Source organism: Arvicanthis niloticus, chromosome 9 (genome assembly GCF_011762505.2).
Source record: "Arvicanthis niloticus isolate mArvNil1 chromosome 9, mArvNil1.pat.X, whole genome shotgun sequence".
Lineage (NCBI taxonomy): Eukaryota > Metazoa > Chordata > Mammalia > Rodentia > Muridae > Arvicanthis > Arvicanthis niloticus.
In genome coordinates this window covers 13110285-13181687 of record NC_047666.1, presented here as the reverse complement: position 1 = coordinate 13181687, position 71403 = coordinate 13110285, and the positions used below count along the sequence as shown (strand labels likewise).

The 71403-nt window shown below is 45.1% G+C and overlaps 2 protein-coding genes across 2 annotated transcripts; one reads left to right on the top strand and one right to left on the bottom strand.

Moving 5' to 3' along the window:
• The first annotated feature begins 35045 nt into the window (after window positions 1–35045).
• Window positions 35046–42622, top strand: Mat2a (methionine adenosyltransferase 2A). Its single transcript, XM_034511511.2, has 9 exons — window positions 35046–35281; window positions 37785–37862; window positions 38138–38260; window positions 38728–38840; window positions 38945–39088; window positions 39266–39484; window positions 40026–40208; window positions 40300–40433; window positions 41028–42622. Exons 1-9 carry the CDS (start codon window positions 35191–35193, stop codon window positions 41128–41130), a joined length of 1188 nt encoding a protein of 395 aa, XP_034367402.1. The 5' UTR covers window positions 35046–35190; the 3' UTR covers window positions 41131–42622.
• Window positions 42623–43102: 480 nt separating this feature from the next.
• Window positions 43103–61062, bottom strand: Ggcx (gamma-glutamyl carboxylase). Its single transcript, XM_034511510.2, has 15 exons — window positions 60904–61062; window positions 60521–60691; window positions 57601–57759; window positions 57144–57309; window positions 53107–53185; window positions 51572–51678; window positions 49230–49393; window positions 48549–48814; window positions 48262–48393; window positions 47383–47534; window positions 46831–47000; window positions 46538–46668; window positions 45951–46098; window positions 45594–45789; window positions 43103–45254 (listed from the first exon to the last, which is right to left on the bottom strand). The coding sequence occupies exons 1-15, from the start codon at window positions 60944–60946 to the stop codon at window positions 45062–45064; spliced, it is 2277 nt and encodes a 758-aa protein (XP_034367401.1). The 5' UTR covers window positions 60947–61062; the 3' UTR covers window positions 43103–45061.
• Between the last annotated feature and the right edge of the window lie 10341 nt (window positions 61063–71403).

Below are 71403 nucleotides of genomic sequence, written 5' to 3'. Positions count from 1 at the left end.
TGTGTAGTGTATTTGTGTGTAGTGTATTGTGTGTAGTGTATTTGTGTGTAGTGTATTTGTGTGTAGTGTATTTGTGTGTAGTGTATTTGTGTGTAGTGTATGTGTGTGTAGTGTATTTGTGTGTAGTGTATTTGTGTGTAGTGTATTTGTGTGTAGTGTATTTGTGTGTAGTGTATTTGTGTGTAGTGTATTATTTGTGTGTAGTGTATTTGTGTGTAGTGTATTTGTGTGTAGTGTATTTGTGTGTAGTGTATTTGTGTGTAGTGTATTTGTGTGTAGTGTATTTGTGTGTAGTGTATGTGTGTGTAGTGTATTTGTGTGTAGTGTATTTGTGTGTAGTGTATGTGTGTGTAGTGTATTTGTGTGTAGTGTATTTGTGTGTAGTGTATTTGTGTGTAGTGTATTTGTGTGTAGTGTATTATTTGTGTGTAGTGTATTTGTGTGTAGTGTATTTGTGTGTAGTGTATTTGTGTGTAGTGTATTTGTGTGTAGTGTATTTGTGTGTAGTGTATTTGTGTGTAGTGTATTGTGTGTAGTGTATTGTGTGTAGTGTATTTGTGTGTAGTGTATTTGTGTGTAGTGTATTATTTGTGTGTAGTGTATTTGTGTGTAGTGTATTTGTGTGTAGTGTATTATTTGTGTGTAGTGTATTTGTGTGTAGTGTATTGTGTGTAGTGTATTGTGTGTAGTGTATTTGTGTGTAGTGTATTTGTGTGTAGTGTATTTGTGTGTAGTGTATTATTTGTGTGTAGTGTATTTGTGTGTAGTGTATTTGTGTGTAGTGTATTTGTGTGTAGTGTATTTGTGTGTAGTGTATGTGTGTGTAGTGTATTTGTGTGTAGTGTATTTGTGTGTAGTGTATTTGTGTGTAGTGTATTGTGTGTAGTGTATTTGTGTGTAGTGTATTTGTGTGTAGTGTATGTGTGTGTAGTGTATGTGTGTGTAGTGTATTTGTGTGTAGTGTATTTGTGTGTAGTGTATTTGTGTGTAGTGTATTTGTGTGTAGTGTATTTGTGTGTAGTGTATTTGTGTGTAGTGTATTTGTGTGTAGTGTATTTGTGTGTAGTGTATTTGTGTGTTCATGAGCATCATCTCTCAACCCCATGCAGTGTAATTTTTAAACAAAGATTCATGGTTCACATAACACATTAGTTATTATCTGCCTTTGGCCTTTGGTCTCTTTCTTCTCTTCCTCCCTCCCTGCCCCGTCCCCAGCTCCTCCCCTCCCTGCTCCTCCCCTCCCCCCACCCCCTTTCTCTGAGACAAGATCTTGCTTCATAGACCAAATTGGTCTTAAATTTCACTCTGTCGCCAAGGATGATTCAAACTCCTTCAGACTCCGCCTTCCAAGTTCTGGGATTACAGATGCACACCACCATGTCTAGTTTACACAGTGCTGGGGCCTGAACCCAGGACTTTATGCACACTGGGCAAACACTGAAGACTGAGGTATTCCTAGTCCTATGCTGATTGTTTAAAAGGCAATGCCTATGTATTTAAGGATGAAGTCCTTACTGTGCTCCCAAGTGATCTAGGAAAAATATACAGAAACCTGAAAGATTGAACCATATAAAATTTGTATATATAGAGAAAGCCAGGGTCTCCTGTTTCCCAGGCTGGTCTTGAACCTCTGATCCTTCTGTGTCTACCTCCTAAGAGCTCAGGTTTCAGGGGGGTGTACTACTATGCCTGGTTTATTGGAATTATCTAAATAATACAAATTAACTTACCTTGCTAAAAAGTTAAGTTATACTAGAACCAGAACAAAATTATTGGAATAGTTCAGAGGGCCAGCGTATATACCATTCAAGGAAAATAAAGCCAGTGTTTCGTTTTTAAGAGGCAAAAGCCACAGTTGGACGCACTACTTGGGAAGCACATGGCTACTCTGCAGCCTCTGGCTGCCAAGCATGCTGACCTGAGTTTGATCCCCAGAATCCACGTGAGCGGAGGGAGAGAACCGGCTCCCACAGGTTGTCCCCCTCCTCCACGCACAACCACAGGGTGGCATGCGCCCATCCACAAACCCACACATGCACACAGAACTAATTGATAAAATATACATATAAAAAGAAGCCAGTGCTGTGTTTGGCTAGCACGATGCTCTGGCCTTGTATCCTTAGCTACACAGTTTTCACATGCCCTGTCTGGGAGACAACGCTGACTCTCAGTTACTCGCAATTTCTGTTACGCTGGCCTTCATGCTCTCCCCCAAGTACTCATGGGTGGAGGAAGCTGTCTCTAAAAAATAGCACCAACATCTCCATCCTCTTCTCTTTCTAAAGCACTTTGCTAGGACTGGTGGCCTTTTTCAGCTTGGGTCTCCAGGGAAATGGCCCATGAGGGAGCAGACGGGACCCTCACCACCTTTGGGAAATAACTCCTTATTTCCTTGAGGTAGATAGAGGGCCAGAGTTGCTCTCATTCAAAGGACAAGATGAACATCCAAGAAATTGAACACCAGTTTCCTTCTTCATGTTCAGAGAACCCTGGAGATCCCAAACAAAGCTGGCTACCCAGAATTCCTTACGTCGTTTTCCATGCCAAGTATTTCCAACCATTGTATGTGTTAAAAACTGGAGGTTTGATCATTCCTGGGTTTTGTATTTTCAGTCTTACTGAGTGAGAGCTTTCCTAAGCTCAGGAATAAGAAACACAAAACCAGAGAATTGATCTGAGAGAAAAGGCGACCAGGGCCTGATGGTTTACTCTAGTGATACGTACAATGTATGCTTAGCAGGCAGGAGGCTCCAGGTTCCACATGGCAACAACTGAAGACAGTGATCACAACCCTGTGCTAGTGGTATGACCTCTGAAAATGACTCAGTCTGCCTCAGTTTCCTTCCAAAAATGAGAACAAATAATAATGGTTATGTTATGGGGTTATTTTGAGAATTAAATATGTTAGTATATGTTAAATACAGGAACATTTGTTTGTTTGTTTTATTGAGACAGGGTCTTTTTACATAGCCCTGCTTATCCTGGAACTCCGTAGGTAGACCAGACTGGCTTGAACTCACAGAGACCTGCTTGCCTCTATCTCTGGTGTGTGGGAATTAGAAGGCCTGCCTGGCAAGACCACTGATTGATTGATTGATTGATTGATTGACTGATTGAGAGAAGGTCTGAATATGTAGCCCCAGTTCACCTCAGTCTCCTCAGTGCTGGGATTACAAGTGTGCACCAACAATACCAAGTCAAGTATTTTTGTTGTTTTGTTTCTTTTGCAGTTCTGGGGATTAAACCCATGGCCTCAGATGTGGTAGGCAAGCACTCTATCACTGAGCCACATTTCCTATTGAACCAGAGTCTCACCCTATAACCCAGCCTGGCTTAGAATTCAGTATGTAGCCCAAGTTGGCTTCTAACTCTCCGAAATCTTCCTCCTTTGACATCTCAACGGCTATGACAGCTAAGCCACCCTGTCTGGTTAAGTTTGCTGATTTGTTGTTGATACTGTTATTCGGTGCTAGGGGTCAAACCCAGGCTCTTGTTCATGCTAAGCAAGCACCCTGGTCCCTGAACCTTAGAGAGCGGTTTTTAAATGAATGACATTATCTTTCTGTAAGAAGGAGGCAATATCCATCTTAGTGAGTTACAGCTAACACTAGGTGAGATAGTGACTTGCAGATGTTGGTGTGGTGTTAACACAGTACAAGGGACACTGCCAGCATTCACTTTCTCTGTACCCTGTGGTTCATTCTCAGAATAGGTGCAATATTGTCTGTAGCTGATGACAATAGTGGCCATGACCCAGGACAAAGAAAAAGGCAACTTTCTCAGACAGAGCTCAGACTTAGGATTCTTAACTGCGTAACTGCACTGTAGTCAACCAGTTCCGTGTTTCTGTTTGTTTGTCTTTGTTTGTTTGCAAACCCCCCCCCCCCCACCACCACCCCCGTAGCCAGAATTTACGATGAGGCCATCTCAGTCTGTCTTGGGACTCTTCCAATGCCCCAGGCTGCCTCCCACAAGCATGTATGAGATAATGTAATAAATACTGTGGAATCTATTGGCCTTGACTACCAAACTGGACTGCCTCAGAGAAGGAAGAGGGAAAGCAGAGGACTGCAGTCAGAGCCAGGGTCCAGTCCAGCTTCCCTGAACTCTGATGAATCTGGTCCTGGCTTCCTGCTTGAAGTTCTCAGAGCACCTGTAGAGTAGAGGGTCCTGGTCACCAGGAGAGGGTGCAATGTCCAGTGATGGAGGCTTAACCCCTCATTTCTGCCCTAGGGCGTATAACACAGGAACCCTGGCAGGTAGAAGCTTGCTCCAAAACTATAGTGCTAATCAACTCACTGCCTCAGCTACCCACTCAGGGTCTGGTTGGCATCCACACTCAGACCTGCTATTCCAGTGTGAGAGCCCTTTACTTGAGTGGGCATGGAATGCTGGCAAGAGGCACAAGACATTAGAAATTGGACGCTGGGGCTAATTAAACTGCCATCACTGCTTGCCAAGGACTTCTATAAAAAAATATTTCTATCTACTTTTCACTTAGCCACGGCCTAGGCAGTGCTGGCCTGTAGTGCAGCTCTTTTCGCCAGCTTTAACTGGGAACTTGCACCTCTTTGGTGTGTGTGTGTGTGTGTGTGTGTGTGTGTGTGTGTGTGTGTGTGTGTGCCAGAGGGATTCCTTGGGTATCAATCTCAGTAATGACCTTTATTTTCTTTAAAACCAGACCAGAAGGCTGGACTTGCTGGCCAGGGAGCCCCAGAGATCCTCCTGTTTCTGCCTCCCAGCGCTGGGATTGCAAGCATGTACCGTTATGACCAGCATTTTAATGCATTTTTCTGGGGATCAATCTCAGGTTCTCACTCTTGCAAGGCAGAAGATGTACATACTCTTTCTCCAGCCCTGGTGAAATCGGTGTTCTATGCGCACTGGTACATCGGTGTATGGAGGACTTCTTGTGGTTGTCGTTTTGTGTTCAGATTTACAGGCTCTACATACTTGGTGAGCTTGGCACATGGGGTCTTTCTCTTTATCCTGGGAATGGGAAGTCACTGTGTGTCCTGTCTTCCTGAAGGGACTGAAGGGATTCTGGAGCAGGTGCTTAGGGTCCAGGCATCATAGGCTGCACATGCTATCGGTGGTAAGTATTTTCTGGAACCCTGTCGGCTACCACTGCTACCAGTCCCTTTGCTCACAGAGGCCACTGTGCCCTTAAGAGTCAAGAGAAAAAGCAAATGCATGAATTACACACCTGGACAAACACTCAAGGCCTTGCCATGAACTCTTAAACCTCTATACCAAGTTGCTCATCCGTTCATTTCCTTGTGCTTAGTTTGTCATGGTTCTAGAACATACCAGGTGTAATACCGCCTCATGACCCCTGTACACCTCTTCACCCAGATAGCCCCATGCCTCTCCTCCTAGTTCCTGCTTTGCCTTGCAGCTGAGGCATTTCTTCCACCGAGGTCTTAATTGTGCTTGGTATTACCACAAGCCCCCATCATTCTGCACCCCTTGCTTTGTCCTTGGCATTTCTCATCGCCCGCCATATTTGTCTCCTCCACAGCTGGTCTCCCCCAAACCGCTCTAAGTAACTTTTCCTGTTCATCCTCAGCTGTGTCACTGGCCTAGTTATGATTCAGGACACAGCGTGGTGTCTGTGATCTCTGCCGGTCAGCTCCAGGAGTGAGTGGGGTAGATCAGTGATCTGGTAAGGTTTTCACTATGGCCAACACTAGGCAGCTAAGTGGTTTGGGTTAATCCTCTTCCCTTCTGTCCCTGACTCATGTGTCCGTCCAATAAAGCAGGCACATGAGATGCTGTGTAAGCTGCTTTCCAGCAGTAATAATTGATGAGTCCAGGCCATATCCGCTTACCACTGCAGAGAGGCCCGAAAAGGCAAGAAGGGAAGGGTAGGGAGGCAGGAAGCAGCTGCCAGGATGACTAATTGGGATCTCAAGTCATCAGCCTCTTGTGCCAATCCTTACAGGCTCAGTGAAGCTTGGGATTGCTAGCTAGTGAGACTCACATGGCCCCCTGGCCTGACCTGTCCCTAAATGACCATGGGTTGTACTTCAAAAAGTAAATCCATGTGTGACAGTGGTGAAGCGGGAGGGGGTGGTGCTGGAGGGAGGAGCAGAACTAGAGGATCACTCACTGTGGGGATGGTTTACAAAATCAGACTTGTACTTGCCTGGACCTTCTCGTCAGCAGGCCTTGTGCTGGGTGGAAACGGTGAAAGGCACGGCCAGGGCCTCCTCTGGCTCATGTGCTGACTTGTCAGGCCGATGCCCCTGTTCCCCTTTAACTCCCGCTCGCCATGTCTTCGCTCTCCTGACCCCAGCTCTATCTATGTAGGTAGGTACATAGATTCTTATGTAAAGCATGCCTAGTGGGGCTGGAGAGATGCCTCAGAGGTTACAAGCACTGACTGCCCTTCCAGAGGACTATGGTTCAATTCCCAGCACCCACAATGGTCTGTAACTCCAGTTCCAGAGGATCTGACACGCTCACACAGACACACATGCAGTTAAAAGACCAATGCACATAAAATAAAAAGAAATGAATCTTTAAAACCATGTTATCTAAGTGGGGCAGCCTCCTTGAGGCCTTCTTGATGACTGCCGCACAAAGGAAAGGACCCTGAAAGGCATGGTTTCACTACCACAGAGTCTTATTCCCATTCCTAAAAACAGTCATTCTACTTTTTATTTACATGTACAAGCCTGCATGTCTATATGTACACTATTTGCATACAGGTGCCAATGAAGGCCAGAAAAGAACAGATCTCCTGGAACTAGAATTACTGGGAACTGTGAATCACTGACATGTGTGCTGGGACTTGGACCTGAATCCTGTTTAAAAGCAGCAAGTGTTCCTAACTTGTGGGCCATCTCCCTAGTCCTCTCAAATGGTAACTCTAATGTCCAGTTTTTAGAGAATGCCTTACTGTGGCTGTGCTGTTTGACATGCCCACTGACCTACTAACCTACTTTTGCTTATATATTTTACTTAGTGATTTCCCAACCCTCACTTGGGTGTCAGCTCCATGAGGGTGAGGGTTTACTTCTGAACACTTAGGTGCTTGCACATGGTAGCAGATCAGTAAGGACTTGTTAATGACGAGCTGGCTCAGTGCTTCTGACCTCAGTTTTGCATCATGCTGAACCTTTCAAGCCCTGCTTCATACCCTCACAACTTTCCTTGGCCCCTATCATGAGAAGCTCCTGCAATGCGTTGCAATCTGGTTATCTATGTGCTTGAAAATATCTGAAGGACTAATTTCCTTAATACTGGAAGCTTTTAAATTTAGTGTGTGTGTGTGTGTGTGTGTGTGTGTGTGTGTTTTAGTACACTATGTGTGGATGCCAAAGAAAAACTTTGGGGAGTCTGTCCTCTCTTTCTACCTTTTTGAGGCAGGGTCTCTCTTGCTTATTAGATTTTTTTTTTTTTTTTTTTTTGGTGTTTTTGTTTTAGTTTTTGTTTTAGTTTTAGTTTTTGTTTTTTGAGACAAGGTTTCTCTGTGTAGCCCTGGCTGTCCTGGAACTCACTCTGTAGACCAGGCTGGCCTCAAACTCAGAAATCCGCCTGCCTCTGCCTCCCAAGTGCTGGGATTAAAGGCATGCGCCACCACCACCCGGCTGCTTATTAGATTTATTTTAAATTATTTCACCTGCATGCAAATAGTCTACATATAAACATGCAGGTATATATACATACATGTAAATAAAAAGTAGGATGATCAGTTTTAGGAATGGGACTATGGCTCAGTGGTAGTGAAACCATACATTTCAGGATGTTTTCTTTTGTTAACATGAGTTTGGCAGTCACCAAGAAGGCCTCAAGGAGGCTGCCCCAGTTAGATAGCCCATTGAATAATATATCAGGAACTTCAGAAACTGCATGCGATGACAAGAATAGCTTAAAGAAATAATGATCTTTGTTCTCCAGATTTGCAGAACTGAGAAGGATCTTGTGACTAGCTGTAGGATAGCAGGTTCACCCATATGAGAAGGCACTGAAATCAGCCTTCCCCACCAGGAGAAGGTACCCACCAGTCTGAGAACATCCATCAACCATTTACTTTTATTTTTTTAATCTTTGTGTGTGGGTGTTTGCTTACATGTGTGTCTATATATCATGTGTGTGCCTAGTACTCAAGGAGACCAGAATAGGGTATCAAATCCCCTGAAACTGGAGCTATAGGTGGTTGTGAATCACCATGTGGGTGCTGGGAATTGAACCGGGTCCTCTCCAAGAGCCACAAGTACTCTTAACTGCTGACATCTCTCCCAATCACCTTTTATAAACTACTCCCAATTCAACTTTCTGGCAAAATGGACTTTGGACAAGAGTTCTCCATCTTCTCCTTGAGCTGGCTTTCCCTGTATAACCATCTACCTTGACACAACACCTTGTTTCCCGACTTGAGCTGGCTTCTCCATGCAACAAGTAGCTGGACTCAAGTCTGTACCATAGAGTGCATCCAGCTTAACCTGTACATGGCTCTGGCTTCAATCCCCAACATCCAAAAAACAAAAACAAACAAAAAACAAACAAACAAACAAAAAACCAAAAAAAAAAACAAAACCAAAAAAGATGCCTTTTTATTCAGCTTTTTTTTGTATTAGCATACATTAAGTGTACATTATAATGAGTTTCATGATGACATTTTTATACATGTATAGAATGTATTTTGATCATATTCACCCTTATTCCTCTTCCTTGTTTCCCTTCCACTGATCCCCTCCCTCTTTCCAACTAATTCTCCGTGTGTGTGTGTGTGTGTGTGTGTGTGTGTGTGTGTGTGTGTGTGACCCAGTGAGCTGGATTAGGGTTATTTACAGAAGCATGGACAACTTACCAGTGGCCACAACACTGAAGAAAATGTCTCTCCCTCCTTGAAGCAGCCACTAGATTCCTATTGATTCCTCTCTCTCTGTTTTTTTGGGTGAGGGTCTCAGGGTAACACAGGCAGGTCTCAGACTCACTGTGTGCTTAAGGATGACCTCAAACTCCATCCTCCTGCCTCATCTCCCAAGTTCTACAATAGCAGGCAAGCATCAGAATACCTGGTACGAGCCAGCACTTCTGCTTGGAAGTCAGAACACAAAAGATTTGAAAGCAGGGACTTGGAGAACTAAACACAGATTCTCAGAGTGGGATCAGTCACAACGGCCAAAAGTTAGAATCAACTCAGATTCCGCTGCTAGGTGGACGAACAAATGGGGCAGAAACATACTAATAAACACGATTAAGCTTTTAAAAGGAATGAAATTCCCACAAGTCATACAGTGTGCATAAACTCTTGAAGTCCTTATGCTAAGTGAAATAAGCCAGACTCCAGAATACAAAATTTGTATGATTTCATTCATTTGAGGTACCCAGTATAGTTTAGATTATAGAGACAGGCTGAGTCCTGACAGCTCAAGGACTGTCTGAGTTATAGAGTAAGTTCAAGGTTAGCCTTTGAGCTAGGGAGACCCTGGTTCAAAATAAGAATAAGTTTGTTTGTTTCTGAAGGAACTGGGGAAGGGGGCACAGTTCAGTGGTAGAGAACTTGCTTATCATGGCTGAGTGTCCTCCTTCAAGGAACCTGGACAAATAGGTTCCGAGGGTCTCTGGTCCAGCAGAAACAGCCAAAGTGTTAACAGCTCTTAGAAGGGAAATAGGGAAGTTTTGAGTGACCCTCTCAGGGCAGGGCAGTGCCAGCAGCAGAGGTAGTGGCAGAGGACAGTGGCAGGCAGTGGTGGGCAGTGGTGTCCAGTGATGAAAGCTTCAGGAGAGAAAACTCTTCCCCAGGTGTTTACAGCTCAGTAAAACACACTCTCAGACAATTCTCGGTAAAAATAACGTGTGCACTTTATTCCAAGGCTAGGGACTCAAACATTGAGAAGTAGGGTGGGATCCAGGGGTAGATACTTCCTATTGACTCAGTCCTAGATGCTATCAATATTCTATTTGCATGAGGAAGGACTTCAGGTATTTTCCTAAGGTGAATCATTGTCAGGGTCCTCTCAGTGGGGGGCTGTGGTTCCAGAGCAGGTAGAGACCAGCAGGGAGGGGCCCCACTCCTACCGCTCTCAATTCTGAGATTCATAAGGTTTTAGCTCACTCAACCTTACCAGTTCTTCTGTCTGGTAGCATGGTCCACTAGCCCCACAGCTGGGAACCTAAGACTTAATCCCCTAGAACCAGAAAAGGAAATCAGAGAAGCAGAAATCAGTATGGGATTTCGGGGGGCCCTTGGGGTGGTTTTAAAGCATGTTTAAAAGACACAGTTTCAGTGGAGAAGACAGGAGGTCCTGGAGATGGTATTGGTAACAGCTATGTTAGTGTGTGTGCATGTACTTTATGTAATGGAACACTCCAAATGGCTAAAGTGGAGCTGGGACAGGAACTCAGTGATGGGATGCCTACCTGGCATGCAGGAGGCCTTGGGTTTCATCACCAGTACTGGAACATGGTAGCAACTAGCCCAAGGGGGAAGAAGAAAGGTTACGATGGTAAAGTTTATGTTATGTATAGTCTGCTACACTAAAAATAAGTAAGTCTACCGGTAGCAGTGACTCACTCCCGAAACCCCAGCACTCTGGGGGGGCTAAGACAAGCTCACCAAGTCAAGATCATCTGTAACACATAGAGGGTTAAAAGCTGGCCTGGGTTACAAAGCAGCTTGTCTCCAAAGACCAGGTAACCAGGAAGTAGATAAATAAGGACTGGAGCACAGGTTAGTAGTAGACCACTTGCCTAGCATGCCCAAGGCCCTGGGTTCAATCCCCAGAACTGAAAGGAAGCACTAGCAAGGCCAAGTGCGCTCTCCTTGGAGGTGGAGGTAAGATCAAGGATCAGACATTCAAGGCCAGGAGGGAATACGTGAAACCGTGTATCAAAAAACAAAAAGACCGGGCAGAGCAGGCTCAGCAGTTAAGAGCATCAACTGCTCTTGCAGAGTGTCCTGGTTCATTGCTCACACCCACACGGTGGTTCACAACTATGCATAACTCCAGTTTCACAGGATCTGACAATCTCTTTTGGCCTCTCTGGGCCCCAGGCACATACATGTTGCACAGATATCCATACAAGCAAAACACCCATACACATAAAATAAAAATAAATATATTCCTAGCACCTACTTGGGGGCTCACAGTGGTCTGTAGCTCTAGTTTCAGAGGATCTGACACTGGCCTCCTTAGACATGCCTATCTCTGTCTGTCTGTCTGTCTGTCTGTATACCTATGTATGTATGTATGTATGTATGTATGTATGTATCTATCTATCTATCTATCTATCTATCATCTATCTAAAAAGCCAAACAAAGGGGCTGAGGACATTACTCAGTGGTTAAAGAGTGCTTATTGTTCTTGCAGACGGTGAATTCCCATACAGCAGCTCACAACAGTAGAGGAATTGTAATCCAGCAGCATGGCTACCCTGGCTGGACTATAGGTGCTCCCTTAGCGCACACACCTTTAGTCCCAAGCAACGTAAGGTTAGTTTGTAACAGGGAGCAGCCATGTTCCAAAGCGACTTCTAACTGAGGGGCAGGCAAAGTGACAAATCAGAGAAAAATTTGACAGCATGAGTCAGAGATAGAATACGCCCAACCCTCAGGAGAAGAGACAGGAAGCAGAGACTTAAGAGCAGTGCAGGGAGAGGGAGTTGGATTAGTCCAGTGACTTGAGTTCCCTCGGCTCACCTCGGTGCAGTTCAGAGTGGACTCAGTTGGGAGTCGTGTGGTGAGTGCATGCAGTGGAGTTTGTGGGGTTCATGCAGTGCAGTGCAGGTCAGCAGAGGCACCTGAAGCCAGAGAATAAGAAGGAGCCTGAAGATTAAAACCAACTGCTTGGGTTAGTATGAGGCCAAGCAAAGCAATTCATTGGGAAGCTGAGAGAAGCCCTATTGAATCCGCCAGCTTGGAGGAGTTTGAGTCAGAATAGCTGAGTTGGCCCGGCAAACTTAATCCCAGCACTTGGGAGGCAGAGGCAGGTGGATTTCTGAGTTTGAGGCCAGCCTGGTCTACAGAGTGAGTTCCAGGACATCCAGGGCTATACAGAGAAACCCTCTCTGAAAATAGTCTTGGGAAAAAAAAACAAAAAACAAAAACAAACAAACAAACAAACAAACAAAAAACAGAATAGCTGAGTTGAACCAGCCAGCTAGAGTTCAGAAAGAAGTAGAAAGGGTGAGCTTACTCAGCAGTCAGCCTCCAAGATGACAGTTGCTTCAGGCGACTAAAAGATACTTTACACACAAGTATCTATAATCCCAGCTCCGGGGGATCCTACACCTCTTCTGACTTCTGTAGATTCCTGCACACAAATGGTGCACATGCCTATATTCAGGCATATACATATACACATTAAATAAATAAATAAATACACAAAGACCAGTGAGATGGCTCAGTATGAAAAGGTGTCTCTGCTGCCAAGCCTGGTGTCCTCAGTTCAATTCCCAGGACCCACATGGTAGAGAGTCCCTGCTTTTGTAAGTTGTACACACACACACAGAGAGAGAGAGAGAGAGAGAGAGAGAGAGAGAGAGAGAGAGAGAGAGAGAGAGAGAGAATATGTTTAAAATAAAAAACACATCAGCAAATGAAAAAGTCCTGAGGCAGGAACAGCAATGAAGCCATTCTGTCATAACCATTTTTATGAGAATTCACTGGTTTAGCTTTATAGTTCTGTAATTGATTCTAATAGTGTCAGGGAAATAACTTATACATGGAGTGGGAGGGAAATGTCCACAACCTGGGGTGGGGAGTGGAAGGGATGTACCCTGCCTAGGGCATTACTTGGATAAGATGTAGGAGAAAGAGTTTAGTTTTATCACCCTCATAAGTGACTAGAAAGATGGTCACCAGCTTAGAGCACTGACTGCTGCTCTTGCAGAGGACCTGGGTTTGGTTTCTAGCATCCAATGTCCTCTTCTGCATACATAAAATAAGTCAATCTTTTTTTTTTTTTCTTCTTCCAGCTACTGTTTATAGACTGTAGTGACATTTCTTTCCGGAACAGGAGCACACAGCCCCAAAGAGCTACATGTGACCATCACTTCATTTCTCTGGAAACAATTCTGCCAGGACAGGAACTGAGAATTCTTTCTCCATGACGTTGGATGTATGCTCTCTGAGAACTCGAGGTTTCTGCCGTTCTCATTACACTGCACTGCCCTCTGGAGCTCCCGGGGCTGGAAGAGGTCGCTGTCATTAAACTCTTTTTTGACTTTTGCCCTCAGAGAACCAGGGATAAAGGTGAATAAAACCCTCTTCCAAGGTAGAAGGTTCTGCCCCTGCGATCTTTCCTTCCCATAAATCCCACAGTCTCATGCCAGAGGCATTACAGACAAGGCAGGGCAGCCAAGGGCCAATTGCATTGGTTTATGAGCCAGTGCGGAGGCAGCCTTCTCTCCTTGGAGAATCTTTAACTGGTGGGTCAACAGGTAGTAAAATGGATATGTTTACCTTCTGCAAACTCTGACAGCCAGCATCTCATGGTTGCTGCAGTTAAAGATTGCAGGGCATCTATGACCAATGTGATAGCCATGGGCCAGAAATGTCTGCAAAGAAAGTCTTTTGACCCTCTGTCCCCACCATCTTGGCCCAGTTTGCAATCCAGCTGCCTGGATCATTCTGATTTGCAGTTCCCACGGGATGGTCTGCCTATTCATTTGTAGAAAATAAGACCCACACTAACTTTTTTTTTTTTTTTAAGGAAACTAGCTTAAAATATAATGCTGAGGCATACTGTGGATCTCTGAGTGATCTCTCAAGGAGCTTTCTCTAGAATCCGATCCTTGCACTATATCTAAGCCATAGTGTGATAGAAAGCCCATAACAAGCAGAGACAAGAAATTTAAGGTTGTCAGGGTGGTTTTGTTTTTAATAATGGATGTCATTATTGTGCAATGATTGAGCAAATAAAATTGTTATATTTAATGTATATAACCATTGCCTCATGTAGTAATCTTAATCTTTATTTCTATTTATTATTACATGGCTTATAAGAACTTGGAGGTCTAACCATGGATACACCTCTGTACACATTACAGATGTTTGCTGACCCTACCTGAAAGCCACTCCTTACCTCTGATCCTTGCTTTCTGACCCATATATTGACCTCAACACACCTCCTTAACATCTGATATACATAGAGGCCAAAAGTGATCTCTCTAGAGCCAGTGAGAAACAGGCAAGGGGAGCCCCTCTGCACTCTCAGACCTGGATGCTGTCTGAAGCTTGACCACCCTGGCCACTGCAGTTCTCCAGGACACAGCCTTCCTGTTTTCCATGCAGATCTCATGGCACCTCACAATGAAATAGCCCTGCAGTTGCCACATCCTGCCCTCACATGGTATTCTTATGTTATTGAATTCTGCTGAAATTTCCAAACTACAGTGTACCTTCTGTTTCCTGCCACAATCCTGACTAACACCATCACTTAATGAGTCAGGTGACCCCAGTCGTGGCAATATCGGCACTGTAGTTTTAATACCCAATGGCATTTCTATCTCCACTTTGAAGATAAGCTCAGCATATAATGACACCTGTCACCAAACATGAAGACCCAAGTTCAATCCCTGGACCCTTATGGCAGAGGGAGAGAACCAACTCCCATAAGTTGTCTGATCTCTGCTCCCATCAGGACATGCATGTGCCCACACACAAATAAACACATATGCACACACACGCAATAAATAACTAAATGTGTGCTAAAATGTTTTTAAAGCCAATTCTTGCTGAGAACCTAGTTCAGTAACAAATTAGTTGCTCAGCATATACAACACCCTAGGTTCATGTCTTAGCATTGAATAAAAAAAAATTTTGTTTAGTTGGTTGAGACAGGGGGCTCTAGTAGCCCAAGTTGGCCCAGAATGTGCTATGAAACCAAGGCTGGCCTTGAACTGCTGGTCCTTCTGCTTCAGCATCCTTGGTGCTGTGATTATAATCTTATACTACTATGCTTGGCAAAATGCCAGTTTTACATACTTTCCCCAATAGGTGTTTCTCTAGGAGGTATACACACTTGTTGTTTGTTCTGTGTTTGTGCTTTCCGAGTTTCACAATTCCGGGAACACTTAAAAGTAACAATGGGCAGGTGTCCCGGTGCAGACCTTTAATCTCAGCCCCTGGGATGCAAAGGCAGGCAGATCTCTGTAAATTCAACACCAGCCTGGTCTACCTAGCAAGTTTCAGGCCAGCCGAGGCTACATCTCATGACCCTGTCTCAAGCAAACACACAAACATTCAAAAACTGCTGCTGCTGCTGCTGCTGCTGCTGCTGCAGAGCTGGCACTTGGAATCCTCTTCCTAAATGCTCATGAGTGTTGCACACCCAAAAGACAATTGTGACAAACACCGCAAGAGGCCTGACAATACCTTATTCTTAAATGTTAACACAAGCTCAGCAAGATAAGACAAAAACGTTTTCAATATTTTGGCTCCAATTGACCCACATTTACTAACAGAATGCTAAGGAAAAATATATATCTTTTTTTCTTTTCTTTCCATTCTGTTTTGGTTAGTTTAGTGTTTTTAAGACAGGGTTTTATGAAGCCCAGGTTAGCCTTGAATTCTGATACTTTTGCCTCAACCTCCCAAGTTCTGTAGTTGCAGGCTTGCACCACCAAGGGGGTTTAATATTTTTCTTTTCAGTTGATACAAAACAACTATTCATAGTTCTGGAGTAAAGTCAGTCTTTTGGCTACTTTGTGCGGTCTTCATTCTTCCACCCTTCTCCATTCTTTTTCTTCCTTACTAGATAGAAGAAAAAAAGACAGAGAGGTAAGCAAAGAGATCCCCGAGTAAAGTCAGGGGCCGGAAAGGGGGTGACAGACTACTTCCTGCTGATTGGGGCATCAAGTTCCCTGGGGCAAGTTTGATCTTTGTTGTTAGGATATCTAATTTCTTGTTGTTGTTGTTTCTTCTTTGTGCATGACTACTTAACAAACTGTGACCACCAACAACCACCAACAACCAATAACCAATCTAACTCACTCTGCCTTTCAGGCCCTAGCATTTCTATGACCTCTAAAAAGTCCCTAGAACTCTCAATGTCACAAAATCGCAGAAACTATCTGCAGCTGGCAAAATCACACACCTGCTAGAGCACAAAGCAAATCACAGTCAACTGCTGTGGACAATCTGAAGCAACCCCATATCCCATAACTATGATCAAAACAAAAACATTTTTTTATTTGTTTTTTTTTTTCCCCGAGACAGGGTTTCTCTGTGTAGCCCTGGCTGTTCTGGAACTCACTCTGTAGACCAGGCTGGCCTTGAACTCAGAAATCTGCCTGCCTCTGCCTCCCAAGTGCTAAGATTAAAGGCGTGTACCACCACTGCCCGGCCAAAAACATATTTTTATTTGTGTTTTTGAAAGAAAACAAAACTCTACCAAAATGTAACAATACCATGCATACACACACACACACACACACACACACACACACACACACACCACACCCTCGAATAAATGTAAAAAAAAAGCCTCTCTTTTAGTTCTTTATAAAATTCATAAGTTGTTTTAAACTGTAGTCAGACAATGATATATTAGTAATTATTCACCAAAGCTTTTTAAAAATAATTCAATCTCATAGTAGTCTTACTGATTAAAAGATGGGGTGGGGTAGGGGGCAAAAGAGTTGTTCCCTTTTGAGACTTAGAAGGGGATGCCCTAGGTCTAGGGGGGAAGTCCCTCACAGTGAGGAAACCTAGTAGGAGAGTCAGATGTTCCCATATGCCTACCACTTAAGAGGATTAGTCACAATAACCAGGCTACCATCTCGATTTGCAGGGAAGCTGAGGGGTCATTATGGCCAGGCTCTTACCCTCACTTACCCTTCTACTGGGGTGTTTGGTTTAACAGAAAGAAAATGATTGATGAGGAGCTCCACTTGCCACATAGTGTGGTTCACACGGAACTTTTCATGTAGAATATTTGCTTCAGGCAACAAAGAATTGCTAAGCCCCAAGCAGAGCTGGGGACAGGGAAGGACAGGGTACCTGGCGCCTCCAGCTGAGAGGGGACTGGCTATGTGAAGGGAACAAAGACTCCTATCAAGTCTTTGTGATCAACTCCTTTGACCAGGAGCTGGTCAGGTTGCCAAGGGCTTTGAAGCCAGGCTTAACAAAGCTTAGATTCAATGTGTAAGGAAATAAAAGCCACTGAAACAGCTCTGGGCAACAACCCCAAGGTGAAAAATAAGTTTTATAAAGATGGGGTTTGCATATGGGTGGGACGAAATGAGTTCTTTTTCACATTTCTTTAGTAAATATATATTCACTATGAGCGGGGAAAACCTCCCTAAAGTACAAAACCAAATTCAGAGCCAATCTGGCCTACCTACTGAGGCCAGCCCAAGAATAAACTTTGATTCAAAATCACCAGACAGTGCCAGGGCGAGGCCTGTAGGTAGCTAAGTGGGAGAGCTTTTTCCTGGTATATGTGGAGCTCTGGATTTAGTCCCCAGTACTACAAAGCAAACAACAGTAAAAGACACTTCCATGGATCACACCTTTAATCCCAACACTCAGAAGGCCAAGGAAGACAGATTTCTGTGCCACCGTGTCCAACTTTTTTTTGGATTTTTGGTGTTTTCGCACATTGTCTCATGAACTTCTGATTCATTCTCCTGCCTCCACTCTTGAAGGACTGAAATTATAGGCATGTGCCATCATGCTCAACTCTGGATGAACTATATTGAAACATGATGTCATATTGTAGCCCAGGCTTGCCTTGAAGCGACTATGTAGCCCAGGCTGGTCTTAAACTTGAGGCAATCCTCCTGCCTTGGCCTCCTGCCCACTGGAACTAGGGGTACGTGTCACTCCATTTCACTTTGAATAAATGCCTACACTTGCTCACACATAGTATTGATCTAATGGCGGTTCAGAGGTGGGCTTAGAGATTTGACTGGACACTTTGGTCGATCAACTTTCATAATTCGCCCCAGCCCAGGCTGTGGCCTGCTCAGCCTCAGAAGCACCTGGCCTGCTTCCCTCAAGAGCCAGTGACCTTTTGTCTCCACTCCAGTTGCTTGTTTATATTTCCTAGGCTATTTGAGTCATTAAAAGAATGTATTAGTTTGTTTTGCAGCTTCCCTGTTCTCTAGACTTCTGTTTCCTTGCTTGACAAGATAAGGAAATTTGTGCTGATTTTTTTTTTTTTAAACAAACCTTTTGTTGTTGTCGTTGTTGTTCTGAGGGGACGGGGCAGGAAGTAATGCCTAATCTGAAGCAGAGAATGAGAAAATTAATCTTTTGTTTTCACAAAAAGATTGATGCATGGTCCTATTTGTCACTATGTCCTGAAACACAGTATTTACTGGACAGAGTATGGAGAAGGCCCTGTCGGTCACAAGTCTGTGCCATTATTATGAACCTATAGGTAAGAGCTAGAGTCTGCTCCACAATCCTCTGCAAAATTAACTGTGTGCTCTGGATCAGAAGAGAAGCTGAGAAGAGGAAGAGACAGTTCAAGGCCAAGGAGGTCAGGAAGGTTTAGGGGAGGGACTTGAAAGATGGCTGGAACTTGGAAATCGGAAGCAGAGAAGGGGCTTCCGGACAAAGAGAGACCCAAATCAAAGTAGCAGGGTCTGACATAGGCCATACATGTCTGAAAACCTCAGTGGTAGGAGTTTATTGGAGAAGACAGGACAGTGGATGCAGACAATAGATGGTAATAAAACCAGGCCTCATGGGTTTTTAATTGCATTTATTTATTTTCTGTCTGCGTCTATAAGGGTTTGTGTGAGCACTCATGTGGACCGAATACAAAGGTCAGAGACAACTCGTAGGACTTGTTTCTCTCCTTGTCTCTGAGCTCTGAGTGGGCATTCTAAGCCTGTGCTGTGGCAGACTCTGGGGGTCTTGCGCTGGCAAAATGCTTTCTTTGACAAGTGTTTGTATGGGCTTCTGCAAGTGGCCCTAAGGGACAAATGGCTCCGGGGAAGTCTTGCATGCTTTGGCAGGTAGGTTTTATATGTTATTCTATGGAAACAGATGAGTCGGGTAGTGGAGCAAGAGAGTGGTAACATGAAAAACAAAAGGTTTCCTATATGGATTCTTGTTGTTGCTAGTGCAAACACTGTCTGTGGGCGGTACCACGTGGTACTTCGAAGGTCACAGAGCTACCACGTGGTACTTCGAAGGTCACAGAGCTTGCAAGAATCGGTTCTCTTCTCCCACTGTGTATCCCAAGGGATCAAATTCAGGCTGTGAGGTTTGGCAACAAGTGCCTTTATCCTCTGAGCCATCTCACAGTCTTCTTTAGAATACATTTAATTAAAATTGGAAAAACTTGATAGGAACAGAGTTTCCCTGAAAAAGACAAGCTTTATCCTCCTGATCCCAGAACTCCAAACTCATCAATCTCACTCTTTGTTTAACAGTCAGACAAACAAAATGAAAAGGCCAAGTTTATAGACTGAGCAAACACAGATGAAGAAAAAAAAAAATGACCCGTGAGCCGGAGAGTCTGTTTTGCGGATCCCACCTGCCTTTGAGCATTTCTTCTCTTGGACATTTCATTTATTTTTGCCGCCACAAACATTTTCTTAAGTGTTTGAGAGACAGGAATGGTTTACGTTGTAAAAACTGAGCAATTCCTGATCAGATGGAGGAGGCAACAATTAAGCCATAAAGATAAACAACGAAGGGATGGAGAGGAACACAGGGCAGCTATGGGCAGCCAAGCCTGGAGAGGCTTGAGATGTTGAGCAGGGTAAATGCACAGGCTCGGAACACTTTGCAGCATCCCATACAGCCCACAGTAACGCATTTGGTCATCAGCTCACAACACCCTTAATGAGGTCGGTACCATCACTATCCCAAATTGCAGAAGATAAAAATGAAAAGGCACCAGAAAGGCTAAGTTACTAGGCCAAGGTCACTTTTGAGTGTTAAAACAGGCCTCAAATACTGTGTCATATTGTGCTCTCTTTGTTCGTCTTCAAAATGATTTATTATTTAAAATTTTCATTGTGTATATTCTTGGTACGTGGTATTGCATTATATAAGGGCATGTTTATACAAGCACATGCTGTACATCAAACACCAACTACACTTCTTTTCATATTCCCTACTTTTTCTTTACTGGGGACGGCAAGTACTAGAGACGTCTCTCTGCCACTCTGATGCCTAGACCTCCATTAATTAGTTCACTTGTTTACTTGCTTGTCTGTTTACTGAGATGAGGTTTCAAAGGGCTGCTCGGGCTCATCTCTGGAGCTCAAACAGGACTCAAACTTGAGACCTTTCCTCAGCCTCCCATCAGGATTAGCTATATATTGTATTATACTTTTTGTCATTGATGGTGCTGTTTTGTTTTTAAACAGGGTCTCTTGTAGCTCAGGTTCCCCTGGAACTTGTCATGATAGGAAGCCCTTTAACTCTTTGTGTCTGCTGGAACCACAGGAGTTTACTACACACCGTGTTCTGAAGATTCCTACTCTTTCCTCCCCCTAATCTCCTTCCTCTTCCCCCCACTGAGAAATCCACATTCTAGCTGTGACCTGATAGATAAAGAGTAGGAATAGAAGAGGGTGAGTTCCAGGCAGATGGCCCTATATGTGTCACCTGGAGTTTATACAAAGCGCAAGATGAGAACTCCGGTGCAGTAGTGCTAAGTCTGCCATGGGTGACCAGCTGCCTTCTGATTGGATTTGAGGCCTGCTCCATAGGAAATTCATGTCTGCTATCGTAACCCTGGTCACCTATGCATGATGCATAAGCTACAGAGGGGAAGCTGCTACTGTCTGCTGAAGTAGGTATGGTATGCCTGTCAAAGTGTCATCTAAGGAACTCTGCTTATGTGCACAGGTTAGTGTTGCTCTCGGCTAAGCTTCTCTTTGCAGTGGCAGCAGATAATGCTGAGACTAATAACTGGTCAATGTGCCGAGAACTGGTGACCACTAGCCAGAAGCTGGGCTTTTCTATCACCCCCACCCCTTTGGCTCAGGAAACATTGCAGAGGACATGGGGGAAAGAACGGAAGAGTCAGAGGATTGTTTTAAACACTATCTTCAAGGGGGGACATGGCCAGTGCACTTGTATACTCTCAGCAAGTGTGGTTATCTGCAGAGGACAAGCACAAACTTGGGCCTAGCAGCATCCCCCATGCAGCATGGAGAAGCTCACCACGTTCCACACATCCTGAGGACGTACACACACACACACACACACACACACACACACACACACATATATATATATGTATGTATATATACATACATAGCTATTGAGCAAGGGAGAGACAATTTTTTTTTCGGTGATGGAGCAACTGGTAACTTGTCCATGTTCCTAAAAATAACCACTCACCCAGTGTTCCTGTAAGCAACCCTAATGAAATCCACTAAGACACCCGTGTGAATGCACATGCACATAAACATCACGAAAACCACAAAGGTAGGATACTAGTTGGGAAAGAGATCAGTGGGAGTGGGAAGGGACCAAGAGAGGGAAAGAAGGGGTACCTATGCTCAAAATGCATTTATTAATGTATGAAAATGTCATGATGTAACCCCTTAATAAATAAATGGATATATGCTAATTTTAAAACCTTGGGCAAAAAACAAAACAAAACAAAAAAAACACAAACAAGTGTGAAGGTCCTTCTTGCTGGGGACGGTCCTCCATTCTATTTCTTTTCTTTCAGACTTGGTCTGTGAAGGGGCAGCCCATGGCTGAGGTGCCTCTGAGGGAGGTGGTTTGAATGATGTGGTTATTTTCTCTGGATGAGACTCCGAGCTTGGTGCCAGGGATTTGAGGGTTTCATGGCAACAACTGCCAGGGCTCCTGGGAAAGTCCCCAGGCATCTGGAGTCCTGCAGTCTTGGCAGCCCCTGTTCTCCAAATGGACCCAACATCAATCATGGACAAGAACCCAAAGCATGACCTAGCAAACAGCTGGCAAGCTATTTTTAAAATCCAATTTAAAGTCATATATGTATAAGTCCTGGTGGGTTTCCCTGGGGGATCTTAGCCCTCAAGTGGAAAATGCTTTAAGTCAAATAAGGTAATCTCTCTTTTGATTCCCAGCAAGCCCAAGCACAGGGCCCTGCTGCCTCCAGCAATAAGTGCTAATCCACTTTAAGCACAAGCAAGGCAGAGCTGAGGCGTCAGGATGGCTAGAGGACTGGGAGAAAAGGCCAGGCCTAGAAATGTATCGTGTTAACACTGTTAGTATGTGTCTGGATCGGTCTGGCCGAAGAAAAGAAATCAAAGACATGGATTGCAGCTACCAGGAAGGAGAGGAGTGAGGCTTTCTCTGCCCATACTTCATCAGCGCCTGAGAACCTTAGATTCCCTCATGTCCCTGCTCAAAAAGGAAAAATACAATTAGAGGAGTCAGAAGAAAGAAGGAGGGGGAGGGGAAACCATGGTTCTGGAAGGAGTGGGCAGCCTGGGCAGGAGGCAGCAGCCCAGCTCAGTATAGTCAGCTTGTCTGGCTCTGGCCACTGCTTCTCTTTGTAATTTTGCCACCCACCTTAGGTCTCAGGTGCCATTGGACAGATAAAGTATCTGAATTACGCCAGGACCGAAAGCACAGTGCACCCTGCTAGGACAAACCTTTTGCTTCTCCTAACAAACACTTTTTTTTTTTTTCAGGCAGTAACCCAGATTTATTTCTCTGTGTTTATCTTCTTTGCAAGGCCTGAAGTAACAAATTGAACAGATAGATGTATCTAGAGAAGGGTGTCTTCTCTATTTTCCCACAATGGGCACTTCCCACTGCTCCTGCCTCACACGCCTAGAAGCAAGACCAGGCATGGTGGTATAGGCTTGTGAGGCCAGCCACATGAGAACTGGATATCACCCTCCACTATGTAGAGTTTGAGGCTGCCCTAGGCTACATAAGGCCCTGTTTCAAAAGGCTAAAACATCAACATCACATGCTAGAGAGATAGCATAGCGAAGTATAAACATGAGGCTTCTGAGTTGGGTGTCCAGAACTCATGCTAAAAAAGAAAAACCCAAACGAGGCACATACTTGCACCCCAGTGCTAGGGAGGCAGAGACAGGCAGATCTCTGGGGTTCAGTAGCCAGCCAACCTACTTGGCCAGTTCTAGAGCAGTGAAAGACTGTCTCAGAACAGTGTCCCCAAGCTCCATATGAAGTCACACACATGCACTGGCACCTGAACTCACAAGTGCACCTGCACACATGCAAACAATCACAAATAAAAACAACAACAACAAACTTTAAGACACACCCAAAGGGCTCTTGGCTACCTTCGTTGTGCCATAGCTCCCACCATAGCTTTCCCTTTCCTTTCCTTGTTCTTAGTCACTGGACAGAGAGAGCAGCAGGCTCTCTCTGAATGACAGGCTTCAGGAGTGGAGGAAGAGGGGCAGAAGTCATTCCTGAATAAAATGTATCATGATTTGGGTGTAGTGACAGGCCTACTGTGGCCTGAGAAAGGCCAGGCTCTAGAAAGAAGCCGGTTTTATTGGGTGAGGTATAGAAATGGGACAAGAGCTGAATCGGAAATTGTTTTATCATGGTTGACTTCACCAGCAAGCTCTTGTTCAAAACTTCAAATGAAGCTGAAGTATGAACATTACCTAGAACTGAGGTTAGCCTGGTCTACATAGTAAGCTGAAGACTGAGGTTAGCCTGGTCTTACATAGTAAGCTCAAGGACAGCAGGATCCATAATGAGATCCTTCCTCAAAAATAAAACAGAAGCTCACGCTGGGCCGGGTGGATGGTGAAGCTCTCTAAGAGCTAGCATCTAAAAGCTTCCCCCAGATACTTAACAGTTGGCTCAAAGCTGTCATCAGAAGCAGCTTGGTCTGCATCCGGTTTTGCTCTCATTTGAATGACAAGCGTCTTCAGCCCTTCCATCACTTAGGACATTGCATGGCTCCCAGACATGTCAGGGAGCTGTCTCCAATAGACAAGTCAAGCTATCAGGGTCCCTAAAAAACATTATAAACTTGGTACGCAGGACAAATGCAAAATTTTGGTAATTATCTTACTATTCAAGATACAGGTGCAAATTGTTCTTTGATCTTTAACTTTTCATTATGTTGGGTCTGCATGAAAGGCTGGGGATACAGAGATTAATGAGGCAGGGGCTTCTAGAAGCAACCTGCTTTATATATCCATCTGTTCCCCATTTCCCTTTGTTCTTATCTTTATCACAGACATAGCCGGGGATTTCTAGTGTCTCACGTCACGATAGTTCTCAGAGAGAATTATCTAAAAATCTATAATCATATATACATGGACAAATAAACTGTGGCCTATTCATACAATGAAATAGAGAAATGGAAATTAACTCTCCATGATTGCAACAATACAGGTGAGTGTAGCCGTCATCACACTAATTTAAGCCAGCCAGAACTAGGCATAGCAGTGTACATCTGTTCCCAGCACTTGGGGTGGGGGACAAATTGTAGTGAGTTCCACGGAGACCCCTTGTTTCAAAATAAAAAAGGGCCACCAAGATAGTGTAGCTGGTAAAGGGGCTTGCTGCCAAACCCGATGACCTGAGTTCAATCCCTGGGACCCACACAGTGGAAGAAAAGAACCCAGTCCTGTAAGTCATCTTCTGACCTCCAAAGCTGTATAGGGGCTTACCTGTGCATGTTTATTCACACCTATTTGTCCTCCCTACAAAATATTTAAAAATGGAAAGGAAAGAAAACATGTGTAACACCAAACTGAAGGAGACAGTAACATGATCTTAGTACACAGACTTCTAAATAATAAAACTAAGAAAATGAAGAATGCCTGCGACAGCAAGACCAGGGTGACCTGGGTCTGGGGATTCTCCTGGAGGGTTGCTAGAACTACCCGGGTTCCAAGTGTGTGAGAGCTGAAGATGAGGAGTCTCAGGTGTTTGTCCCAGGGCTTCTTTGGAAGAAGAGATTGGCCACAGAGAGAACGAAAGTGAGATGACAACTGAGTTTGTCCTGATGTTTAAGATTAACTAGGAAATGAAAGCCATTAAAAAAAAAAAGCTATCAGTAGCAGAAGTGTCAGCGTGTGTGTGTGTGTGTGTGTGTGTGTGTGTGTGTGTGTGTGTGTGTGTGAGACTGGGCCTTAAAAAAAAAAGTACTATCCATTCCCAACAGACCTCAAACTATGTAGCTAACAGTGACCCTGAATTTCTGCCTCCCCAGGTCCTAGGATTACAAGTGAGTGTGCACCACCAGGATAGCATTCTGTGAAGGGTGTGGCTATATAATTGAGGATGGAATTGACAGCCTTGCACTTTCTAGGCAGTGACTCTAAGCTACGCTCCCAGCTATGCTTGCTTCCCTCAACCTCCTCCTCTTCCTCCTCTTCCTCCTCTTCCTCCTCTTCATCTTCCCCTCCTCCTCCTTCTTCTTCTAACATGCATGAGAGTTTTCCCTTCATATATATGTGCACCATATGCACAACTGGTCCCTGCAGGCATCTAAAGAGATGCCTTGGATCCCCTAGAGCTGGGGTTAAAGAGGGTTGTGAGCTACCATGTGGATGCTGGAAACCAAACCTGGTCTCTCTGCAAGACCAGCAAGTGTATCCCTGGCTGTCCTGGCTCTGTAGACCAGGCTGGCCTCGAACTCAGAAATCCGCCTGCCTCTGCCTCCCAAGTGCTGGGACTAAAGGCGTGTGCCACCACTGCCCAGCAGATGAGGAATTTTTTTTCCTCTTTCGTCTCTTACTGTTTTATTGTTCTTTTGAGACAGAAGCTCACTACACAGCCCTGGCTGATCTTAGACTCACAGAGATCTGTCTGCCTCTCCTTCCTAGAGGTTAAAGGCATGAGCTGGCCAGTTTTTTTGTTTTTTTTTTTTTTAATTTCTAGTTATCTTGTGGGGAACAGGGGCATGTGTACTCCACAGCACATGTTTGAAAGTCAGAGGACAACTGCAGGAATCTTTTCTTTTCTTCTACCATATAGGTCCTGGGCCTTGAACTCAAGTCACTAGACTTGGTGGCAGGCATTTGTATCTGCTGAGCCACCTTGCAGGCCAGAGATAGAGATAGAGACAGAGACAGTAGATATAGATATTGGTATAGGTATAGATTATATATATATATATATATATATATATATATATATATATATATATAGTAGTCTGTTTCTTCAGCTATGACAGTGCCTGTGAGATTTAAGTTTTGGAGTTTGCAGTCCATTCACAGAACCCAAGTTCCCTTTTTACAGGAAGGAGCTGTATGATGAAGCAGGCAAACTTACAGCCCATTTCTTGACCCAAGAAAGGAATCAAAATGACAAGAGAACAAATTTCTCTAATCTTCTGTTGTCTACTGTCTGCCTGGAGGCAAAGCGAAGCCAGGATAGATAGGTTCCATGGGGCTCTAGTCTGGCCAGGAATTCTGGGATTGCTACAGCTCTAGAAGAGAACTGAGGTGGTTTGGGCAGCCTGCGTGGGGCAGGTAGCTGAGGTCCAGGGTCTCTTGGAAGCTACCTTGGCACCAGCAGCATAGGTGATGGCATGGTGAGCCTGGCCAGCCATGTGGGTCCAAGGTCCAGCAATGGATGCTTCAGGAGAAAGAACGCTTCCCACGTGTTACAGCTCAGTAAGGACAGCCACTCTCAGAAGATCGTCAGCGAGATAACTTGCGCACTTTATTGCATGTGGACAGGGACTATATAAGCATTGAAGGGTGGGATGGGATTTAGGTGTTTCCTGTTGGCTCAGTTTGAGATGTTACTGATGCTCCATTTCCACAGGAAAGGACTCCAGGTATCAGTGGGGTGTCATGGCTGTATGTTCCAGAGCAGGTACAGAAACTGATAGGGAGTTGCATGACTCCTGCTGGTCTTAAATCTCTGAGATTCCCAGGATCTGAGCTCGCTTGGCCTTACCAGTTCTGTCTGCTGGCATGGCCCACTTGCCCTACAACCTCCTGCAGACTTGTCATCTGTAGTCTAAACTAGATCTGAAAGGGGTCATTTGCACACTTAAATGACCTCTTTTTTTTTTTTCAAATAGGGATAGCCCTGCTTGCCCAGGAGGTCACGGCTAATGGCAGTTACATAATTACCCTGAATCAATCTTTGACTTGAAGGTTAATATATCACAGGTCATGAACAATGAGTAAGGAAGCCACTAGAAGCTTTCGTTTTGCTAGGAATCATAAAGAGGTTTTCCAGTAACTACAATACTGTTGGAGTTCTGGGCACTTGGGCTTATACATGGGGAACACTCACAGGAGCACAGAGTGCTTCTGCTGGTTTTACTCAGGGCCAACAATACGTAACCATCTGCTAAGTGGTCCATGTCTCACAACAATGTCCACCACATTTTAGCAGATCCCTTCCCGGGCAGCAGAGGTGAGAGCACCGATATCACGGTATCCCAAACTCCTGGGGAAACCTGAACAAGTTTGATCTCCTACATCTCCACAAGTCCCTGGCTTCAGTCCCGGGACCCAATTAGCTAAGCAGCAGATCCATGAGGGGTGCTGAGTGTCTGCCTTTTCAGTCTCTTTAGAGAGGCAGCTAGCAACCATCAGTGCAGAGGTCTATCTAGCCTGCATCCTTCCAGTCACTGTTCATAAGAGACACTGCCTGCATGAGCTCACTGATATAGGAGCACACCTCTTTCTGGCAGTCAAGATTGCAGGAACCCAGTGCCCCTTCCTTTGGTAGGGGCATTGCCAAGCTATTGTTCAATGCTCTTGGTCCTGGGGAACCAGAGGCAGGAATTAAAGTGTAAGCATGTAGGTCAGCTCTTTTGCTTCATTGCCACTGTTATCAGGTAACACCTAGACAACTTCAACCTGTAAAAGCTATTAGGTATCAGAGTCATTCATTTTCTTAACATCTAAACTAGACATGTCCAATTGCAGCCTGCTGGGAGCTGCATGCAGCTGGGAGAAGTAAGTTCAGATGATAATAAAAATTGATACTGTCCCAACGCTCATACCAATGGTTCAAGTTAAAAGCCATGGCTCCAGACAATTGACAAGCAGCTGGACTAAACAGTAATCAAAATGGTGCCACAATACCTGTAAGAGTCACTGGGTGCTGAGAGGTAGCCTTTGGTCACAGCAGATTCCACTCAAACCAGAGCTTCTTGGTATGAAGAACTGCCACCTCTTTTGTATCTATCTGTCATATCTGTTGTATTTTTGGCTAAAGAACAGGATAAGCTAGGAGACAGCGTCACAAATCACTCCCTCAGTCCTTGGAGACTGGAGGAAATCACATATAATATAGTAGAAGAGAGAAACAGTAAAAAGAAGAATAGCCATGGTTTTTCTGGGAATGATAGATTTTCCTGGAATTCAGATGCCACCTCTTTGCTGCTTTGATGTTTGCTTCTGCCATCATCAAGGTAACTGTCAACTGTTGTGGTACTGGGGAATGGAGTGTCACTTCATATGTAGATAAAATTATCATGAAGCTAACTGGTGTTCTTTAAATGAAAAAAATCTTTCTGAGAGGTTCACATATCTGAACACTTTAGGGCTGAACCTCTTAAAGGCAGCTTGCCAGAGAAAGCACATCACTGAGGTGGGCGTCAGGGGCTATAGCATCTCCCCACTTCATGTCTGCTCATTTTGTTTCTAGTGTATGATCAAAATGGGATCTCTCTGCTTTCTGCTCTTGCTGACGTACCTTCCCTGACTTTCTGGACATCTAGCCTCTGGAGCCACACGCTAGAATAAACATGCCATTAAGTTAAGTTGGTTTTGGTCGTGGTATCTTATCACAACAACTGAAAAATAATTAAACAATTTTGGGGGGAGGGGTCACTCTGACTACTGTCTAAGATGCAGCTGGTTTTGGCAAGCCTGCCTGCTAACTTCTAATCTACAAACATCCTGTCCTCAAAGCAACAGTAGGGTTGGATAGAAATCTGACTGGGTCACATCACACAGGCAGTGCAACTGTGTCACAAGTGTACACTCTGACCAGTTGTGTGGCTTACAACTGTAATCCTAATTATACAGAAGGCTGAGGCAGGAGGATTGTAATCCTAATTATACAGAAGGCTGAGGCAGGAGGCCAGCCTGGGGAACTTATTGAGACTCTGTCTCAAAAAAAGTCAGTCTGTCTCTGTGTGTGTGTGTCTGTCTGTCTGTCTGCCTATCTAGAGGGTTAGGAATGTACCCCAGTAGCAGAACGTTTACCTAGCATGCTTTAAGCCCAGGGATCATTCCTAGTAGTAATAAACAAACATAAAGGAGAGGGGTGATTGACCCTACGTTAGGTATGGTGGTGCAAGCCCGTAATCCCAGCAACTGGGAAGCAGAGACAGGAGGGTTGTGCATTCAAGGCCAGGCTGGGCTACATGGTAAGGCCCTGTCTCAACGATAACAATAATAAAAGTATATTCTGAGGCATTAGGGGGTTAAGTTAGGGCTTGAACATATGGACTTCAAGGGCACACAATTTAGTTCATAGCAGCTATCCATAGGCAAGGGACATTTTTGTTTTTGTTTTTTGTTTTTTGTTTTTTGTTTTTCGAGACAGGGTTTCTCTGTATAGTCTTGGCTGTCCTGGAACTCACTCTGTAGACCAGGCTGGCCTGGAACTCAGAGATCCACCTGCCTCTGCCTCCCAAGTGTTGGGATTAATGCGCCATCACTGCCAGCCACAAGAGGTTTTTCTAAAAGAAAGCGAGACCTCCCCCAACCCCCCACCCCCGTAGGGTGTCACATACCTGTGGTCCCAGCACTTGGGAGGGAGAGACAGGAAAAGGAGGAATTTGAGGCCATCCTGGGTTACATGAGAACCCTAAATCCATAGACATACGCAGAAAGACTGGGGTGGAAGACTGGATACAGACACACATACACAGAAAGAGGGGGGAGGGGGAGGGGGAGAGAGGGGGAGGGGGAGGGGGAGGGGGGGAGGGGGAGGGGGGAGGGGGAGGGGGAGGGGGAGAGAGGGGGAGGGGGAGGGGGGAGGGGGAGCATACCATCTTTGGGTTATGTCTAGAGAAAAAGATCACAGAAACTGCTAAGAGAAATCAGGCAGCCCTGGCTCAAGCCTGTTTTCTTGGCCACTCAGGAGTCAGATCAGGAGCACAAAAAGCTCAAGGCCTTCCAGGGCTACAGAGCAAGTTCAATGCCACATTTCTCTGAACAGTGTGTGTCCACAGAAAAGTTATGAGAGAATGAAATATTACTGCTTCAGAGAATACGACATATCTATTATTTGACTATAAAAAAGAAAACTCATAAATTTGGGTAGCAGATCTTTGACCCAGGCTCAAATCCCCAATCTACCACTGAGTTATGCATGACTTAGATGGATTACAAGCTAATTTCTTCATCTGTAAGGCAGGAAGAGAAATAACTACAACTGCTCTTTAGAGCTGCAGTAGGGTGCAGACACCACAGCAGTGCCTGTCCAAGTACATCGTAGACACTGTCCTCTATCTCCTTCAGTGTCTCCTCACTGCACCCCATGCATTTTCCTATTCTTCACATTACCCAGAGAAAAATACAAAATGACTTCAAAAATATGGAGAATGGACTGATGAGATGGCTCAGCTTGGTGCCCAGTCTTATGATCGGAATTGGATCCCTGGGAGGAGATAGGATTCCCTAAGGTTGTCCTTGACTGCATACACACCCCCACAAATGTACACACACACACACACACACACACAGAGGTGGGAGGGGATTTATATAGTCCCTGTTTCTGATCCTACTACTAGTGCTAGCTTGCTTGTGAGGCAGACTAAAAGATTGGCACACTTCTGCCAGGCAGTGGTGCCGCACGCCTTTAATCCCAGCACTTGGGAGGCAGAGGCAGGCGGATTTCTGAGTTCGTAGGCCAGCCTGGTCTACAGAGTGAGTTCCAGGACAGCCAAGGCTAACAGAGAAACCCTGTCTCGAAAAACCAAAAAAAAAAAAAAAAAAAAAAAAAAGACTGGCACACTTCTGGAGATATCTGGCATAGATTTCTTTCTTCCTGGTGTGTCTTTACACAGAAGGCTCACAGCCTCAGACTTTCACTGGCTTGTTAATCCCCAGGTGACCTCCACAAGTTTCACTATTGTCGGTTGCTGTGAGTAACCGCCATCTTCTCTTGTGCTGAGTCAACAACTACTGCTCGGTTGGCTTGCTGTTTGTTACAGACAGGGTCTTGTGCAGTCCACACTAATCTTAAGGCTGAAGGCTGGCCTTGAACTCTTGACCATCCTGCCTTTGCCTTCTTCTTAAGTGCTGGGATTACGGGTATGTGCCCCATGATCAGATTTGTTTTTCTTACGAGACAATGTGGTGCTATTCTTGGTTGTCAATTTGACTACATCTGGAATTAAAACCCAAGCTGTTAGGTACACCTTTGAGGAATTTTTCGTGATCACTTGAAGTGGGAAGACCAAGCTTAAATCTGGGCCCCAGTTTCTGGTGGCAGTCTATATAAAGGACATGGAAGGAAGCTCTTGGCTTTGCCAGTTTGCTCTCACTCTTGCTGGCTAGTTCATCCCTTCACTGATTAGAACCTACTTCTCTGAGATTCTGACACATATTGGAGACCAGCTGAGACACTCAGCCTTGTGGACCAAGCAGCTATTGGATTCTTAGACTTTCTGTCAGCATTCAGCCATGGTTAGAATAGTTAAGACCACGGCCTGTAAGGCACTCTAATAAATTCCATTCATATTATATACTATTTAGTATGTTATATAATATATAATTCATTATATTCATTATATATATGTATATGTATATATTCATTCTTTCCATTCTTTTCCCTATAGAGCCCTAATACAGACAGAATCTTGTTCTGTGACAGTGGTTAGTCTTGAACCTGAACCAGTCTTCCTGCTTCAGCCCTAGAGTGCTGGGATTACAGGCCTGTGCAACAGTGCCAGCTCAATGCCATACATTTGCCATACATCTCTCTTCTTTCACCTGCCAAAAGTCTCTCCTAGAACTTTCGATAAGACTCCTAAGACCTGGAGGAGTTGTATTTGCTGACTGTGTAACAAAGACCAGCTTTTTCAGTCCCAACTTTGAAAGCATTCATAGGTCTCACAGCTACACTAAGATTCTCTGTATTTAGAAATCTGGTGCCTTCAGTCAAGCGATTTGATTTTTCTTTATGTGCTTTATAACAATTCAAACCCAACACATCTCATTAGTGCTAAATATGACTTAAACCAATAACTTCTGGTTTATTTTACCCTCAGGGCACTAACTTATGCAATCAGAAATCTCATCTTCCCTCCAGAACAGGATGGCCATGTGCCTCTCTGTTAGGAAAGAGCTCTCAATTTTATTAATTGGAAAGCTTGTCACAAAGCCAACACACGACCTCTTTGCATTGGTTGTTGGATCTCCAAGGTTCATGTCCCTACTTGTTTCTTGAGTCTTTCATAATGTCCACTTACTTTCCCTTTTCTTTTCTTCCTTTCTCCCTGTTGGATACTGTTCAGCATCTTAAGTGCATTCAGAGCAAAGCTTCAGTAAAACAGATCACCTTATTATCATGGACCTCATGTACCAAACTGGGAACTGGAGACATCCGTCAACTAATCTTCAAATCTGTAATTCCAAACAGCACTTAGGAGCATGGGAGAAAAATAAACCCTGAGAGAAACCTCTGGAGGTGAAGGCTTCATCTAGGAAGTAGCAGCTGAGCTCTGGAGAAAAGGATAGTGTATGCCAGGTGCCATCACTCTTAAGAGTCTGGAGCAGGAAGAGAACTAGGCCTGTTACTGGATTGATTCCTGCCAGTCTTACCGTTGGTATCGTAAATACTTACAGAAGAAATGGACAATGTGAATAATACAGAATCAATGAAAATGTGCCCTTGTTTTTGATGTGTATCAATTAATGACTTGAACTGTTAGTAAGAGAGATGCAGAGTAGAAGGTGGAGGGGAATGTTGTCCGAGATAAGGCTTGAATTGGTAGTAGTGATACCGGACTCTAGCCTTTAATATGTGCATGGGAGACTTTAGCCAGGCAAAGCGGAATACTCCTGAAATCTTTAGCTCTCTAGAGGCTGAGACAGGGAAGGCTTTTCATGAATTCAAGGCCAGCCTGGGCTACACAGTGAGTTCGAGATCAACCCAGGCTACAGAGTGAGACCTGGTCTCAAGAAGCAAACATAGCAAAATATGTAGAGAATTTCAGCCTTTGTCCCACCAGCAAATGGACACCTGTAAAAAGTAAAAAGATAATTCACTGCTTTAACGAGTCCTGTTATGTGTTAGACATCGTGCAAAAGATTTCCTACTATTATCCCGACTTCACAGGCTAAAGACAGAGGTATGAAGCTTGCTTATTCTGTTAGTTAACAGCAGAAGCATGACCCAAAGCCACCAATTGCAGCCCCTATAATACCCTGTGAGCAACAGAGGGGTAATAATGTACAACTGAGGTTAATCCTCTTGGCAGGATGAGCCAGCTGTGGAACGAGCGCAAAGGGGTGTCAGAATTTAATGAACTAATCGTTGAATCCAACCCCTCCCTCCCTATTAATAAAATAACCTTTTGATTATAGTCTGGCTTCCATATAGATTTTTCTGCTGGAAGGTAATGCACTGACCAGTCTACACAGGCTTTTTGGTCTGTTTAGCAATTTTATTACTCATTCTGAGTTACTCTTAATGGCTGAGCCATCTCTCTAGACCCTAAAACAACTAAAAATTATGAAAGTCTTGACTATTTTTCTCATGAGGGCTAGTTTTAAAAATAAATGATTAAGAATAAAACATTGCCAGGCTGCCTGCAAGGATGGTGGTTTCCGGCATGAGATGAGGCTGTGTCCCTTATCTTCTTTGTCGAGGCTCCTAGCACAGCCTAAGCGCTTCCTTTGTTTCCCACAGTGCCTTTCTCAAACTCCCACTTTTGCACTGGCACACACCCTACAGGGAAATGCTCCTCGATTTTCACAGTGTACCTAATTCTCTGAGCCATGGCAGCTGGCAGCCAGAGCTCGTCATTCAGCTTCTGTGTCAAGTGCATCTTATGCTAGGAGCAGGCTGTTCCCTAACATCATAAAACCTAATGTTCTTGACAAACGCTGGTTCTAAGAAGCCACCAGGCTTCGGGCCTGCCCTAAGGCTGGTTCCAACAGTTGTGTGACACTGGCCTCAAAGTGGGTCTCTGCGTGCAATTAGCTCCAGACTCCACTCTTTGTCTGTACGAGTTTTCACTTTTTTTTCTCGTCTGTTAATTCATTTCATGGGCAAAACTGAGACAACTGCAAAGGTTTAAAAGAGAAAGTGTCATAAAATCGAGGCCATTTGACCTTGACAAGCTCATCTGAAGCACATTTGAAGGCCTGAATAGCGCCCTCCCCAACACACACGCAAGAAACATTCTGATTCATATTCTCTCGAACAGACTGAAACATCCATTTCTTCCTAGGAAGCATGGAAAACAAAGCCACGCAAAGTCAGATTTAGGACAGAAAAGGATTCAGCACAGTCTCAGACTCCGAGGGTCCACGAGGCCCCGCGAGGGGGGAGGGGAGGCCGGCAAGTGGCAAATGTTTAGAAAAACAATACAGCATTCCTGTTAGTTGGCTTTACAACCATTTTCCCCAGACTCGAGACATGACTAACGGTTGGGTTGAGATTCCCCTCGGAATCTCTCGTCCCCCCGGAGAGACCCGCGTAGGACGAGTAAGGGCGGTGCATATCAGGCTCCGCTGGCCAGCCATCATGGCCACCTTCACATGGCAGAAGGCCACCCGGCGCTGGTGCACGAGGTGGCGAATGGCGGGGGTGGCAGGAGAGACCCTCGGCGACAGCCACAGCACAAAACGGCCGCCACCTCCGAGGCCGCCGCTGGGGGGCGCACGCGCCGGCAGACCGTGGGCAACGGTCGGAAGGGATGTACCATGTCCTTGCACAGGGGGAGACCGTCCCTCAAATCCAAATTGTCTCTTCTCCAGCAGTCAACGTGGGAAGGGGCGTAAAACCCAAGAATACTCACTCACTCACATCTCCATTTAACCCACGCCATCAAGATGACTAACTACTGGCAGGGGCGCGGTTAGCCCTGGTCGCTCCCCCCGTCGGTAGAATGGTCCATCCCGAGCTCCGCTCGGCGGACCACCCAGCCAACCCCCATCCGCCCGCCCGTGGCGCATTGGCGCGCGACGCCGAGGGGCGGGGCCCGAGCCGGGCGCGCGCGGGCGCTGCTCTATAAATACTGGGCCGCTTCTCCCCGCCGCTTCGTTCGCTCCGAGTCGCCAGGCTGCCCCGAGCTGAAGCCATCCTCCCTTTGCGTCCTCCGCAGTCCTCTGCCTCGCCGCCGCTCCGTCTCCTTAGCGTCACCTTCTCTCACCGCCGCCGCCATGAACGGGCAGCTCAACGGCTTCCATGAGGCGTTCATCGAGGAGGGGACGTTCCTCTTCACTTCAGAGTCTGTAGGGGAAGGTCACCCAGGTGAGCCTACGGGGACTCGGAGAAGGGAAGGGCGGAGGGCAGTGGCGCTGGGGGGTCGAGGCCGAGGTCTCCGGCGGTGGGCACAGCAGCGGCCGCGCGCTTCCTCCGTGGCGCCGCGAGTTTGCAATAAGTGGCCCCGCTCCCCTCCCCCTTTCTCCGCTCCTCATCCGGCGGCGCGGCGCGCCCCGCCATGCGGAAGGTTCCAGAAATCGAGAAGGGCGGGGGCTCGCGGCCGTTTGAGATCGGCGCGGGGAGGGCACTGTTTCCTCCTCTTTAGTCCCGTCGTCTGGAAAAACCTCTAGTGGGCGACCCCGCCCCGCGTGCTCGCGTCCGGCCGCCGGGAGCGCGCGCCCCGCATTGCAGCGGCTACCACGTGTTCGCCGCATGTGGAATTGGGACGAAGCGGAGCTGGCGGCCGCTACCCACCCGACCCCTGGGTTTGGAAGTCGGGGCTGGTGTCTGTAAAGGTCCCATCGCTATTATCCATGGCTTCCGGCCTCTGAAACGGCCTAAGAGCATGGTGGACATGCCCTTAGGCCTTCAAGGTGACAGACAGCCGCTGACTAAATATAGCGCTAGTTGGAGAAGGCATCCCTTATTTGGAGTGTGCGTGAAAAGGATGAAGTGCATGAATTAAGTGCATACTCCCATCGCATATTAAAGTCTTCCCTTCGGTCCTTTCCTGTGGTTAAAGGAGGATTTGTTTCTTGTTCTCTTAAGGCTTTGTCCACTGAACCGCCATGATGGGGTTGGTTACAGTGAATCTATTATGGAACTTAACCATCTAATAAATACTAATACTCAGTTTGAGCTGTTCTGTCCTTAGGAGTTCCACAGCAACATTACATGGTCTGTCAGGAGGATCTTGATGAGTGGCTGAAAGACAAGTGCTGCTGTGGTTCCTCCCACACTCCCCTCAAAGAAAGGGGTACCTCCATATCTAGTGAACCACTCATTATTACAAATAGATTCTCGATCTTAAGGTTCTGTGGCTGCAATACACATTCTGGGGTGGCAGAGTAGTAACAAAAAAAATCGAGGAGACTAGAGCCAAGCGTGGTGGTACACTACTATAATCCCAGCATTTAAAGTATGGAAGCAGTTTAGTTTGTCAGCCTGGGCTACGTCTAAGACCCTGTCTAAATACCACAAACATTCCAGACCAGGATACTGTCATTTTCTAAATTGATAAATCAAGGAGAAATTGAATATGGTTTAGAACACACTCGAACAGTTCCTGGATCATTTTCCATTTGCTGGTGTTCCTTCTGTTGAGTTTATTTTCATGGTTAAAGAAAATGTCATTTCCCTAATAAGCTGGTGTTGGGTTTCTAGAGTGGTTGTTCTACATATGGCTTTGGTTCATTCAGAACCCCAAGTACATAGGTTTGGTACTAGTTACATAACAAGAAACTGAGTATTGTCTAATAATAGGGGAAGTGGACTGGTTTAGGAAGTTAGTGACCTGACAGTTGGCTCTTTAGTGGGTTTGTAATGAATTTTAAATGTGGGGGATAAAGTAGTTGTCTTTTCCCTAGGAACTTAGACTTTTGAAATAATCTGAAATATTTTGAGGTGGAACTGAGTTCATCTTAAGTGTAAACTAATGGGCTAGGGTGTGTTAAATATGCTGAAAGTTATTGCCTAACTGAATTGATGAGCTTGTGTTACTAATAAGGCCATATCAGGTTTTCAATCAAGTAAAATATATCCCTATATACAACAATTTCTATTCCAGCAAATAGCTCCTGGTTAAGCAGCACTTTAATAATAGTAAAGCTCACCATACTTCATGCACTGATGTAGAATTGTTCACTTCAGAGCTGTGTGGGGAGTGCCAGCGAGATTACTCACAGGGTTAAGGGTGCTTGCTGCCAAGCCTGTTGTGACCTGAGTTCAATCCCTCGGACCTAGGACACATAATGGAGAAAACCAGATTCCTCTTAATGTTTTCTGATCTCTACATGAACACCATTGCACAAGTGTGAGCCATGTATGCACAAGCAATGCAGCAGTTTTTAAATTTGTTTTTTTACCATAAGAAGTTCAAGTCTGGAATGGTGGCATATGCTGTCCCAGCAGTCTGGAGACTGAGGCAAAGATTGCCACGAGTTTGAGCTCAGATTAGGTATGCTGAAACCCAATATCAAATCAAAAGAAAAAGCCAACTTAAATGGTAGTGGTCTATACCTTTAATCCTAGCACTTAGGAAGCAGAGGCAGGTGGGTCTCTGAATTCAAGGCCAACCTGGTTTACAGAGCGAGTTCCAGGACAGCCAGAGCTGCCCAGAGCAAGCTATCTTGAAAACCAAAAAGACTAGAGATCCCCTACCTTCCACATTGCAGACACAGTTATAATTTTTTGATAGTGTGGTAAGATTCTGTCACCTACAAATTAATTCACAGCTATATTTGGCCCTCAGGTTGGACATAAACTGCTAGTTACATGGTAAGATAGCGTTAGTAGTAATAGTTAAACTGAACTAGGAATTTTTATTTTCCAGATAAGATTTGTGACCAAATCAGTGATGCTGTTCTTGATGCACACCTTCAGCAGGACCCTGATGCTAAAGTGGCTTGTGGTAGGTGCAGAACACTTGTTTATGAATGTCGGCAAAAGGGGTGTTTGAAGCAAGGCTTTGTGGAATAGGGAATACCAGCTACTTGGAAGGTCGAGGCTGGGGTTAGTAAGTTATGTGAGCAAGTTAAGGGCCTATGTGGGTAACTTACCAAGACCTTGTTTCAAAAATAGAAAATGAAGCCCAGGGATACAGCATGTATAACATGGTTGAGTTTCTCAGCACTTCCCCCCCCCAACCCCCAATAATATTTTAGGTATAAATTTTTGTTTTATTAGAAACTGTTGCTAAAACTGGAATGATCCTTCTTGCTGGGGAAATTACATCCAGAGCTGCCATTGATTACCAGAAAGTAGTGCGTGAAGCCATAAAGCACATTGGATATGATGATTCTTCCAAAGGTATGCTTGAGGGGTTTTTTTTTTTTTTTTTTCATTTCTGCAGATAGAGAATCTGATGCTAGTAGAAGCTTCTAGAATGTTCCTAGTAATCCTTGACACTGATTGCAGTTATACCATATCCTCTCATCCTTCTGAGTCTGCCTATTCTGTCCTCTAAAATGTGACATTTAGTGTAAAATCAGTCTCCTATCCTACAAATAAAATAACAGATTCACATCAGTAGAGTGTCCAGACATGATGGTATGCCTGTAAACTCAGCTTCTGGATGTCAACACAGAAGTTAGCTGCTTAGTTGTAGTTTGAAGCTAGCCGAGTTAGAGACCTTATAAGTGAATTATGTGAATATGGTCTTTTAAAGAAGTGCTTGACCACTTCGCTTTGGCACGTCCAGATTTCTAGCAGCACAGCACTACAGTTAACATTTTGGAGTTAAAATGAAGGTTATTGGAACACCTTGTTGTTTATAGGGTTTGACTACAAGACTTGTAATGTGTTGGTTGCCTTGGAACAACAGTCACCAGATATTGCCCAGGGTGTTCATCTTGACCGGAATGAGGAAGACATTGGTGCAGGAGACCAGGTATTGTGAAGGTTTTTTTTTTTGTGTGTGTGTGTGTGTGTATTTATGTATATATATATTAATATATTCTGAAGCGTGTATTGACCATTTCTCCATATTTTTAGGGTTTGATGTTTGGTTATGCCACTGATGAAACTGAAGAGTGTATGCCTTTAACCATTGTCTTAGCACACAAGCTAAATGCTAAACTGGCTGAACTACGCCGCAATGGGACATTGCCTTGGTTACGCCCAGATTCTAAGACTCAAGTAAGTGGTGATCTTAAGCCTACATTTGTCTCACATTACATTAAAATTTCTGAGTTACTTAATTATAACTGACCTGACTGAGAGGGCAGTATTTGTCTTTTTGCTATATTTAAACTTAGGATAGAGAACCCACTTTAAGGCTGTTTGATTAGACAAGTCTTCAATTTTGCATTCAAGGTGACTGTGCAGTATATGCAAGATCGAGGGGCTGTGCTTCCCATCAGAGTCCACACGATTGTTATATCTGTTCAGCATGATGAAGAAGTTTGTCTTGATGAGATGAGGGATGCTCTAAAGGAGAAAGTGATCAAAGCTGTCGTACCTGCAAAGTACCTTGATGAGGATACAATTTACCACCTACAGCCAAGTGGCAGATTTGTTATTGGTGGGCCTCAGGTAATATATGAAATCCTTTGGTTTATTATTGGTTACTTAAAAATTGTGGCTGCCACCATTTTTGTTTTTCCTAGTCCACCCCGTTCCCTTTACACACACCTTGTATCTTTTATAGCCTAAGCTACCATAGAATTCACTATCTATATAATGTTATGGCAGTGTGTAGCTTCAACACCTTGTCCTGCCTTAGCCTCCCAAGTGCTAGGATTGTGGGTGTGGGCTACTTCTGGCTATATATACATTTAGAATGGTTTCCCCCCACCGTCTGCCTCCCAAGGGCTGGGATTAACACCGTGCACCACCACTGCCCAGCTTAGAATGGTTCCTAGTCAAGAATCACCTATTAGAAAAAATTATATGGCCAGGAGTGGTAGCACACCTTAAATCCCAGTACTTAGGAGGCGGGGAAAAGCAGGTGGATCTCTTGAGTTCCAGGCCAGCTTGGATTACAAAGCGGGTTCCTGGATAGCCAGGGCTATTCCACAGATTATGTCGCAGGGGAAGGGAGGAAAATTACATGACTTAAATCCTATAATTCCAGGGAGATGCTGGTCTGACTGGCCGAAAAATCATTGTGGATACTTATGGCGGTTGGGGAGCTCATGGAGGAGGGGCCTTTTCAGGAAAGGATTACACCAAAGTGGACCGCTCAGCTGCTTATGCTGCCCGTTGGGTGGCAAAGTCCCTTGTTAAAGGAGGTCTGTGCAGGAGGGTTCTTGTTCAGGTATGTAATGAACATTTACATGGGAGAGAAGGTACTTGATAAAACATTTCAGATACTCCCTATTTTATAACAATGTATTACTGACTTTTAGGTTTCTTATGCTATTGGAGTTTCTCATCCATTGTCGATCTCCATTTTCCATTATGGCACTTCTCAGAAGAGTGAGAGAGAACTATTAGAAATTGTTAAGAAGAATTTTGATCTTCGCCCTGGGGTCATTGTCAGGTAAAGATGGTAAAACCTATTGCTAGAGAGAAATAGGGGGTTGGGACATATATACTAAAACCTGAGGAGGGAAAGGTAGACTCCTCATGAAGGGAAACAAATTTTCATTCCTAGAACCTGCCGATATTTTAAATTGCCTGGAAAGGGACCTAGCTGATAAAGTTAGCGTTCTGTGACTGTGACTTAAAATAATATTCTAGAAAGTTCTCCATCTTTGATTCTTAGCTTTGTGCTTATCTTAACGAAGGGTGCTACATTAAGAATTAATAAGCTAAAGTGGGATGCTCAAACTTACAAAGACAATAACCATAGTGGTCAGTGATTGGACCTTGGTAAGTATTCGATTGGAATTCCTGAGAATGATAAATTTTCATTTGTCAAGCCAGGGCTGGAAAACAAGAACTGTAGTTATTAATAAAGACTGTGCAAGTAACACAAGGGAAGTAACAAACATTTTTGCCATGAACTTTTTTCCTAGCAAACCCCAGGGGAACTGAACTCATTTGCCAGAGCTCTTGAAATGAGTCTTGCTGATTGTTTTGCTTTGTTTTAAATTTAATGCTACGTATTAAGTTATGGACTTGTATATTCCAGGGATCTGGATCTGAAGAAGCCAATTTATCAGAGGACTGCAGCCTATGGCCACTTTGGTAGGGACAGCTTCCCATGGGAAGTGCCCAAAAAGCTTAAATATTGAAAGTGTTAGCCTTTTTTCCCCAGACTTGTTGGCGTAGGTTACAGAGAAGCCTTCAAGCTCTGAGGGAAAGGGCCTTCTTCCTAAATTTTTCTGTCCTCTTTCAGCTCCTGATCAGTTGCAGTCACTCTAATCAATGACATGAATTTTAGCTTTTGTGGGGGGCTGTAAGTTGGGCTTGCTATTCTGTCCCTAGGTGTTTTGTTCACCATTATAATGGATATAGTGAGCATAGGTGACCCATGTAACTGCCTAGAAACAAACACTGTAGTGAATAATGCTTTGAAATCGAACCTTTGTGCCCTATCACCTAATCCTCCAAAGTCCTAATTGCAATTACTTTCCCACCAGATGCTGAAAATGTCCTTGTAATGTGCACGTAAAGTTCTTGTAGTTTGACTATAGACTCTGGCAATGCCACAGCCCTGTCAGCATGAATTTGTAATGTCTTGAGCTCTATTTATTGAATGTGAAGCCCCTTCCCTTATCCTCCCTGTAACTCAGTCATTTCTAATTATGTAGTTCTTTGTCAGGGAGTGTTCCTATCCAATCAATCTTGCATGAAACGAAAGTTTCAGTTGGAGCTCTAGCCTGACTTTTAAAAAAAAAAAAAAAAAGGCAGTTACAATTAAACCATCTCCCTGGTGCTTATGCTATTAATTGCCACCTCAAACAGCACCAAGTCAAAAATCTCTCCATTTTTCAGCTGTCTTTGGAGGACGTACGTAATAAGGTTTTATTTAGTAAACCAATCCTATGCATGGTTTCAGCACTAGCCAAACCTCACCAACTTTTAGTCTAGAAAAACAGGCACTTGGCACCCTTGTGATACACAGAGAAGTCACAGGGCAGTACCTGAGGGTCTGTAGGTTGCACACTTTGGTACCAGGTAACTTTTCTTTATAAGAAAGAGTACTCCACACTGCACAATAGTTCCTCCCAGGGTTTTAACTTTGTTTTATTTTCAAAACCAGGTCCAATGAGCTTTCTGAACAGCTGGTGTAGCTACAGAGAAACCAGCTTCCTTCAGAGAGCAGTGCTTTTGGCGGGAGGAGGAAGTCCCTTCATACTTGAACATTTCTAACTGCTTATTTATTGTATTCTGGGGTGTGGCGTAAGTACAGAGAAGCCATCACCTCAGATGGCAGCTTTTAAAAGATTTTTTTTTTCCTCAACACCATGATTCCTTTAACATGTTTCCAGCATTCCCAGGTAGGCCAAGGTGTCCTACAGAAAAACCTTGGGTTAGACCTACAGGGGGTCTGGCTGGTGTTAACAGAAGGGAGGGCAGCGCTGGTGAGCTGGCCATGGAGAAAGCTGACTTGGCTGGTGTGGTACAGAGAAGCCAGCTTGTTTACATGCTTATTCCATGACTGCTTGCCCTAAGCAAGAAAGTGCCTTTCAGGATCTATTTTTGGAGGTTTATTACGTATGTCTGGTTCTCAATTCCAACAGTTTAATGAAGATCTAAATAAAATGCTAGGTTCTACCCAAACTGTGCCCATTACTTGTCCATTGTTGTATTCCAAATTAAAATTTATAGCATCTGCCATCCGTTGCCAACAATAAAGTTTTCAACCAGGACTAAGATAAAGTCATGGCTAAAAGCTTAAGTGATTAAGAAAAGCCTGTCTTATACTGTGCATACAGCATACACCAAGGTCAGGACAACATGCACAAGTTTTTTGTACATTCAACACATGAGGTCCTGGGAATCAACACTGTCTGGAGGCTTTGGCCATTAACAAGCCTTTCCAAAAAGCACTTGGATGGCAGAAGCAAGTAGACTCTCTCTGGAGTTCAAGGCTAGCTAGCAAGTTCCCAGGAACAGGGATGAAGGGGCTTCTGTGGTGGCAGGAGTTTAGTCTGTATGCTGCTAGGTAGGCATTTTGCATTTTAACACTAAAGAGATTTTAAAGTTTATCAAAATAATGTGACCAGTTTCCCAAAAGTTTGTAGCAAACAAACCCTGCTATGGTGTTAATGTATCACAGTTTATTGAATTTCTTTGCCTGGTGGTGATGGCAGCATGTTCCTTTAACTTGGAGACAAAGATGAACACAGTTAAATTTCCAGGTGTTTAAGAAGAGTGGCCCATGTTTCCATCCCAGCATTCAAGAGATTGGGTTAACTTGGGCTACTTTATATTATACTTAGCAAGTCCTTATCTCAAGTTTTTATATGCTTGTGTGCTCGAGACAGCAATGAGATTGCCCAGTAGGAAGAACAGGACAACTGGGAGATCAAGATCATCCTCAGCTGCATAGTTTATATTTGGGGGTGGCCTGGGGTGAGGCCATCTCTAAAATGCTCAACTATATAGATGTACTTGTGAGATCCCCAAAACTAAGGTCCTAAGAAATAGGTGTGTGGACACTAGTCCAGGGAGGATGGGAGGAAATGAATAAGCAAGCATGGGGAGTGGTTCAAGGCTAAGAACACCTGTATGCTGGAGACAGGTGAAGTAATTCAGCTAGATGCTTTTTACAAAACAACTAACTGCAAAGCCTGGTTCCTCTGGCAATACCATACAATTTCCATCAACTAAATGGGGTCTCACTTCATTTATTTGGTGCTGAACTTCAAACCCGAGGACTTCATGCATGGGAGACTAATCTAGCCTCAAGCAGCTTAACCTCATCTCCACTTAATTTATCCCAACATTTGGGGAGGGGGAAGAGATCTCAGTAAATCAACATGAAAGGAGCATCTCTGTACAAACTTCATATTTTGCCTGAACCTTGGGTTCATTTCACCACAAAAGTTTGCAAGGTCCCCCTCCTGAATAAGAAATAGCACAAGAACATAATGCCATGTTGTATTTCATACTGTTAAGTAAGGTAAGGCCATGAAAAGGAATGCAAACTAGTGTTTTTCCTGTTAAAGATGACCAGAACTCCCTGTGCATGGCCATTAGTAGCCTACGCAAAATGCATTGTATGCATTAAGCTGGATTTTTGGGTCTCCATTTTTCAGGCCTAACGTGTGCAATTGAAAGTGATGACCCTACCTTGGTCTATCCCTAACTTAGATTTCAGAATAAAGGATGAAAGAATAGAGGGATAGTAAAGATTAAAAATAGGATGAATAGAAGGAAGATGTGATGGGGCTTGGCCAATATAAGGAAACAAAACCTCAAGGCTTATGACTCAGCCATGGCTTAGAGAGTTACCATTCACTAAGCTGATTTATACAAAAGTAAGCCATCTGGCTTCCCCTATTTAGTAGTGCTATTCTGATGCCAATGATGCTGAAAAACTTGCTGGCTACAAATAGGAATGAATGATAAATTAAAAACTACCTTGTGCCTTTATTACTACCTGGTCACCCTAGTCCCTTGGAGTTAACACAAGTTTATACTGCTTCAGTTTTAGTTTAAGTCTGAAATGCAGGGTACAGGACCTTAAATCTTAACATTTCAGATTGTCAACTCACTCATAGATGTAGCAAGTACATGGGTTCAGCTATATTCATTGTAGTGCAATTCCTTTGCCTAAAGAACAAGTCAACTTAAAAATGACTACTATAAGCCAGGCAGTGATGTCCCATGCCAATTCCAGCACTCAGAAGGCAGAGGCTGGTAAATCTCTTGAGAGCAAGGCCAGTCTGGTCTACGTGGAGAAATCCTGTCAAGAAAAACTAAAAGCCCTCAGTCTTGGGATTCAAATTCTCTGTTGCCTTGGATCCTGTAAGCTATAATTTTAAAGAACATGTAAGGGGAAAAAAATATAAAGGGGAAACCACCTAGGTTTGCTGATATATATGTGATCACAAAACGAGCTGAAAACAGAGGCCACCATGAGTTTGAGGACAGCCTGGGCTGTACTGTAAAAGCCTATCTCAAAATCATTTTTCTCCAAAATATGTCCTTTGCATAGACAATAAAGCCTGTAACAGGCTGCCTCCACATCTGCACAGAGCATCTGGACTCCCTTCAGAACTCAGAGTGAACATGCTCAGAATCTGGCTCTGAAGGATTAGGATTTGAAGAATCTGTGTTTGAAGCACTTGACTCATCAACTGGTTCAAATGGCCGCAAGTTTGCATATGTCACCTCTTGGGCTAGTTGCTCTAGGGAAGGGCGGCCTAATAGCAGGTTTCGGAGTGAAATTCGAGTCATCAGGAAGCTGGGGGAAAAAAAAAAAGATAAACCCTCAGTCCAAATTTAAGTTTCTACATAACTCCAACCAAAGCCCTTAGGAAACATTTGGTCTTAGACCCCTTCACCTGGGGAGACAAATTACCCAAAATGACCTTCCACATCCCAAATGCAAGCAGACCCTACTCTCTCTGAAGCGTGACAAGATTCTAGGTAAAACAGGAATAGCCATGGAAAGGCTAAAGATAAAGAGGCAGAAGTGGGTAAAGATGGGGAAAGATCCCTAGGATCTGTTACACTAGGGGAGAGTAACCAAACTTGCAAGCACCTGACAGCAATGACAAACGCTTCTGTGGCTGAAACTTACCTGCGTCGAAAGACATACAGCTTTCGCAGCACAAAGCGAAGGAATCGCTCATGGAAAGGACTATTTCGCCTGCGTTCAATTTCTTGGAGCTTCCTCTGACGTCTCAGAAAGGTTTGGACCAGAGGTGTTGGCTCAGGGCCCCCTTTTACTTCCCCTTCCAAAAGAGGCTGAAGTTCTGGAGGCAGAGGCCCTGTTTCTGTCCAGAAGACAGCAAAATGTTTGCAATGAGGACCACTCTCATTCAGAAAGGCCACTTCCATCAACGTACTAGAGGCGTCATGTACTCTACTGCTTTGAACCTATAACCCTGACTTCTAAAGGCAGGTGGTTTCTCTGTCCAAACCTTTATGCACTCACCACTTCCGTTCTCCACCTTCTCCTTTAATTCTTGCAGATATGCCAGGTCTTGCTCCAGTGCGACCTCTGTAGTGTTGACATAGACATACATGTAGCAGGAAGGACTAGATGATACAGTATAGACTTTATGGTACTCTCCAGCAGGCAACTGGTGAGGGAACAAGGAACACATTGCACTCTAACTTCCCTAGCTAGGCTATTATCTCCCCACCCTAACACTGGTGGTGCTCTTTTCCTGTGTCTTGCGAGTCTGAAATTATGGCCTCTGGAATCTGGATAAACTGTTCACACCCTCAGTGGTCCCTTCCCCGCCTTCCCGTGTTTTGAGTTCGAGTCTCACTGTGTAGTCCAGGCTGGCCTGGGGGTTCTCAGTCTTTCTGCCTCAGCCTCCTAAGTCCTAAAATTAACAGGTATATGCTTCCATGCTCTGATGAAGCCCTTGCTTTCTCAGCCTCTACTACATCACTGCACTGGTGAAGATTTTCTTTGTTTGTAATAAATGAGCCCTGCTCACCTAAATTTCTAAAATTTTTATTTTGTGGTACTAAATCCCCAACCCCTCTGTTGCTGCTAACCCCAGGAAATACCTGCATTTTCTCTCCTTCTTGAAGAGTCTGGTTTTTCTGTTCTGCCACCAATTCCACAGTGACTTCTCCCTGCAGCAGCTGGATGCTAGTGTTGCCTAGGTCTTCACTCACAAAATTCTCCAAGTGTAGCCCTGCCAGAAGCAAGAAAGCTCACCATCCCACCCCGCCTCACCAGCAGACAGCACACCTTCACTGTCATCACCTCCAGAGCTCCCTCTAACTCCATCATAAGCAATGTCTCAGTGAGCAAGGAAGTCAAAGACAGCAAAATCTCCCCTTGCCTTCCTTCATACCAGGGAAATCTGCAATGAAGACCACCTCAGTGTGGTTGTCCAGACTGCTCTTAATGTCTTGTAACTTGGTCCTCCAGGGAGATAAGTCCATCAAAAGTGGTTGCACCCAGGGCGTGCGCTGGAAGGGGGACCAGACAGCCTGCACGATGTCCACTCGAGGGTCAAAAAGCCTTAAAAAAGGAAACCATGTTCTGAGGAGGCAATAGCCACCTACCCACCAGATTTCTGCTCCTTTCCTCATTGAACCCATTGAGGGAATAAGATTTCCCAAAAGGAGAACTGTCTGCTGCCAGTCCATGGCAGAGAGGAGGGGAAAGAATGTGAGCTAGTGGCCACCTGAGGAGAAGGCATTGTGTTAACAGTGTCTGAAAGAACAGTCAGTTCACTTTTCTCCTGGATGGTGCCCCCTGCTGGCCCACAATCAGATCAACCCAACATGCACTAAACTGAGAGAGAGCCTTGTAGAAAGCAGACAACTGGGAGACTTCAGCTTTTCATCTTGGCAAAAAGAACTGTGCTTCATCTTTCCCTGTCTCTGATCCCCTTGCCCACCTCTGCTGGAAGCGGTCATTGATGGAGACCCAAATATCAAAGTAGATCTGGGGCTCAGAGACATTGTACTTGGGAAGCAGGAGGCTCAGGCAAGTGGCATATTGCTTCAGCATGTCTGCATGGTCCTTCCATCGCCGGCTCTGTGTGAATACCTGCCCCAAACCCCCATATTAGTCCCAAGTTGGAACACTGTCAATCGCCAAGACATGCACTGCCAATAACAAACATCTCTGCTGCCTAACTTGACCAGGAGGGGAAAAAAAAGGAAGTTGTTTTCAGTGGTGAGTTTTTCATTGCTGAAGATTTACTTACCTTTCCAAAACATAATCTTAATTCAAAACAATGATAAACTGTCTTCACGGTATATATATATATATTTATAAAAAAAAAAAAAAGTTTAGCACCAGACATAATGACTGAAACAGGACCAGCCTGAGATATACAGAAATATCCTGACTTAATTTAAAATATGATCCAGTGAGATGGTTCAATGGGTTAAGACACTTGCCATGAAACCCTGTTGACTTGAGTTAAATTGCCAGAATTCAAAAAGCTTTAAAAAAAAAAAAAAAAAAAAAAAAAAAACTCTACATGTGTCTGTCTGTCTCTCATGTACACACACACACAAAATAAATTTTTTAAAAATTAGGAAAAGCTCAGAAATAAGGATGTAGCTCACTGTTAAAAGTATGTGCTTTAAACATGTGTTAGGCCCTGGGTCCGGCAGGAAAAAAAGAAAAGAAAAAGAAAAAAAGAAAGTTCTATCTGGTTTCAGAGGAAGTGCAGAGACCTAACTTTGTTTGACTTTATGGTGTAGGACCAAGTAAGATCCCGAAGCCCGGGGCTCTGAAGAACTGGCAGCATTAGCATCAGCCTCACCCCAGGGTTAAGGTAGCCCAGCTCGCCAGTGAGGCCATCGCGGTAGGTGATCTTTACATGCTGGTGGGAGCGGGAGTGCACCATCATGTCCCAGGAATAGCCATACAGCCCATTTGTCCAGTTGTTGTAACCCTGGGAAGGCAGAGCACACGGTATCAGCTGAATGCTTCTCCATCCAACTTCATCCTCCAACAAGACTATAAAACCAAGTCCTTCCTTCCTTAATCCTGCCACATCTGCCACAGTCTAAGCCCAGCCTCAGTGCCTCGTGTAAGGATCCAACGAACCTGGGTGAGGAAATGGGAATAGGGCAGGAAGAGCTGCTCTAGAAGGTAGAGCAGGGTGAAAACGGCTCCCAGCTGGTGACGCAGCCCTGGCTTTTGACCAGCTTTGGCCCGGGCCCTCTTATATACACAGGAAGCACTAGGCCGAGGAGCAGCTTTGGCAGGCAGCAGCTCCTGCAGCCTTTTTGGGCATCGGGCTACCAGCTTCCGAGGCCATTCAGGTGAGCAGAAGAGAGGGCTGCTGGCCAGCATGACATAGGGAAACATACCTAGGAAAGCCGGAAGAAAACATGTCAGTGTGGTCACACTCCCTCTACCGCCATCCCTTATGAAGTACATCTGAAGTATTTTACTTTAATGAAGGTTTGTTTTCTTGAGACAGTCTCAAGTAGTAGCCTAGAACTCAGTATGTAGCTGAGGATTACCTCGACCTAATCCTTCTCGCTCTACTTCTTAAGTTCTGGGACTAGAGGTGATACCATCACAGCTGCTTTTCTGTGATGCTGGGGATGCTGAGACTCAGGGCTTTGTGCATTCTAGGAAGCACTGTAGCAGCCAAGCTGCATCCGGATCTAAAAGAAGGGCTTCACCGTTCTTCCCACAGACCCTCACTGCAGCACTCTGCACCCCACGGCTCTGTACCTCGCAGCTCTGCAGTCTCTCCCTACATCTGTAAGCACTGACCAATGCTGAAGAGCTGCGAGTTCATGCAGTGAAAGTAGGACACGAACAAGAGGCCAATGGTTCTTGAGGCATCAAAGAAGAGCAGGAATCCAGCTGAGAGGTCAAGGAGAAGCCCACACCAGTGTACCACCAGCAGGCTTGTCAGCTCCTCGGACAACACCAGCCTGCAGACACAGGGACAAAAGGCCAGGGCTAGTCAGCTGGATCGCCCAGAGCACATCAGGTGCTTCAGCAGCCTGTCCCTGACGAAGGATCTGCCCACCATCGGTTATAACAACTAAGCCCCAAATGCAGGCAGCCATAAGAATGTTCCAAATTGGAGCTTTCCAACCTCCTGACATTCCCGGGTGTCTGTTTTTTCCCCCAACAAGCCCTGTACAATGAGTAAGGCCCAATCTCCTGGGATAAAAATCGAGTGGAAGTACGCTTGAGGAAGCCAGCTCCTCATGGGCATCATAGAGCAGAAGCATGAGACGGTGAGGCTGGGACTAGGCATGGCGCTCACCGGAGACAGGGCTTGCCTAGTGTGCATGAAGCCCTAGGTCTGCTCCCCAGCATTTCACGGAACTGGGTATGTTGGTGCACACCTGTAATGCTAACACTTGAGAGGTGGCAGCAGTGAGATCAGAAAGTTCAAGACCATCCTTAGGGAGCTGGAGGCTTGTCTGAGATAGAGGTTACCTTTTCTCAAAAGAAAAAGAACAGGCTCATTTTTAAAAGTTGACTGCTTCGAGCTGGTAACATGGTTAGGTACCAAGCCCAGAGATCTGAGTTTGATCCCTAGCGCTCACAGGTGGAAGCAGAGAAGCAACTCCTGCACGCTGTCCTCTGACCTCCACACACAGGCCGTGGTACATGTGTGCAACTGTACCTATAATCACATACAATAGATACATGTAAAGATGAAAATGTAAAAACGAGTGACTGGTGGAGTAACAGGTCAAATCTCAGAATGTGGAAAACAGGAAGTGGGAAAGAACAAGTGAGGAAGACTCAAAGGAAGGAAAAATCACATATGAAGCTGCCTGTCAAGCAGGAACAGCAACACCTCTTTGCCAAACTGTCTGCTGAGCTCCTACAGAAGACGACAGTCACACTGCCTTGAATCCTAGCAGAGGCAGAGGAGCTCTGAGTTCAAGGTCCAGACTAGCCAGGGCTACACAGTGAGATCTGTCTACAAAAAATTAAGAGTTGAGTCAGGGCTGGGGTGCTTGCCTTATATGCACGAGAGCCCAGGTTCAATCCCAAGTACTGACAAAATATGATAAAAAAAATAAAAAGGAAGAGTTGACAAGGCAAGGACACAAGCTGTTCGTTCCCATTGCCACCCAAGGTAACTAACTGCTGGGTGCTGCTGGGTGCTGGGTGCTGCTGGGTGCTGCTGGGTGCTGGCTCATTGACCAAGTGTGCTACTACTGTCAACTTGTACAGGCTGAAGTCATCTGGAAAGAGGAAACCTTAACAGAGGGATTGCCTCCAACATTCTGCCTATCAGAAAGTCTTTGGGGGTATTTTCTTGATTAATAATTGATGTGGGAGGTCAACTATGCACAGTGTCACCTCTGGGCAGGCGGTCCTAGGTGGTGTAAAAAAGCAAGCTGACACGGCTGGAGAAATGAGCCGATGGTTAAGATTACTGGCTGCTCTTCTGGAGGACCCAAGCTTGATATCAGCACCCACATGGTGACTCAAAACTGTGACTCCAGTCTCAGGGATCTAATGCCCTCTTCTTGACTCCAGCTACACATGTGGTGCACAGACATACATGCAGACAAAACAGTTATACACATAAATAAAATTAAGTTTTTCTTTGTAAAACAGAAAAAGTGAGCAAGTCATGACAAAGAAGCCAGTAAGCAGCACTCTTCCATGGTCTCTGCATCAGCTCCTGCCTCCAGGTTCCTGCTCTGCTGAGTCCCTGTCCTGGTTTCCCTCAAGGATTGGGATGGACTGGATGTGTGCCCAAATAAACCCTTTCCTCCAAAAGTTGTTTTTGGTCGTGGTCTTATCACAGCAATTGAAAGCAAAGTTGGCCATTAAGTCACCTAATTCTGATGCCTTTCTCTTTTTGACCATCTATAGCACAGTCTCCATGACCCTCTACAGCGCAGTCTCCATGACCACCTATAGCAGTTTCCATGACCATTTACAGCACAGTCTCCATGACCATCTACAGCCTAATCTCCAGATGCAGTCAGGGCCCCATTTTTCAATGTCACTCATTACTCTGTATTTGGCTGAACAGGGAGATAAGCAAAGACAGATACGTGTTACACAGACCTGACGAATGAGTCGCCCACTCAGTACCCATGCCCCGAAAGGCCTCTGTGCTGACTACTCACTTGAAGGGACTAAAAAGCCAGTGCCGAGACAGGTGCTCCATGGAGTAGCCCCCAACCCAGTCCGCATCCAGCTTTTTCACACCCGCAATGAAATACACAATGAAGATCTGTAAACAGAAATGAAGCATGAACAGTTAAGCAGACAGAGAACCCCTGCCTTTCTGCAGGAAGCTCTGTGACTAAAAGCACTTGTGGCTCTTGCAGAGGGCCTAGGTTTGGTTCCCAGCACCCACATTAGGCAGCTCAGAACTGCCTACAACTCCAGCTCCAGGGCACCTTCCTCTGGTCTCAGTAGGCACTGTATGCACATGGTACACATAGACAAACAGGCACACACACATACATACAAACAAATGAAACTTAAAAAATAACAATTCTCATCTCAGCCAATGCCCGAGAAAGAATAGATTAACTCCTAGCCTTTCCTCTCACAGTCATTCGTCATCAAGCTCTGAAAGTTGAATCCAATACACACAAGGTCTTACTCATTCTATAATGGGGTGAGAACTCAGAGACTGAGGAATTAGAAAAAAATGCAAGGACCCCGTCTAGTTTTCTAACAAAAGGAATGAAGAAATAACCAGGGCTAACAAGATGGGTAAACATGCTTGTTTGTGGGTAAACATGCTCACTGCACAGGGATGACAGCTTGAGTCACTCCTTGGTAGAAAGGACGCAGCACTATGTATCTGTACTCACTGCTCCAGTGGGATGGGAAGCAGAGTCTGGAGAATGACCTGGAAGCTTTATTGGTCAGCTAGCCTGGAGTATGTAGTAGGACATCATGAGAGAGACACTGCCTCAACAAGTAAAGAGAAGAAACAACTCCCCAAAGTTATCCTCGGATTCCCACATGCATGCCATAGCACTTGCACAAACAAACACACACAATAATAATATTTTTTTGAGATTAGGTTTCACTGTACAGTCCTAGCTGGCCTACTTTCTGAGTGCTGAGATTAAAAGTATGTATAGCCATGCCTGGCTATATAAATAAATAATTCTTAAAAACAAGAAAGAATAGCTGGGCGATGGCAGCACATATCTTTGACCCCAGCACTTGGGAGGTAGAGCACGGAATCTTTGAGTTTGAGGCCAGCCTGGTCTACAGAATAAGTTTCAGGACAACCAAAGCTACACAAAGAAATCCTGTATTAAAACAAAACAAACAAACAAACAAATAAAAATCACAAAGCAAGAAAGAATGTAGGGAGGCAGAGGAGAGGGCCTCTGACCACTGCTGACCATAACAGCTTACAGGGAGTCCCTTCCCCATCTTGAAATCCTGTACCTTGGCTGGGAGGTGCACAGTGGGTAAAGCATTCTCCACAAATGCATGAGAGTCCAAGGTTAATCCCTAGGACCCATGTAAAGTAAGGTAAAGTATTATGCATCTGTTCTTGCAGCTCCTCAGTGAGGTAGGAGACAGATACAGAGGGTCCCTGGAAGCTCATAGGGCAGCCGCGAACAAACAAAATGGTGCTGGATCAAGGTGGAAATCTCATGCACGCATGCGTACACACTCACTTCCACACCTGGCCACGCAGGACTGTGTAGTTCCAAAGGGGTACATGGGCATTCTTCTTTTGGGCATTCAGCAGGCCATCCACAGACCTATAGGAAGGAGGTTAAAAACATCAAGAAAGGCCTCTGAGTCCAGCCACATTCTTGCCCTACAATTAGGCTGGTCCTATCTGTCTTAGAGATAGCTCTCATACCCACCCTGATTCTCTGGGCTACTCTGAGGCCCTCTTAAAACACATGAGTAAGTCTTCCCGGGACATTGTGTTGAGAAGGGAGTCTTTCATATCACAGATTGGCCTCAAACTCACCAGGTAGCTGAAACTAGCCTTGAACTCCTGATCTCCCTGCCTCAACTTCCCGTGTGCTAGATTTCAGGAGTGTGCTGTCATGCCTGAAATATGAATGCATTTTAACGGTAATTACTATTAAGATCATGAACACTACTATAGACGTTCTGTAGCTTATAAAGTATTATCTCAGTAAACCCATTATAAGCTGAAAATAGCCTTAATTTAAAAATGTATTTGATATCATAACCTACTGAATATCACAGCATGACCTATACACTATGTTAAATGTACTCAGAGGAAATTGCAATAGCCTACAGTTGGGCAAAATCATCCAGGACAAGGCCTATTTTATAATAAAGGGTTAAATTAGTGAATACTATGTCATCTAAGTAAGAGAGTAGTACAGGTGTGATGGTTTGTATATACTCGGCCCAAGGAATGGTGCTTTTAGAAGGTGTGGCCCTGTTGGGGTAGGTGTGTCACTGTGGGTGTGGACTTTAAGACCCTTATCCTAGCTGCCTGGAAGTCAGTCTTCTCCTAGCAGCCTTCAGATGAAGCTGTAGAACTCTCAGCTCCTCCTGCACTATGCCTACCTGGATGCTGCCATGTTCCCTTCTTGATGATAATGGACTGAACCTCTGAACCTGTATGGCAGCCCCAATTAAATGTTGTCCTTATAAGAGTTGCCTTGGTCAAGTTCACAGCAGTAAAACCAGGTATGAGATCACCACCGTGTGAAAAAAACACTGAAGAGGAACCATTAAGTCAGAGACTGTCTATCGTAAGTCAAGAATAAAAACTTCAGTGTAGCAGGACATAGTGGCACATGCCTACAGTCCCAGCACTTGGAAGAGTGGCCGGAAAACTGCCGAAAGCTTGGAGCCAGAATGACGTACATGCAATGAAAGCCCGACACAAAATGAAGCACACACGCACAGTGTTTTCTACTAGCTCACTCTTCGGTTTGTCCCAATGAATCAGATCAAGTTCAAAGTTATACTAGAAATGTCACGAAGGAACAAATTTGAGGGAGTGTTTGAAAAACCTAAAGGGGTGGGCTGGAGAAATGCCTCAAGTAGGCAATCTGAGTTCAATTCCTGAAGCCCACAAAAAGGTGGACCATCTTCTGACCTCTACACAGGGACCACGGCTTGTACACCCTTGTTCCCCTGTATCATGTGCTCCCAACCCCACACAATAATAATAAATTCAATTAAAAACTAAAAATAGACTGGGCATAGTGCACACACTTTTATTCCCAGCACTCAGAAAGGCAGAGGCAAGCAGAGCCCTGTGAGTTTGAGGCCAGCATGGTCCACAGAGCAAGTTCTAGGACTACATAGTAAGACTATGACTCAAAAAAAAAAAAAGTAAATATATTAAACAATACAAACAATAAAACCATGAAACAGGGGACTGGGTAGTTAAAAGCACTGGCTGCTCTTCCAGAGGACCTGGGTTCAAGTCTCAGCACTCACATGGCAGCTCACAACTGCCTGTAACTCCAGTTCCAGGAAATCCCACACCATATTCTGACTCCCATGGGCACCAGGCACACACGGTACACATACATACAGGTCGGCTAAATATGCATACACATGAAATCAAATTAAAACACACACATGAAAGTTCATACACACATACATATGTAGTGCAGTATCTTTTTTATTTTGAATTAGCTTTTTGAGACAAGGTCTTACTTTGTCATCCAGTCCAGACTGGTCTAGAAATTACCATGTAGCCCAAGCTATAATCCTCATGCCTCTGCCTCCTCAATGCTGGGAATAAAGACATGCACCATCACATTCAGTATGTGACAGTAAAAGAAGGAGGGCGGAGCTGGGAAGTCGCTGAGACTCTGAGCACTTGCCTAGCGTATACAGGGCCCTGAGTTTGATCCCCACCTCCACAGGGGTAAAAAAGGAAAAATAAACTTAAAATACTCCCCAGCAAAATAATGCAGAGCATGAACTAACATTTATAAAACTGGATGCCAGGGTCCAGTGCTGAAGGACTTCTGATTTAAATTTTATCCTGAGAGAGAATGGGGAAGACAGGCTACTGCACTGACTGCTCTTCCAGAGGTCCCGAGTTCAATTTCCAGCAACCACATGGTGGTTTACAACCATCTGTAATGGGATCTGATACCCTCTTCCGTTGTGTCTGAAGAGAGTGACAGTGCACTCATATACATAAAATAAAATCTTTAAAAAAAAACAAACAAACATGTTACTAACACCAGATTTCCTGAGGCAGAAACCAGGCAGGCAGTGAAAAAATTAGGGAGAGTGTGGCTTCCACTGTGATCAAAAGCACCGGCCTTGTAGTCAAGGACAACCAAGCCCCATTTGTCACCTCCCTGCTATCTAAATTTAGGCAGATTCTTTATTTCCACAAGACTTACTTGTTCAGCTCTAGGGAGCTCGTAATTTGAGACCCATGCTAGCCTCTAATTCAAAGCAACCATCTTGCCTCAGCAGCCCAAAGTGCTGGGAATGAGCTCCTAAACCCGACTCTTCATAGGGTTTTATGAGGAAAAACATGCAAATACACCTGCTACATACAAAGCCCTGAATATATGACAGGTAATTTTTTAAAATGTCTAAAAGACTCAAAAATGGAACTTGGAGGTGAGAGAGAGCTGTCAAAGCAACCTCTTAATTCTCTATATCAAAGTTGGATATCCTGAATTGGTTTCAAGTTTGACAAAGGCAAGGAATGGGGACTGGGGTCTCAGCCTGGCAGTAGTGGGCATGATTAGCACACGGGAAGTCAAGAGCAAGCCCTGGCCCGGTGCACACATACAAAGCTTTACGGGAGAGACTTATGTGCTCGTGCATCAGTGTGAACATCTCTATCTACCTCACCGTGGTTCCACAGCTGCAACTCACTTAATAAAGGAAAAAATCTTAAGGTCTCGGGGCCCACCACCCTGGCTCCAAGGCTTGTCCCCACCTCCTCTGATAGATGGTCACCTAGGCCAGAGATGCAGTGGGTTACCTTCTCCTGAGACAGCACTGCTCAGCAACCCTGGAAGCCCTGTCCTTTGGGTTCTGCTGTCATTTCCACCTCGCAGCAACTTCTATGCTTGGCTATAATTCTGCTTCTCTGGGCTCACACACAGAAAGCAAAGTCTGCGGCCCAGGAGTATATGAAATATGTCTGCCTTTAGTCTTCTCTTCCTCTAAGAGCGTTACAGGAGTGGATATACAAGGTACCCGGAGAAATGGGAAAACAGTGAAGGGGTAGGATGGACATTTTCCTATGTCCCTGCAATCTCCCAACTTGTTGGTCCTTCCCCTTCCCAAATCTAACCAAGTCAGACAGCTAAGCAGGCAAGGGGGTTCACCATCAAGCCCACTGATCTGAGCTGGACCCCCAGAACCCACATGGAAGAAAGAGAGAACAGGTTCCCCCAAATCCATCTAAGTCAAAATATAACCTCATAACCATACTTTGCAAAACTTGGTTAAGAATATGTCTATTGGGCCAGCATGATGGCTCACACCTGTAATTCAAGCACTCAGGAGGCTAAAATAGAAGACCAGCAAGTTCAGGCCAGCCTAGACGACACAGTGAGTTCCAGACCAGCCTGAGATACAGGAATACAAACCGCACTTTCCCCTTCCCCAAAAACCAAAACACCAATAAAACTTGTGCCCATGGAACAGTTTCTAGGACTTCCCTGGGCCCCCATCTCTCTCTCTCCGAAAGCATCTCGACCCACACACCTTCCCTGTATTTCCCAAGGCACATACCAGTAGTGGTTTGCATCCATGAATGTCAACTGAAAGGCCAACAAACCATACAGATAGGAGTGATTGTTCCACGATGTCTTGTCCAGGAGGAACACGTACCAGTATGGAAGCAGGAATAATACACAGCTTAGCCGGTAGCACAGGCCCAGCATCATGCCCAGTGCCCCTGGGGATTTGTGAGGAGAGGGTTCAGGTCAAAGTGTCACCACAGGCCCAGCTTCCCTGGGACTGAAATTAAGAAAAGTCAGCAGGCATTTTATAATCAGGCAGAGAACTACATGGGAGAAGAGTTGTAGGGTCATGACGGCTCATATGACAGAGATGAGCAGGAAGAAACTGAATCGCAGCAGACGTGACACAGGCACCCAATGACAGCTCACCAGCATGCTTCTGGTGAGGGTCTCACAGGCCAGTCAATGCTCCCTGGTTCAGACCCCCAGCACTCAGTTCCCCTCACCCAGAAACATGATGGTGTAGACAAGGTACATCCAGTCAAGTGGCAGTGGGCGCAGGGCATCCAGCAAGGGGAAACGGCACACATCCAGCCCATCCAAGTATTTTCGGTCCAAGGAGTTAAGGCCCCGTTCCTGGGGAATGTCCAGCAGCATCAAGAATGCTGTAAAGGCAGGAGAAGACAGCTGTTCAGCATCCACTAAGGAAGCAAGGCACAGCTCTAAGCATGCAGTGTAAGGCCAGCCTGGGCTACACAGTAACAGTCCCTACTACATGTACTGAGCCTACTGTGCTAAGCACTATGCTTGTTGTGTGGTGTGACAAATCCTAAAGCTCTGGGAGCCGATCTGAACCTGTAACAAGCATGCTCAGGGGTGAACCTGAGCTTTCTGGGTGTGTCAGGAAATTAAAAAATATATATATATTAGGAAGGTCCCCCTGGGGCACTTTTTTGTTTGTTTGTTTGTTTGTTTGTTTGAGACAGGGTTTCTCTGTGTAGCCCTGGGTGTCCTGGAACTCACTCTGTAGACCAGGCTGGTCTCGAACTCAGAAATCCGCCTGCCTCTGCCTCCCAAGTGCTAGGATTAAAGGCGTGCACCACCACTGCCCAGCCCTGGGGCACTTTTTATAGGTCAGTAGGATGTATCTTTATAAATACTTGAACCCTACGTTTCTACAGTGTTTTGTATATGGGTCTTATTTAATCCTATCTGCAACCCTGTAAGATCTTGTTATTTTTGTCTTTTTTTTTTTTTTTTTTTTTTTGAGACAGGGTCTCACTGTCCTGGATATACAGTCCTGGATGGCCCTGCAACTAACTTTGTAGACCAGACTGACCTAGAACTCACAGACAGCTGCTTCCCTCTGCCTCCCCAGTGCCAGAATGAAGGCTTGTGAATTTTCTTTTAAAGATTTTATTTATTAGTGTTATAGATATATACATATCACACAGATATATGTGTGTGTGTGTGTTTATATATGTACATGTGTGAACAGTTAAGTGTACTTGTGTGAACAGTTAGTGGTATTTGGTCAACACACTAAGACAAATAAGGGACACTCGGGTCTAGAACCCAACTTAGGTTCAGGCAGGGCTTCTTAATCCCAGGAGCAGCTGCAGTAGCCAATCTGGTTAATTATCTACAGGGATATTTACCCGTTTATTACAAGACATCTAGTGTATCCTGGTACCAGCACAAATTCCAGCAACCACCTATTTCTCTTCTCTGAAAGTTCTGACAACTAAAAAGTTCTCTAGGTTGCAAAATGGCTCCCAGCTGGGAACTACTGTACTTAAAGGCGCTTCGTGGCACATCTGTTACCCTGTGAGTTGTTACCTTGTCTGTTTCTCTGAACTGCTTAGCAGAGCTTCTGAGCAGCTTCAGGACATGAACAAAATGTGTCCCTTGTCAGGTGTGATGGTGTTTGTAATCCCAGCATTTGAGAAACTAGAGGAGCACTTAAGAGGCCAGACAAGCCTGGTCTCCATAAGGAGACCACTTCAAAAGGCAAAGAGAGCTGGGGAGATTACTCGGTCGGTAAAAATCAAAGTTCTTACTGATCACTAGCTCTCATGTACAAAGCCTGGCATGGTAGCTATCAACCTCGGGGCAGCGGAAGCGGAGAGACAGGATGACCCCTGGTGCTTGTTAGCCAGCCAGTCTACCTCAAATGGTGAGCTCCAGGTTCAGGAGAGAGAAAGGAGACCCCGTCTTAAAAACTAAGACGAACAGTAATTGAGGAAGCCACCTGCCATTGACCTCTGACCTAAACACACCACAAGTGTGCACATGCACGTGCACACACACACACACACACACACACACACGCACACACACACAGAGGCATACACATGTTCCTCTACTCCATGTGTCCAAAGCATTTCTGAACACTAAAGCCTAACTGGAGGTGACAAGGCCTGGTAATTCTAAACTTCCAAAGAATTCTTCCATTATTCTAATACCTTCAGCTCTAAAGAAAAGAAAACACCTAAGAAGTAACTAAGAAATGGGCAACTAGGCTAGAGAGAACGGGTCAGCAGTTAAGAGTATGCAACTGGTCTTCCTTTTTTTTTTTTTTTTCCCCCTAAGGATTATTTATGTAATGTATGAGTACACTGTAGCTATCTTTTTTTTTTTTTTTTTAAGAAGATTTATTTATTTATATATGAGTATACCATTGCTCTCTTCAGACACACCAGAAGAGGGCATCAGATGCCATTATAGATGGTTGTGAGCCACCATATAGCTGCTGGGAATTGAACTCAGGACCTCTAGAAGAGCAGTTAGTGTTCTTAATAGTTGAGCCATCTCTCCAGCCCACAACTGATCTTCCAAAGGACCAGAGTTCAGTTCCCATCACCCTTATCAGGCAGCTCACAACTACCTATAATTCCAGCTCCAGGGATCCAACTCCCTCTTCTGGATTCTCTAGGCAAGCATGCGCCTGGCATACACAGAAACTGCCCTGGTTAATCTCTGTCACCCAAAAACAAGCTAGAAGGCCTCAACTGAGAAAATGCCTGGAAGGAATCGGCCGTAAGCATTAATGTCGTAAGCACAGCCTCTCATGGGTGGTGTCACCCTGGGCAGGTAATCCTTACAGGTAGAAGCAAGCAGGCTGAGTAAGCCATGAGGAGCAAGCCAACATCAACAACGTTCCTCCATGGCCTCTTCTTCAGTTCTGGTCTCCAGATTCCTGCCCTGACTTCTCTTCATGATGGACTACAACTGTAAGCTGAAATGAACTCATTCTTTTCCAGGTTGCTTTTCATCATGGTGTTTTTATCACAGTAATAGAAAACAAGCTAACACACACATACGCATAAACAGAATAGTAATGATAAATCTTAAAAAGAAGTAAGATGACATTTTCCAAGCACCACCACCTCAACCAAAATGTCCACATCCAGAAAATGGACTTACCAAAGAGAAAACGAAAGACAGCCAGGTTTGCAGGGTCTGTTGGTCGGTTAAGCAGGGTTACCACACTCTGCCAGCTAGATAAATCTGTCCATTCAAACCCTAAAAGTTTCTCCATTCGGCTGCAGTGTTTCAGTCCTGACGTCTGTGCAGACTTGTTTTTCTGTACTTTATCTACAAACCAAGAATTGGGGTAAAAAAGTGCGTAGGAAAATCACAGTCTCTACAGCCTAGGATCTCCACCCACTGAGTTCTCCCACGGATCCAGCTAGGGCAAGCTTCTGAGTTCCAGGCCCTCCTCCAATCTTCCAACACAGACCGCCATCTCTTTCAACAAGCCCCTTCCCCACTAAGACCACTGTCCCTCTCACCAACCCTCAGCCTACCTGAGGCGGGAGCGGCCCGTGCAGAGCCGCGGTGCATGGCCATAACTGCAGGGACAGGTGAACCTCTCTACAGCCAGGTAGGAACCAGTGGAACCTCCAGACTTAGACGTGCTGTCTTAGGCTCCGCCTCCTCGACACGTAAGCTCTCGCGCGGCCAGCCGGAAAGCGCCCGCACTGTCGTGAAGGCCGGAACCCCGCCCGGGACTCAAGAGTGGGGGCGTGGGCTAGGGTGTGGGCGGGGCGATCCTGAGCGGAGAACTGAGCCCAGATTGGGTTAGGTGTCCCCAGCTTTGGGGATGGGCATTACAGGAGCGAAGGGGCTTGCTAAATGTAACCTTGGCATTGAGAAGGAGTGACCGTTCTCAGAACAAGTGTCTCTATACTACTAGCTACCCATCGCATACTTGAACTTCATCCCCAACGCCTGTTTAGTTGTTTTTGAGACAGGATCTCTTTTTATAGCTCTGGCCTTCCTGCAACTCGCTTGTGTAGACCAGACTGGCCTCAGATTTACACAGATCCACCTGTCTCTGCTTTCGGAGTGCTGGGATTAAAAGCACCCACCACCATGCTGGGTTTGCCTGCTTTTGAAACCAAACCAGCGACGGGCGGTGGTGGCGCACGCCTTTAATCCCAGCACTTGGGATGCAGAGGCAGGTGGATTTCTGAATTTGAGGCCAGCCTGGGTCTACAGAGTGAGTTCCAGGACAGCCAGAACTACACAGAGAAACCCTGTCTCGAAAAGAGAGACGGGGGGGGGGGGGGGGGGGGGGGGGGGGGGGGGGGGGGGGGGGGGGGGAGGGGGAGGGGAGAAGCCCTAGATTTGGAGACAGCAAGCAGGTAAAACTGAACTGCTGAAGGAGAGATAACTAGCAAGTGGGATGGGTCCAGCCATCAGTCAGGGGGTCATGAACATAGCTGTAATATCTTATTCCCTACTGCAGTTGGCCTACAGAAGGAAAAGCATCCCAGAACAGAAGAGTTCTCAGGATAACATTTATTTACACTGTTGGAAATACATAGTTTTTTGTTTTGTTGTGTTTTGGTTTTAAGATTTATTTATTTTATGTATATGTGTTTCTGTTCTCATGCACACACCAGAAGAGAGTATTGGATTCCATTACAGATGGTCGTGAGCCACCATGTAGCAGCTGGCAATTGAACCAGGTCCTTTGGAAGAGCAGCCGGTGCTTTTAACCACTGAGGCATTTCTCCAGCCCCAAGCATTTAAATTTTTAATTGATTTTTTTAATTCTCACTAGTGCTATAGTAAATACCTGTTTCTGCATATTCTAGGATATTTTCATGGTCCCCATGAGGGTCTCCCACCAGAGACCTCCCAAGCTCTCTAGTGGTACCCCTGACGCTGGGTAGCTATGGACCCAGACACGGTCCTCAGCAGAAGCTTGGGCTGGGATGTCACCATGGCCCCCACTGGCTGGGTTGGCCACTCACAGTCTACCGTCCAACCTTCAGCTCCAGCTCACCCCTTAATGCTCAAACTGATCTACTTCTCTTTCTCTACCAGGTGTCCACCAGGTACTTGAACATTGTAGTGGCTTCTGCTGCAGGCTGGCCACGAGGGCGGCCAGGGTGGCGAGAGACAGGCGAGGGTGGCCTGTCTGTACTGCCGCGGTGTAGTGACAAACAGATATCTACAGCTTGCCTGTCCTGTGCACAGGAAGGCAGGCCTTTGGGTGACAAGGCAGTCGGAAGCTCTGTTTGTCCTCCTCCTCCCTTGCTGCACTGAGTGGTGGGAGGCAGGGCTCCGTGTGTCTAAGGCCTGCCCGTGCTTTTGGAGCAGAGGTCTATGGGTGTCTGTTTCTGTCCACACAACGCGGCAGGTCTCTGACTTCCTCCTCCCTAGATTTGAGTTGATTTGACTTTTATGTGTCCTCGGCATAAAACAGCTTTGGCCGCCAAGCCAGGCATCATGCATGCTAGCATGAACAAAGAACTGCTCTACCCCGACTGATAGAAGAACAACTCCACCAGCAAAATTCAGGGTTTGTTGTTGTTGTTGTTGTTGTGTGTGTGTGAGAGAGAGAGAGAGGATGATGATGATGAAGATGATGAAGATGATGATGATGATGATGATGATGATGATGATGATGATGATGATGATGATGGGGATCCTGGTGTGTAGTAGGCAAGCACTGTACCACTGAGCTACAGCACCAAATTTGAAGGAGTTTTTAAATTTTCTTTTTGTGTTTGTATGCCATGTGTGTGCAGGTGCCCACAGAGGCCAGAAGAGGGCAGCAGATCCTCCATAGCTGGAGTTACAATGGGTTGTGAGCCCTGGGATGAGCGCTAGGAACAGACCTGTGTCTTCCGAAGAGCTGCGAGCTGTTTGGGCAGCTGAGTGCCTCTCCAGCCCCTGTTTTGAAGAGCTTTGTGTTGAGAGTATTTTAAAATGAGTATATAGGGATGGAGAGAAGAAAGCGATTCAGTGCGTGTAGGGTCCTGCTCTCATAGAGAAACTGAGTTTGGTTCCCAGGATCCCCATCAGGTGGGTCAGGACTGTCTTTAATTCCGACTCCTGGGGGATTCCAGGCCTGTGGCTCTGAAGGCGCCTGCAATTGCACATTTTCTCACACAGACATATACACATAACTAGAAATAATATAAAATAAATTTCAAAAACCATACATCTATGCTAACTGTGGTGGTGCAAACTGTAACCCCAACCCTCAGAAAGTGGAGGCTAAGGTGGAGTAACAGGAGTTCAGGGTTATCACCTGTTATGTGGTAAGTTCCAGGCCAGCCAATCCAAAAACCAAGCCAAAACAAAGAAACAAAAAACAACATTATATAGCATACACATATAGAAATGTGTGTTTATTTATTCAAATACAATTTAAAAGTTATTCCATGTTTAGGTAAATTACATCTGTAACTGAGTAGATCACTGGTCTAGCATGTGTGAGGCCTAGTGTTTAATCCATCAAGTACTCCAAATTATTGTGGAAAATTAGTACGGTTTTTACCTGACCATTAGGTCCTCAAGAGACCGGCCTCCTCAGAGCCAGACACTGTTGCAAAGGCGGTGTAAAATGAAGACGGTCTTTTCCCAATGCCCAGATAAGAGCCTGGAAGGATAGCTCATTGGTTAAGAGCCCTGGCTAATCTTCCCGACGTTTGATTCCCAACAGCCACACTGTGGCTCACACCTATCTAGTGCCAAAGGATCTGATGACTTCTTTTGGCCCATGTAGGCATCAGGCACACAACGATACAAAGACATGCATACAGGTAAAACATTCATACACAGAAAAAAATTAACTCTTCTATTTTAGAAAAGTTTGGGCTTGACTTTTGAGCACACATTGAGACATGCGAAGCCAGGTGAAAAGCACAGACTATGCCTCTGAGACAGATTAATGAGGAACTGGACCTTGAGCTGCTCTGTGGGTCTGCCAGTGTTCCTCTGGCTTGATGTCCTTCGAGTCCTGCTGATCTGTTTTCTTGACCAGCTACAGTTACAGGATATGGAGATAGTCCATAATAATAATAATTCACTTCCCTACAGGCTCCCCCTTCTAACTACAAAAATACATCAGGCTAGGTAATGGTGGTGCGCACCTTTAGTCCCAGGACTTGGGAGACAGAGGCAAGAGGATCTTTGTGAGTTTGAGGCCAGCCTTGTTTACAGAGTGATTTCCAGGACAGCCAGGGCTACATGGAGAAATACTGTCTCAAAACAAAAACAAAAGTACCATTCAGGTATTCAGTTATGGGGCATTTGTCTTGACACCATAAAGTCAGTGTTTTTCTGTTTTAACTATTTTTAAAATGTGAGTGTGTGTGTGTGTGTGTGTGCGCGCGCACGTGTGTGACAAGTGTGTGCCCACAAAACCTGTGGGGCTGCATCACAGGCAGTTATCAGCTGCCCGGTGTGGGTGCTGGGACCTGAACTTGGCTTCTGGAAGAGCAGCAAGTGTGCTTAACTGCTGAGCCATCTCTCCAACCTCACCTTAACTGTTTCTAAAGTTCTTTAATCTACTTGTTCACTGTTTTGTGATCCAAACCCAGATGACCCCCTAGAGACAGCAGGTATCTATAAGGCAGTTCGGTATACAGACTATTTCAAGAATAGACTCAGAGGTATGCCATGTGATAAGACCTTAAAGTGGGTATAACCTGAATGGTAGGTGAAGTGAACTTTAAGTCACCATTCCTGTTGTAATCCTTGTATCTGGCTGTTCTAGCAGACCTCATCTTTGTAAATTTTGCTTTTGTTAATCTCTGTCCAGTCATTCACATGCTCATATGAAAAGACTCAGCTCTTCCAGCCTTGGACGAAAGAGATTTGAGGAACTGTAAAGTAGTTACCAGAGAACAACTGCTCAACATTCAGAGAGAGAGAGAGAGAGAGAGAGACAGAGAGAGAGAGAGAGAGAGAGAGAGAGAGAGAGAGAGAGAGAAACAAAAACAGCCACCATTTTTTAAATGCAACAGAGGTGGCTGGAGAGACAATTGAGATCGCAGCTCTCATCCCTCGTCATCTCCCATCTCATCAGATGATTATGATTAGAGAGGTTAGATGGCTCACAATTTCCTATAACAGCTCTAGGGGATGTCCTCTTCTGGCTTCCATAGATACCTGAATTCATATTTACACACACACACACACACACACACACACTTAAAAAATAAAACAAATCTTTAAAAACTGGAATCCGTGTGTCTGAGATAAGATGTCTGCAGAGTTTGGATCCCTCACACTCATATAAAAACCAGGTCTGGTTCTTTGAGACCCTGGTCCTGAGGGATGGAGAGAGACAGATCATAGCCAGGACTCACAGAAGCTAAGCCATCAGTGAGCCCTGTCTCAAAGGGGTCAGGTGAGGATTGGAGAGATGACTCAGTGAGAGGTTACTGCTATTGCAGAAAACCAAGGTTTGGAGCAACCACATGGTGGCTCCCAACCATCTGTAACTCCAGTTCCAAGGCATCCTGACCCCCTCTTGTGGGCTCCTGGGGCACTGCATGCACGTGGTGCATGGACATACATGGCAGGCAAAACAAACATATCAAATAAAAATAATAAATAGCACACCTTTAATCCCAGCACTGGAAGAGGATCTACGTGAGGTTGAGGGCGGCCTGGTCTAACACACAGTGAGCTCCAGGACAGCCAGGGCTACACAGAGAAACCCTGTCTCGAAAGACCAAAATGATAACAATAAATAATAATAAATCTTTTTAAAGCTTAGTCATAAGACACCAGCCATTAGCCTCTGGACTACACCCACATGCATACATGTGCACACATATACACCCACATGCATTCGTGTGCACACACATACACCCACATGCATGCGTGTGCACACACATACACACATATGCATGCTTATGCAAACACATACACACACATGCATGCGTGTGCACACACACATACACACACATGCGTGTGCACACACATACACATGCATGCGTGTGCACACACACATACACACACATGCATGCGTGTGCACACACATACACATGCATGCGTGTGCACACACACATACACACACATGCATGCGTGTGCACACACATACACACACATGCATGCGTGTGCACACACATGCACACACTGGAACGTGCATTATGTGGTCAATGTCTTCACTCTAACTTGGTTTTTAGATAACCACTCCTCACTTCTCTTACAAGCTGAAGAACAAACCTGAGGTAGAAAAAGGTGGATTGCTGAGAGTCCATCAAAGGGAGCAGAATCTCTCTAGCAGCACCCATTCCTCTCCACGTCTTAGTGTTAGAGGCTTGAGGTTACAGGATAAATTTTATGCTCATAACTGATGTATCCGGTGAATTGATGTTGAATTTATATCAGAGAACAGAAAATGCATTGTGCAATACATATCAATAAAAGAATGTCCTGCTTTTGTTCCACAGAGAAATTAGAAATTAGAAATGTTCTAAAATTGAGCCTCAAAATATTTTGTAATTTTCATTTGAATTGCTGAGAGACTTGATATATTGGCTAATATGTCTTCCAATACGTCGTGTCTTGGTTAGGTTTCTATTGTTGTGACAAAACCCCATGACTGAAAGCAAACTGGGGAGGAAAGGGTTTATTTCAAGTCATAGTTCCACATCAGAGTTCATCACTGAGTGAAGTCAGGGTGGGAACACAGGGCAGGATCTGAAGGACGGGTGCATGTAATTTTTAAAATTGCTGCTGCTTTTGCCCGGGAGCTGCCAGGCTACCAGCCCCTCCCAGCTTTCCTTTTGTTCCATCTGGCTTAGCTCCTGGATTGGCCACCTCCAACCCTAAACAAGCTTCACTTCCAACCCACCCTTGCTCCCACCCAAGACCCTTGAATCCGTGGATAAAAAACACACAGCTTGTTGCTTTTTAACTTGCCTACGAGGCACAATTGCTGGGCGCAGATAAGTCCCACCTGGAAAGGCGTGCCCTTACCAATTTATTATCTCTGCCTCTTCGTCCTCCCTAAACTTATTGGCTTGCTCCACCTAGTCCCAGCCAAACATCCTTGACATTATATTTAAACATAGCCATATTCTTTTTTTTCTTTCTTTAATTGAAAAAAGATTCTTCTCTCAGACAATATATCCCAACCATGGTTTGCCCTCTCTCTGCTTTTTCCAGCTTCTCCCTCCCCACTTCCCCTTTGCCCAGCCAGATCCACTCCCCCTCCTTTTTGTCTTCAGAAAAGAGTAGGCCTCCAAGAGATGATGACCAAACAGGACAAAGGAAGATACAATAAAACATGGCAAAAGCCCTCGTATTGACACTGGATAAAGCAACATAATAGGAGAAAGAATCTTTCAAGAGCACGCAAGACAGTTAGAGATACACCTGCTCCCACTGTTGAGAGTCTCATAAGAACACCAAGCTAACAGCTACACCACATAACATACCGAAGAGGGCCTGGTGTGGACTCATGCAGGCCCCACGCTCACTGTTCCAGACTCTGGGCCCGTGTAAGCCCTGCTTACTCAGTTCTGTGGGCCATGTTCTCCTGTGTCTTCCATTTCCTCTGACTCCTACAGTCTTTCCCCTTCCTCTTCCATAGGGTTCCCTGATCTCCGAAGGGAGAAGCTAACAGAAACCTTCAATTTATTCTCTCTGCATAATGTCTACACTGCTCCAGCCTGCTGCAAGAGGCAGCTTCTCTTATAACAACGACCGGACGAGGCACTGATCTATGAGCATAACCGATACCACCAGGAATCATTTCATTGATTTTTTTTGGCCAGTCATATTTGGATCTCCCCCAGGTTCTGGGTTATCCAAACAGTGTAGGGCATGGGCTCCCGCTCTTAGCAGGGGCCTGAAGCTAAACCTAACATTGGTAGGCTCTTCCCCAAGTTCCATGCCACCATTGTCCCAGCACATCTTGAAGGCAGAACAGGTTGTAGGTGGAGGGGTTTGTGGCCGAGGTGGTGTCCAGGTTTCTCTTCCTGTAGCCTGCAGGACACCTTCCTGTGCCAAAGTGACTAGAATGTAGGGGTGAAGGCTCCAAGCCTGCACCAGCTTGACCTCTCTACATTCAATGAGCTGTATGGAAGTTGTCCTCAGCAATGAGGGCCCACTGTCAATTTTCAGAGAAAGACCCTCTGTCCTAGCATCAGCCTGTGTTGTTTAGGGATCTCCACAAGAACTTCTTGGCCAAAAACCAATCAAATGTACAATCCTGCCACTGGAAGCCTTGCCCAGCTACAAAAGATCTACCTACCTCTGTCTCCTGAATGCTGGGATTAAAAGCATGTGCCACCGTGTCTGACAAAAATGGTCATTTTAAAAACTGGGCATGATTGCATATGATGATAATCCTTGCACATGCGAGACAGAGGCAGGAGTGGTTGTTGCAAGTTCCACGAAAGCCAGGGCTACTTAACCAGGGCTGCATCATGAAACTCCACCTCAAAAGTTCAAAACCAAGAAAATTAAAATGGTACTTCTAAAAATTGCAAGCTGAGAGCTGGATGTGGAGGCACAGGCCTTTAATCCTAGCATGTAGGAAGCAGAGGCAGGCAGATCTCTATGAATTTGAGGATGGTCTGGTCTATGGAGCATGCATGCTCTAGGCAACCAAGGCTACAAAAAGGCTACTTAGTGAGACCCTGTTTCAGACAGACAAGCAACAACTAAGGTCTGTGGAGATGACTCAGTGGGATTGCTTGAGGACTTGAGTTTGGATTCTTCAAACCCATGTAAAACCTAGAAGCATGTATATGCATCTATAACCCCAGTGATTATAAGGAGATATGAGAAACGCAAACCAGAGAATCCCTGGTAGCTTGCAGGCCCAGCTAATCTGTCTAAGCAACAGTGAACGGCAAGGGAACCTGTCAGATAAAATGGATAACAAAGACCAATATCCAAGACAGTCCTTTGACCTCCACATGTACACCATGGCATGTGCACACACTCATACCCCCCCCCCACACACAGACAGGCACAATCACACACCTACATTGTAATCTGGTGACCTGTGGATGGATCTTAGTTGGTAGAATGTTTGCTTCACATGCATGAAACCCTGGGCTCAGTCCCCAGCACTGGAGACAATAAGGTCTGGTGGTACACATTTGTGATCCCAGGAGGTGGAGGCAGGAGAACGTTCACGATCATCCAACTTACTTAATGGAACAGCCTGGGATACGTAATTCCCTGTTTCTAAAATAAGTAAGAGCATAGAAAGATGGCTCAGTGGTTAAGAGCACATACTGTTCTTTCATAGGTCCTGAGTTCAAGTCCCTCCACCCAAATTGGGCAGTTTACAAGTGCCTATTGTTGCAGGATATTTGATCACATTGTGAACCCCAAGATTATGTTATTTACTGAAAACAATCTGTTTCTAGTTGTGGTGTGGCTCAGCCCTTATCGTACAACTTTAATCTCTGTCTGGAATGCAGACACACCCTCAGTACACATCTCTAATCCCAAATGATGAAGGTAAAGTTAGTTTGTAAAAGGAAGCAGGTTTGAACGTGTTGTCTAATTAAGTGGCAGAAAAAGCGATGAACCAGAGGAAGATTTGACAGAGCAGGATATTCCCACCTCTCACAAAGAGAGAGGAAAGGGAAGCTACTTGAGGGAGCAGTGCAGAAAGAGAGGAGGCAGTTTTACTCAGAAAGTTTTACAAAGACCGGTTGAAGAGAGAACAAGCTAGACCCAAGTAAAGACAGAACGTGAGCTATAGTCTATAACTCCAACTCTGATGCTTCTGGTCTCCATGGACATCTGCACTCATGTGCACCTGCACTCATGTACACCTGCAGTCACGTGCACAAACTCTCCCCTCCCCCCCCCCAATTAAAAATAAAGGGGACTGGAGAGATAGTTCAGCAGTTAAGAGTAATGATAATTATTCCAAAGGGTTCAATTCCTAGCACCTACTTGGAAGCTCACAACCATCTGTATCTCTACTTCTAGGGTATTCAAGACCCTCTTCTGGCCTCCATGGGAACCAGGCTCACACATGGTGCACAGACATATACATTCAGGCAAAATATTCATACACACTTAAAAATTAAAAATAAAGCATTTTTTTTTAAATCAACAGAGTATGGAGATATTTCTCAACAGTTAAGAGCACTTGCTTCTCTTTCAGAGGCCCTAAGTTTGAGTCCCAGCACCTACATTGAGTGGTTCACAAACACTATTATTCTGGCTCCAGGGTGATCCAATGTGTCTGGCCTCTGAGGGCATCAGATACACACATACACAGAATTTAAAAGGAAGGAAGGAAGGAAGGAGGGAGGGAGGGAGGGAGGGAGGGAGGGAGGGAGGGAGGGAGGGAAGGAAGGAAGGAAATAAGGAAGGAAATAAGAAAGGAAAGAGAAAAAAATAAGACTGGCAGTTACTAGCATTTACTGCTCTACCAGAGGTTCAGAGTTTGCCTTCCAACACCTATCTTTGAAGCTCACAAACACCGTGCCTTTGGCACTAAGGGATCTGGCGCCCTCTGCCGACCTCCAGGAGCATCACACAATCACACAACTTAAAAGTCTTTAGGTAGGTCTGACTTGCTTAGAATGCCCTATATAGACACAGAGCTGGCCTTGAACTAGCAGAAATCCACCTGCATCAACATCCAAAGTACTAGGACTTAAATGCCATCAGTCTTGGCACTAAAATACATAGTTTAAAAATTTTAATAAATAAGCCGGGCAGTGGTGGTGCATGCCTTTAATCCCAGCACTTGGGAGGCAGAGGCAGGCGGATTTCTGAGTTGGTAGGCCAGCCTGGTCTTCAGAGTGAGTTCCAGGACAGCCAGGGCTACACAGAAACTCTGTCTTGAAAAAAAAAAAAAAAGAAAGAAAGAGAGAGAGAGAGAGAGAGAGAGAGAGAGAGAGAAGAAAAGTTTTTTTCAAGCCAGGCATATGTTGGTGCACACCTGTAATCCTGGTACTTGGGAGGCAGAAGCAGGAGGATGAAGAGTTCCAGGCCGTTCTTAGCTGAATGGGAAGTTTGAGGCCAGCCTAGACTACATCCAAAAAAACATAAAATGGATGAGTGAACAA

Excerpts from the sequence above, each read along its gene's own strand:
- Mat2a (XM_034511511.2), top strand. The coding sequence starts at position 35,191 with ATGAACGGGCAGCTCAACGGCTTCCATGAGGCGTTCATCGAGGAGGGG. Across the intron at positions 37,863-38,137 it reads TGATGCTAAAGTGGCTTGTG|AAACTGTTGCTAAAACTGGA; the intron begins GTAGGTGCAGAA and ends TTGTTTTATTAG. Across the intron at positions 38,841-38,944 it reads ACATTGGTGCAGGAGACCAG|GGTTTGATGTTTGGTTATGC; the intron begins GTATTGTGAAGG and ends CCATATTTTTAG.
- Ggcx (XM_034511510.2), bottom strand. The coding sequence starts at position 60,946 with ATGGCCATGCACCGCGGCTCTGCACGGGCCGCTCCCGCCTCAG. Across the intron at positions 60,692-60,903 it reads ACGGGCCGCTCCCGCCTCAG|ATAAAGTACAGAAAAACAAG; the intron begins GTAGGCTGAGGG and ends CTTGGTTTGTAG. Across the intron at positions 53,186-57,143 it reads ATGGATGCAAACCACTACTG|GTCTGTGGATGGCCTGCTGA; the intron begins GTATGTGCCTTG and ends TCCTTCCTATAG.